Here is a 72089-nt window from a genome sequence, read left to right as displayed (position 1 = left end):
TAGCAAAGTTGAAAAAGATGGAACAAATCCACTAAAACAATAGGGTATGTTGTGACTGGATTACAAAAATTGAGCTGGGCAGTTCTACTGAGTTTTCCAGCTATACACTGTCTTCTGAAAGATTCTTAATTTGAGGGTGTTAACTTCCAACGCCAAGTTTGTGGACACATGGGGCCAGATGTAGCAACCCTTTTGCGAGTCGCAAACGGCGAAAATCGCCGTTTGCGACTCGCAAACGTGGGTTTGCAATTCACAAATGCATATTGCAAGTCGTTACCGACTCGCAATATGCATTTGCGACTCGCAAATAGGAAGGGGTGTTCCCTTCCTATTTGCGAGTCGGAGTGGTATGCAACTCCATTTGCGACCGCGTACGCGGTCGCAAATGGAGTCGCAGTTACCATCCACTTGAAGTGGATGGTAACCCACTCGCAAACGGGAAGGGGTCCCCATGGGACCCCTTCCCATTTGTGACTGGATCCCATATTATTTTTTCAGGGCAGGGAGTGGTCCAAGGGACCACTCCCTGCCCTGAAAAATCCGAAACTAAAGGTTTCGGATTTTTTTGAAATGCAGCTCGTTTTCCTGTGAGGAAAACGGGCTGCACCTCAAAAAAAAAAAATGCTTTATTTAAAAGGCAGGTCGCTAACATGGAGGCCTGCTGACGTCAGCAGGCCTCCATGTTAGCGAGTGCCTATACTCGCAATGGGGTCGCAATTTGCGACCCACCTCATGAATATTCATGAGGTGGGTCATTGCGACCCCATTGCGAGTTGCAGTCGGTGTCTCAGACACCGTAATGCATAGCAATTTGCGACTTGCAAATTGCGAGTCGCAGGGACTCGCAATTTGCAAGTCGCAAATTGCTTTTTTTGTACATCTGGCCCATGGAGTGTTATTTAGAGTTTGACACAGTGGGTGAAGCTCCACAAATGAGCTATTGACGGACTCCACCAAACTGGCAGTTTCTCCGCCTCATTTCGAAGTTGGGAACCACCATGTTTCTACTGGCAGGTACTCCGGTGGCCCCAACCCTGAAAACCATTTGTAGGAAGTTGGCTCTGTATGTGCTATTTCAAAGTAAGGAATAGCATGCACAGAGTCCAAGGGTTCCCCTTAGAGGTAAGATAGTGGCAAAAAGAGATAATACTAATGCTCTATTTTGTGGTAGTGTGGTCGAGCAGTAGGCTTATCCAAGGAGTAGTGTTAAGCATTTGTTGTACATACACATAGACAATAAATGAGGTACACACACTCAGAGACAAATCCAGCCAATAGGTTTTTATATAGAAAAATATCTTTTCTTAGTTTATTTTAAGAACCACAGGTTCAAATTTTACATGTAATATCTCATTCGAAAGGTATTGCAGGTAAGTACTTTAGGAACTTCAAATCATCAAAATTGCATGTATACTTTTCAAGTTATTCACAAATAGCTGTTTTAAAAGTTGACACAGTGCAATTTTCACAGTTCCTGGGGGAGGTAAGTTTTTGTTAGTTTTACCAGGTAAGTAAGACACTTACAGGGTTCAGTTCTTGGTCCAAGGTAGCCCACCGTTGGGGGTTCAGAGCAACCCCAAAGTCACCACACCAGCAGCTCAGGGCCGGTCAGGTGCAGAGTTCAAAGTGGTGCCCAAAACACATAGGCTAGAATGGAGAGAAGGGGGTGCCCCGGTTCCGGTCTGCTTGCAGGTAAGTACCCGCGTCTTCGGAGGGCAGACCAGGGGGGTTTTGTAGGGCACCGGGGGGGACACAAGCCCACACAGAAATTTCACCCTCAGCGGCGCGGGGGCGGCCGGGTGCAGTGTAGAAACAAGCGTCGGGTTCGCAATGTTAGTCTATGAGAGATCTCGGGATCTCTTCAGCGCTGCAGGCAGGCAAGGGGGGGATTCCTCGGGGAAACCTCCACTTGGGCAAGGGAGAGGGACTCCTGGGGGTCACTTCTCCAGTGAAAGTCCGGTCCTTCAGGTCCTGGGGGCTGCGGGTGCAGGGTCTCTCCCAGGCGTCGGGACTTTAGGTTCCAAGAGTCGCGGTCAGGGGAAGCCTCGGGATTCCCTCTGCAGGCGGCGCTGTGGGGGCTCAGGGGGGACAGGTTTTGGTACTCACAGTATCAGAGTAGTCCTGGGGTCCCTCCTGAGGTGTTGGATCACCACCAGCCGAGTCGGGGTCGCCGGGTGCAGTGTTGCAAGTCTCACGCTTCTTGCGGGGAGCTTGCAGGGTTCTTTAAAGTTGCTGGAAACAAAGTTGCAGCTTTTCTTGGAGCAGGTCCGCTGTCCTCGGGAGTTTCTTGTCTTTTCGAAGCAGGGGCAGTCCTCAGAGGATGTCGAGGTCGCTGGTCCCTTTGGAAGGCGTCGCTGGAGCAGGATCTTTGGAAGGCAGGAGACAGGCCGGTGAGTTTCTGGAGCCAAGGCAGTTGTCGTCTTCTGGTCTTCCTCTGCAGGGGTTTTCAGCTAGGCAGTCCTTCTTCTTGTAGTTGCAGGAATCTAATTTTCTAGGGTTCAGGGTAGCCCTTAAATACTAAATTTAAGGGCGTGTTTAGGTCTGGGGGGTTAGTAGCCAATGGCTACTAGCCCTGAGGGTGGGTACACCCTCTTTGTGCCTCCTCCCAAGGGGAGGGGGTCACAATCCTAACCCTATTGGGGGAATCCTCCATCTGCAAGATGGAGGATTTCTAAAAGTCAGAGTCACCTCAGCTCAGGACACCTTAGGGGCTGTCCTGACTGGCCAGTGACTCCTCCTTGTTGCTTTCTTTGTTCCCTCCAGCCTTGCCGCCAAAAGTGGGGGCCGTGGCCGGAGGGGGCGGGCAACTCCACTAAGCTGGAGTGCCCTGCTGGGCTGTGACAAAGGGGTGAGCCTTTGAGGCTCACCGCCAGGTGTTACAGCCCCTGCCTGGGGGAGGTGTTAGCATCTCCACCCAGTGCAGGCTTTGTTACTGGCCTCAGAGTGACAAAGGCACTCTCCCCATGGGGCCAGCAACATGTCTCTAGTGTGGCAGGCTGCTGGAACCAGTCAGCCTACACAGATAGTTGGTTAAGTTTCAGGGGGCACCTCTAAGGTGCCCTCTGTGGTGTATTTTACAATAAAATGTACACTGGCATCAGTGTGCATTTATTGTGCTGAGAAGTTTGATACCAAACTTCCCAGTTTTCAGTGTAGCCATTATGGTGCTGTGGAGTTCGTGTAAAACAGACTCCCAGACCATATACTCTTATGGCTACCCTGCACTTACAATGTCTAAGGTTTTGTTTAGACACTGTAGGGGCACAGTGCTCATGCACTGGTACCCTCACCTATGGTATAGTGCACCCTGCCTTAGGGCTGTAAGGCCTGCTAGAGGGGTGTCTTACCTATACTGCATAGGCAGTGAGAGGCTGGCATGGCACCCTGAGGGGAGTGCCATGTCGACTTACTCATTTTGTTCTCACTAGCACACACAGGCTTGTAAGCAGTGTGTCTGTGCTGAGTGAGGGGTCTCTAGGGTGGCATAAGACATGCTGCAGCCCTTAGAGACCTTTCTTGGCATCAGGGCCCTTGGTACTAGAAGTACCAGTTACAAGGGACTTATCTGAATGCCAGGGTGTGCCAATTGTGGACACAATGGTACATTTTAGGTGAAGGAACACTGGTGCTGGGGCCTGGTTAGCAGGGTCCCAGCACACTTCTCAGTCAAGTCAGCATCAGTATCAGGCAAAAAGTGGGGGGTAACTGCAACAGGGAGCCATTTCTTTACACAAGCCCCCCCCAGCCTACAGGCCAGGAGACTCAGCCCAAGCTGGGAGAGTCTTCCTAGTCTGTCAGGCGAGGAAGAGTAGGAGAAATAGGCTGGTTAGTTGCAGGGCCTACTCTGCCTTACATCCTTCTGTTCAGGTCATTCCCTTTGGGGAACTGACCCACTTCCACAGTGATAGGACCTAGTCTGAATTGCCTCTTGTCTGCCTCTTCAATGTCTCCACCCATTCTTTCTATTTTGGTCTTAGAGGTATCCACCTCTGCTAACCTTATCTTGGCCAGGGTTACCCCTAGCTTACCCAGAGAGGTTACCCAGAGCTGGAGTAACCCCACCATGACCAATAGGGTCAGGGGGCCTAACTTGCTATTTGGCATGGGGTCAGACCACCATGCTAAGGATAGTGCAGCCATAAAGGCTAACACCCAGCAGAGGCCACTGACAGCTGTCAGTGCCCAGAACCACACCTTTAGCTCTTCACCTAAAAGGGAAGGGGCTAAGTTACAGGCTTCTTTGGGTTCAGGTTGCCTGTCTGCTGTATTGGAGTGGGGGGTTACCACATCTTGTAGTAAACACCCTTCTTCCACTCTTTCTTCTGTTAGCTGAGGAGCCACCCACTCAGGTTTAACAGTTGCCTGACTAGCCAGGACTTCTTGTGGGTCAGGTTGGACTTTATCAGGGCCATTTTTGGAGTTCTCCCCTACTGGAGCAGAATCTCCTTGGCTTGCTGTAACCTTGGCTAAAGGTTGTCCACCCTTCCTACTCTGTTTTCTTTTCTTCTTCTTCTGGGGCCTGCTTGCATTTACTGCAGAGGCAGGACTTCCAGAATCCTTGGGAGAGGACTGGCACTGGACCAGTTCCTCTCTTGAGCTCTGACTAACCTCTGGGTAGTCATTTCCAAGGAGACAATCAAGGGGGAGGTCTGTACTGACTACTACCCTTCTCCAGCTAAGAGTGCCACCCACTTCTATGGGCACTAAAGCCACAGGCCTCTTAGTGACCCTGTCTAGGCTAACTCTTACCCTGGCAGTCTCACCTGGGATGTACTGGTTTGAGAGCACCAGCCTGTCATGCACAATAGTGTGACTGGCACAAGTGTCTCTCAGGGCAGTGGTTGGGATTCCATTCACCAGTAGGTGGTGGAAGTGTCTACTTCCCTCTGGAATCTCCAACTCACCTGTTGGGCCCTGTTTCCAGTTGAAGGCTAGGAAGACCTCCTCATCTGAGGAGTCATCTCCCATGGCTACACTGGTTACCCCAGGAATTTTGTTCTGGGGTTTGTTTTTGGGACAAGAAGTGTCCTTGGTGTGGTGCCCAGACTGTTTACAGTTGTGGCACCATGCCTTAGTGGCATCCCAGTTCTTACCCTGGTACCCACCTTTGTTTTGGGTTGTGTCTTGGGGCCCACCCACCTGTTCTGGTTTTTGGGGGCCTACAGAGGACTCTTTTTCTTTGTTTCTAGTGTCACCCACTTTCTCCTGGGGAGTTTTTGTAACCCCTTTCTTTTGGTCACCCCCAGTGGAAGTTTTGGTTACCCTAGTCTTGACCCAGTGGTCTGCCTTCTTTCCCAATTCTTGGGGAGAAATTGGACCTAGGTCTACCAGATACTGATGCAACTTTTCATTGAAGCAGTTACTTAAAATGTGTTCTTTCATAAACAAATTATAAAGCCCAACATAGTCACACACTTAATTTCCAGTTAACCAACCATCTAGTGTTTTTACTGAGTAGTCTACAAAATCAACCCAGGTCTGGCTCGAGGATTTTTGAGCCCCCCTGAATCTAATTCTATACTCCTCAGTGGAGAATCCAAAGCCCTCAATCAGGGTACCCTTCATGAGGTCATAAGATTCTGCATCTTTTCCAGAGCGTGTGAGGAGTCTATCCCTACACTTTCCAGTGAACATTTCCCAAAGGAGAGCACCCCAGTGAGATCTGTTCACTTTTCTGGTTACACAAGCCCTCTCAAAAGCTGTGAACCATTTGGTGATGTCATCACCATCTTCATATTTTGTTACAATCCCTTTGGGGATTTTTAGGATGTCAGGAGAATCTCTGACCCTATTTAAGTTGCTGCCACCATTGATGGGACCTAGGCCCATCTCTTTTCTTTCCCTTTCTATGGCTAGGAGCTGCTTTTCCAAAGCCAATCTTTTGACCATCCTGGCTAACAGGGGGTCATCTTCACTGAGAGCATCCTCAGTGATGTCAGAAATGCTGGACCCTCCTGTGAGGGAAGCAACATTTCTGACTATCATTTTTGGAGACAGGGCTTGAGAGGCCCTGGTCTCCCTATTTAGGACTGGAAGGGGGGAATTGCCCTCCAAGTCACTAATTTCTTCCTCTGTGAAGTCATCCTCAGAGGGGTTGGCTTTTTCAAACTCTGCCAACAGCTCCTGGAGCTGAATTTTGGTAGGTCTGGAGCCAATGGTTATTTTCTTTATATTACAGAGAGACCTTAGCTCCCTCATCTTAAGATGGAGGTAAGGTGTGGTGTCGAGTTCCACCACATTCCTCTCTGTATCAGACATTATTTTGCTAAAAGTTGGAAGACTTTTTAAAGAATCTAAAACTGTTTCTAGAATCTAATTTCAAACCTTTAACAAACTTTTAAACTCTAAAAGACAATGCTAAACAGGGACTTAACACACAAGGCCCTAGCAGGACTTTTAAGAATTTAGAAAAATTTCAAATTGCAAAAATGAATTTCTAATGACAATTTTGGAATTTGTTGTGTGATCAGGTATTGGCTGAGTAGTCCAGCAAATGCAAAGTCTTGTACCCCACCACTGATCCACCAATGTAGGAAGTTGGCTCTGTATGTGCTATTTCAAAGTAAGGAATAGCATGCACAGAGTCCAAGGGTTCCCCTTAGAGGTAAGATAGTGGCAAAAAGAGATAATACTAATGCTCTATTTTGTGGTAGTGTGGTCGAGCAGTAGGCTTATCCAAGGAGTAGTGTTAAGCATTTGTTGTACATACACATAGACAATAAATGAGGTACACACACTCAGAGACAAATCCAGCCAATAGGTTTTTATATAGAAAAATATATTTTCTTAGTTTATTTTAAGAACCACAGGTTCAAATTTTACATGTAATATCTCATTCGAAAGGTATTGCAGGTAAGTACTTTAGGAACTTCAAATCATCAAAATTGCATGTATACTTTTCAAGTTATTCACAAATAGCTGTTTTAAAAGTTGACACAGTGCAATTTTCACAGTTCCTGGGGGAGGTAAGTTTTTGTTAGTTTTACCAGGTAAGTAAGACACTTACAGGGTTCAGTTCTTGGTCCAAGGTAGCCCACCGTTGGGGGTTCAGAGCAACCCCAAAGTCACCACACCAGCAGCTCAGGGCCGGTCAGGTGCAGAGTTCAAAGTGGTGCCCAAAACACATAGGCTAGAATGGAGAGAAGGGGGTGCCCCGGTTCCGGTCTGCTTGCAGGTAAGTACCCGCGTCTTCGGAGGGCAGACCAGGGGGGTTTTGTAGGGCACCGGGGGGGACACAAGCCCACACAGAAATTTCACCCTCAGCGGCGCGGGGGCGGCCGGGTGCAGTGTAGAAACAAGCGTCGGGTTCGCAATGTTAGTCTATGAGAGATCTCGGGATCTCTTCAGCGCTGCAGGCAGGCAAGGGGGGGATTCCTCGGGGAAACCTCCACTTGGGCAAGGGAGAGGGACTCCTGGGGGTCACTTCTCCAGTGAAAGTCCGGTCCTTCAGGTCCTGGGGGCTGCGGGTGCAGGGTCTCTCCCAGGCGTCGGGACTTTAGGTTCCAAGAGTCGCGGTCAGGGGAAGCCTCGGGATTCCCTCTGCAGGCGGCGCTGTGGGGGCTCAGGGGGGACAGGTTTTGGTACTCACAGTATCAGAGTAGTCCTGGGGTCCCTCCTGAGGTGTTGGATCGCCACCAGCCGAGTCGGGGTCGCCGGGTGCAGTGTTGCAAGTCTCACGCTTCTTGCGGGGAGCTTGCAGGGTTCTTTAAAGTTGCTGGAAACAAAGTTGCAGCTTTTCTTGGAGCAGGTCCGCTGTCCTCGGGAGTTTCTTGTCTTTTCGAAGCAGGGGCAGTCCTCAGAGGATGTCGAGGTCGCTGGTCCCTTTGGAAGGCGTCGCTGGAGCAGGATCTTTGGAAGGCAGGAGACAGGCCGGTGAGTTTCTGGAGCCAAGGCAGTTGTCGTCTTCTGGTCTTCCTCTGCAGGGGTTTTCAGCTAGGCAGTCCTTCTTCTTGTAGTTGCAGGAATCTAATTTTCTAGGGTTCAGGGTAGCCCTTAAATACTAAATTTAAGGGCGTGTTTAGGTCTGGGGGGTTAGTAGCCAATGGCTACTAGCCCTGAGGGTGGGTACACCCTCTTTGTGCCTCCTCCCAAGGGGAGGGGGTCACAATCCTAACCCTATTGGGGGAATCCTCCATCTGCAAGATGGAGGATTTCTAAAAGTCAGAGTCACCTCAGCTCAGGACACCTTAGGGGCTGTCCTGACTGGCCAGTGACTCCTCCTTGTTGCTTTCTTTGTTCCCTCCAGCCTTGCCGCCAAAAGTGGGGGCCGTGGCCGGAGGGGGCGGGCAACTCCACTAAGCTGGAGTGCCCTGCTGGGCTGTGACAAAGGGGTGAGCCTTTGAGGCTCACCGCCAGGTGTTACAGCCCCTGCCTGGGGGAGGTGTTAGCATCTCCACCCAGTGCAGGCTTTGTTACTGGCCTCAGAGTGACAAAGGCACTCTCCCCATGGGGCCAGCAACATGTCTCTAGTGTGGCAGGCTGCTGGAACCAGTCAGCCTACACAGATAGTTGGTTAAGTTTCAGGGGGCACCTCTAAGGTGCCCTCTGTGGTGTATTTTACAATAAAATGTACACTGGCATCAGTGTGCATTTATTGTGCTGAGAAGTTTGATACCAAACTTCCCAGTTTTCAGTGTAGCCATTACGGTGCTGTGGAGTTCGTGTAAAACAGACTCCCAGACCATATACTCTTATGGCTACCCTGCACTTACAATGTCTAAGGTTTTGTTTAGACACTGTAGGGGCACAGTGCTCATGCACTGGTACCCTCACCTATGGTATAGTGCACCCTGCCTTAGGGCTGTAAGGCCTGCTAGAGGGGTGTCTTACCTATACTGCATAGGCAGTGAGAGGCTGGCATGGCACCCTGAGGGGAGTGCCATGTCGACTTACTCATTTTGTTCTCACTAGCACACACAGGCTTGTAAGCAGTGTGTCTGTGCTGAGTGAGGGGTCTCTAGGGTGGCATAAGACATGCTGCAGCCCTTAGAGACCTTTCTTGGCATCAGGGCCCTTGGTACTAGAAGTACCAGTTACAAGGGACTTATCTGAATGCCAGGGTGTGCCAATTGTGGACACAATGGTACATTTTAGGTGAAGGAACACTGGTGCTGGGGCCTGGTTAGCAGGGTCCCAGCACACTTCTCAGTCAAGTCAGCATCAGTATCAGGCAAAAAGTGGGGGGTAACTGCAACAGGGAGCCATTTCTTTACACCATTGACCTGGTTACCCGTCCTCCAAAGGGCCACCAGGTCACAGTGGCCATAGCCCTTCCCTAATTAAGGCATACAGGCTGTCACTAAATCCGAGACATGGAGATCAAACAATGACTCTGTGTGTCAGGGCAATGTTTTTTTGTTTTTCAAAAACACACTCCAGTGTGGCAGTTTTCCTAGAGGAACCAAAATAACATGATGTCATCTTAACAATCTCTTCTGCCTGAAGAGCAATCACCGCACTGACTGATGTTCTGGAAGCAGTGAGATCCCCACCTAGGAGCGAGCATCTCACAATATAAGGTGTGGTCCTCAGTCAGAGAAGCGGAGGCCATGGCCCTCACTGATCTCGTGGCCTGAAGGGTTGCCGGACAGGTTCTAAATTAGGCTCATAATGCCACGCAGTGCGTTTTAATATGCAATTCATGATCATGAACATTGCAGCCCAACATGCAACTTTTTAATTTGCTACTTTGCAAGTATTTTTACAAATGAAATACTAAAAAAAAATGTATAGTCTTGAATGCTTTCTGTGTTCTGAATTGGGTGGGTGCCAGTAAGCCAGCCTCTGAGTTAATAAAATGTGACACACACTACCATTGAAACTGAGAAAAGCAACAACGGTGGTATATTTTAAAGGTAACCTGAAAACATGCCTACTGTGCAGCCCTAAGCAAAGTCCAGTAATCTTGATTTCTGATAACTGCTTGGTAGTGGTATTACCTTACCAGGGAGCACCTTGGTAGATGGGGGCCTTGGAAAATTACCCTCGTAACAGCTCTGCTGCTAGTAGGGAATTCTGCTGCAATATGAAAAGAAAAGAGCAACATGGTAGGAAGCTGGTGGCTAAATGCAAAGCTTTAGTTTGTCAAAGGAGAATTTCCATTTCTTGCAGGCTTGGTGAGGCATCGTTTGGGTAGGAGGGTAGCACAGTGGTCCTCTTTATGCAAACAGGTGGTTCGCCATCTTGGAACAGCGGCCACACTATCACTTAGCACAAGAAATGCAGCTGGTGTTTCCATCGTAGTCTGTCTACGATAAGGACTGGGGGCAGAAGTGATGCATGATTTAACCTCTATAACTCTTTAACACCGGGTTTGTATAGCGTCCATGATCAATAATGATGCACAGTTGGAAATACCTAGATCAGGTCCTGCTCAAACATTGGCCGTCTTCAGCTGGGTGCGAGACAATAAACCACATGTTCAAAAGATGGCAAGGTAATTCCAGCATTACAAGAGGGAGAGCTACATAAACTAAGGAGAAATTAAAAGGGGCGGTCCAAGCAAAGGAGAGGCAACACGCTTAATAGTTCACCCTGGTCTTGTTGGTTTAAAGAAGTGTTTCTAGTGTTCTGGTACTTACATACGTGTGCATTCTAATATTAAAGTCAGAATATTCATGGTACTTTATATCGGGGACAAAATATTGATAAAAAAATGACAAGTAAGTCTATATTTTCATTGTCTAAGTCCACATATAGGTACCTGTAAGGAAATGGCTCCCTGTTGCAATTATCCCCCACTTTTTGTCTGATACTGATGCTGACTTGACTGAGAAGTGTGCTGGGACCCTGATAACCAGGCCCCAGCACCAGTGTTCTTTTACCTAAAATGTACCATTGTCTCCACATTTGGCACAACCCTGGCACCCAGGTAAGTCCCTTGTAACTGGTACCCCTGGTACCAAGGGCCCTGATGCCAGGGAAGGTCTCTAAGGGCTGCAGCATGTCTTATGCCACCCTAGGGACTCCTCACTCAGACCAGACACACTGCTTGCCAGCTTGTGTGTGCTGGTGGGGAGAAAATGACTAAGTCGACATGGCACTCCTCTCAGGGTGCCATGCCAACCTCACACTGCCTGTGGCATAGGTAAGTCACCCCTCTAGCAGGCCTTACAGCCCTAAGGCAGGGTGCACTATACCACAGGTGAGGGCATAGGTGCATGAGCACTATGCCCCTACAGTGTCTAAGCAAAACCTTAGACATTGTAAGTGCAGGGTAGCCATAAGAGTATATGGTCTGGGAGTCTGTCAAAAACGAACTCCACAGCTCCATAATGGCTACACTGAATACTGGGAAGTTTTGTATCAAACTTCTCAGAATAATAAACCCACACTGATGCCAGTGTTGGATTTATTAAAAAAATGCACACAGAGGGCATCTTAGAGATCCCCCTGTATTTTACCCAATTGTTCAGTGCAGGAATGACTGGTCTGTGCCAGCCTGCTGCTGAGAGACGAGTTTCTGACCCCATGTGGTGAGGGCCGTTGTGCTCTCTGAGGACAGAAACAAAAGCCTGCTCTGGGTGGAGGTGCTTCACACCTCCCCCTGCAGGAACTGTAACACCTAGCAGTGAGCCTCAAAGGCTCAGGCTTCGTGTTACAATGCCCCAGGGCACTCCATCTAGTGGAGATGCCCGCCCCATGGACACAGCCCCCACTTTTGGCGGCAAGTCCAGGGGAGATAATGAGAAAAACAAGGAGGAGTCACCCACCAGTCAGGACAGACCCTAAGGTGTCCTGAGCTGAGGTGACCCCTGCCTTTAGAAATCCTCCATCTTGATTTTGGAGGATTCCCCCAATAGGAATAGGGATGTGCCCCCCTCCCCTCAGGGAGGAGGCACAAGGAGGGTGTAGCCACCCTCAAGGACAGTAGCCATTGGCTACTGCCCTCCCAGACCTAAACACACCCCTAAATTCAGTATTTAGGGGCTCCCCAGAACTTAGGAAACTAGATTCCTGCAACCTGAAGACGAAGAAGGACTGCTGACCTGAAGCCCTGCAGAGAAGACGGAGACACCAACTGCTTTGTCCCCAGCCCTACCGGCCTGTCTCCCCACTTCAAGAAAAACTCCAACAGCAACGCGCCACCAGGGTCCAGCGACCTCTGAAGCCTCAGAGGACTACCCTGCATCTAAAAGGACCAAGAACTCCAGAGGACAGCGTCCCTGCTCCAAAGAAACCAAAACTTGCAACAAAGAAACAACTTTAAAAGGACTCCACGTTTCCCACCGGAAGCGTGAGACTTTCCACTCTGCACCCAACGCCCCCGGCTCGACCTGCGGAGAAACAACACTACAGGGAGGACTCCCTGGCGACTGCGACCCTGTGAGAAGCCAGAGTTGACCCCACTGAACTCCCCCAGCGATGCCTGCAGAGGGAATCCAGAGGCTCCCCCTGACCGCGACTGCCTGCTTCCAAGAACCCGACGCCTGGTAAAGACACTGCACCGCAGCCCCCAGGACCTGAAGGATCCGACCTCCAGTGCAGGAGCGACCCCCAGGTGGCCCTCTCCCTTGCCCAGGTAGTGGCTACCCCGTGGAGCACACCCCCTTGCCTGCCTGCTTCGCTGAAGAGACCCCTGGGTCTCCCATTGAAACCTATTGCAAACCCGACGCCTGTTTGCACTCTGCACCCGGCCGCACCCGTGCCGCTGAGGGTGTACTTTTTCTGCTGACTTGTGTCCCCCCTGGTGCCCTACAAAACCCCCCTGGTCTGCCCTCCGAAGACGCTGGTACTTACCTGCTGGCAGACTGGAACTGGGGCACCCCCTTCTCCATTAAAGCCTATGCGTTTTGGGCACCACTTTGACCTCTGCACCTGACCGTCCCTGAGCTGCTGGTGTGGTAACTTTGGGGTTGCCCTGAACCCCCTATCGGTGGGCTACCTTGGACCCAACTTTAAACCCTGTAGGTGGTTTACTTACCTGCAAAACTAACAAATACTTACCTCCCCCAGGAACTGTTGAAATTTGCACTGTCTAGTTTTAAAATAGAATAGCTTAATGCCATTTTTGCCACAACTGTACATGCTATTTTGCTGATTCAAAGTTCCTATGATACCTGAGTGAAGTACCTTTCATTTGAAGTATTGATTGTAAATCTTGAACCTGTGGTTCTTAAAATAAACTAAGACAAGATATTTTTCTATATAAAAACCTATTGGCCTGGAATTGTCTTTGAGTGTGTGTTCCTCATTTATTGCCTGTGTGTGTACAACAAATGCTTAACACTACCCTCTGATAAGCCTACTGCTCGACCACACTACCACAAAATAGAGCATTAGAATTATCTCTTTTTGCCACTATCTTACCTCTAAGGGGAACCCTTGGACTCTGTGCATGCTATTTCTTACTTTGAAATAGTGCATACAGAGCCATCTTCTTACAGTACCTATGAAGTATACATATCTTCAAGGTATATATATGTGTAGATAGGAATAGTAAATCTATATTTACCTACATGCACTTACCATTCAATAGTTTGTCCCTCGTTATTTTGTCCTTGGTATTCTTGTTGTGCGATATTCGAGTAGTACAACCATTTACATAGAACACCATGTCGCTCTTCTTACACACTCTTGTAGTACTCGCCCACAACACAAATCCAATTACATAACACAGGTGGGGGTCTCTGAACTCTAGGGCGGCCCCTCAGCACAGTACACTGTTCAAGGGCGACAGACCCCTGACTGGATCCAGGGGGGAGGAGGCCCCTTACAGGATCTTTGCAGGGGGTAGGCCCTTAAGTTACGTTACGCCACTGCGTAAATCATGGTAGAAAGTTCCAAGGACCAATGCTACCTTCTGGCCAAGGGGTAGGATAGGCTCCAGTGGCAGAAACACTGTGGTGATGGGACAGCCACCAGTCCAGTTTCGGATAAGACAGCGGCCCAATTGATGGGAACCTTCCTCTGCAGTGTTAGTCAACATTAAGGGAGTCCTTGTGCTGTGGCTGCCAGAATCATTTTGCAACAGCTTCCAACTCATGGCTGAGATTTCTGTCTGCATTGCCTTGTGCTACCAGAATCTTAACCTATGAGAACAGTCAACGAGATGGGAGGTTTGTGAGTTGATGGGCTGTGACACAAGCCCTAGCCTATAAATGGAGAAAACAGAAAATGTGATACATTTTAAACTTGACCTGAAAATACACCTATTGTGTCGCTTGCTAATGGTGTTAGTTTAACATGGCACCCTTTGGAAGGTGGAGTGAGTGAGGGTGTGGGCATTGTTCTCTTTGTGAATGCCTTAAAGCACTACACTTCCCCCAGTGATTAATCATATTTTACAAATGTTTTTCTCAAGCGTATTCTGATAATGTGCTGGAGGCCAGCAAGTGCTTGACATTGTAAGAGTCACTCAGAAGAAGAAAGAACCATGCAAGGCTGCATGGTGTCTGTCACGTGGTGTAGATGAACATGAGTGGCTCCTGGACGAGAAGGCTTGAGACATCTTCCCGCTGTCGTAAATCACAAACCAGCGAGACCCAATGTTGGAATTGTACTGAATGCGAGTTAGCAAAAAAGAGGTAGAACTAGGAGACCACAGAGAAGTGAGGACAGACAGTGAATGATCATGCAGCATCATTCCAAATGTATACAAGGTGAAGTACAAGATACTTTCCTGAAGGGTCCCTTCGAGTCCTTTGCTAAGAGAAATCGAAGAGAGTACCTGGGGGAAAAAGATAGATTAGGGATGAAAAGGTGAATTATTGTCCCACAAGGCAGAATCTATTCATGTTTGCCAGTAGTACATGTAAGTACCTGATCCTAATGATAAATTGATGTTTAGACACCAGGGGCCAGATGTACGAAATTCCGAGTTTGCAACTCGCAAATTGCGAGCCGCAAACCTGGATGCAGGATGGTGTCCCTGACACCATCTGTGAATCGCAAGGGGGTCGCAAAGACCCACCTCATTAATAATAATGAGGTTGGTCGCAATTTGCGACCCCCTTGCGATTCACAGCACTCACAGGGATGGTGGCCTGCTGACAACCATGTCTGTGACTGCTTTTAAATAAAGCAGTTTTTTTTTTTTGTATTGCAGCCCGTTTTCCTTAAAAGAAAACGAGTTACAATACAAACGAAAAAATGAAACGTTTTTGTTTCATTTTTTCAGAGCAGGCAGTGGTCCTTAGGACCACTGTCTGCTCTGAAAAAATGTTCTCAAGGCCATTCACAAAGGGAAAGGGGTCCCATGGCGAATGGGTTACCACCAGTGTGACACTAGTGGTAACTGCGAATTGCTTTGCGACCGCGTTTGCGGTCACAAAGCAATTCTGCATCGCGATGCGAATCGCAAATAGGAAGGGGAACACCCCTTCCTATTTGCGATTCGCATTCCTATTTTGGGAGTCAGTAACCAGGTTACCGACTCGCAAAATGGGAATGAGCATCGCGATGCGCTGTTTGCGGCATGCAAAAAGTTTCATACATCTGGCCCCAAACACATATTTAATAAAAATAAAAAAGGTGGCAATTCAGGACAGTAAGAATGATTTTCCGTGATAATTATTATTTTCTGGGGGGGGAAACAGGGTTAAAGTTCAAAAAATGAAATGTGGTTAAGTAATATCAAAATGAATGTGTTTGTATGAACCAACAAGTTAATTTAAAATTATTGCATTGATAAATCTATGTTTAAAGATTATACTTGAGCGATAATCACTACTGCTGTGTGAAATCCTGAATTGTATAATTGGTGCAACCTATGTGCTGGCCGAACCCGCAGAGTATCCACCACCTGACTGATAGTGCTGTTCCATGAGACTGTAAAAATTGTTTGGCTTCTGTTGCACTGTCTGAGATTATGAGATTTGTTTATTGGTTTTTTTCCATCCATCAGAGAAAAATGAAAGAACCCTTGCAAGGGGTAGAATGGAAAAATGGAATAAAATTGTTGCAATTCATCATTAAGCAATATCACCTTTTTATATTTTCATAAAGGTTCAATCCATTTATATCCCTGCTCTTGTTATTGTGCATTCCATCTCATAATGACAGTTTACAGTATCAGTACTCCACGGGATGTGCACTGAGGAGAGTTAGGAGACAGAAGGGATTAAAGGACTTGTACAACGCAATGGGGTCGTCTCACTTTCAACACTTGCAACGAGGATCAGTGATTGTGCTGGGGACAGCCGTGATCCATCTTCACCCTTCAACAGAAGTACCTCCCATCTAGTAATGATTCTACATAATTAATAAACAAAGTAGACTAATACGGGAGGCGAGACAACTCTGCTAAGGTTTCTACTGCACGTTTACATTTGGATCTATTCCAGAGCTGCATTTCTTTCAGGAAATACTGTTGACTTTGATTTATTAGAAATCTCCGCCGATGCAAGATTCCTTCCAAGCAAAAGGTCAAGTTTAATAAGATTCTAACAGACAGGGCCGGCTTTAAGCGTGACCAGTGTGGCAGCACTGGGCGCTGACCTGGAGGGGTGCACTGACCTTGGGGGGGTGGGGGGGAGGGAGGAGGTGGGGAGGGAATCCTGTGTTTAGCAATAACATATTTAAAAGCACCTGCTGCAGAGTTTCTTGTGCATCCGGCTTTCAGGCAGCAGTTCAAATGTCAAGTTATCTTTTATGATCAATGTTCCTGCTAGAACGAGAAACTGGAGTTTTGTCTAGTGGCAATTTTGACTCCCTATAAAGTAGCACAGGGAGTTAATATGCCTGTTGCAAAGAACAGATCTGTATTTTATGTGGAAACGTGCGGACTAGTAAAGCTAGCCTTTAAAACAAATGAAATGTATGTGGGGGTTGGGGGAGGAGACTTGAGGTGCACTTTTGATGGGTGGTAGTGAGGGAATCCGAGGAGGAGGTTGGGTGCGAAAAAAAGATAGTCACACTGGGCACAACCAGCACTCAAAGCCAGCCCTGCTAACATAACAGAGAGTGAAAAGTTATAAGGCTCAGTCATTTGGCTGATAAAATAAACTATCCAGCTAAAAATCACATTTATTTCCTTAGACAAGCAGGGCTGGACTGGGATCCCATGGCAGCCCTGGCAATTTTGTCAGACCAGCCCCTGCAAGGTGCGTAGTGAGTGAGCCTAACCACTACAAGGGGAGTTTGGGGGTAGTTCTACCTAAAGAAAATTTGGGGAAAATGTGACAAAAATGGTCCATTTTCCAAAACATCTGTTATATATTCAATTGTATTAGCTTTTAGAGCCTAGTAAATTATGATTTTACAGTGCACCAGAATACCCAGACATTCTTACAGAGAACACGAAAAACAGGACACAATGGGCACCTTATGAAGAAGACTTTGGGTACACTGGGTTCTAAGGGCACTGAGTGAAAAAGGCTGGATACACAGGCACATTCCTGTGGACATGGGGGGTAAAATGTGCTGTATGAAAGAAACCGGGTTAATCAAGGCATGGGACGCATACCCCTATAGCAGAAATAATTCATAAGACACAGGAAATTGTTACCAGGACGAGAAATGGAACCAATAGATCGATCTGCTCCTGTATAGGAAGTTTATTTGTTAGGACACAGTCAGGCTTTCGTTTTGGATATAGTTAGGGAACCCAGAGGGGGGAAAGACAATGGAATGTTTATATGCCGCTAACATGCAACTATCAATAACAATGTACAATGCTATATTGTCATGACGAAATACCATTAATTTGCTAAGACATAATGACAATGCTACATTATAAGATGTTGTATTATTATGATGTATATAATAAAATGCAATAAAGTTTGTATTAAAAAAGATGATGGAAACTCGGAACGCACTGGGCAAGCTATAAAGGAAACCATGAATACACTGAGACTAGATAAAGGAAACTGGAAATACATTGCAAAACAGGCACTGAATAAAGAAGGCTACTTGCATTGTGCATTGCACATAGAGCATGTGGCACACTGCAATGAAGGGCAGAATATGCAGATTAATCCCGTCAGCGGTCTGTGGTGATTCCTACGCAGCGTTTTCATGCACAGTGTATAGCAGGCTTTATTAGGGCTTGGTGTATTTTGCACTTTTTAACCATGTTTTTCCTCCTCAAGGATACAGTGTGGGTGACATTTGCACTTTGAAAAAAAAAGACTGAGTACCTCTTCCCGCTGGACCATGCACACCCTATCCATGCAGCAGGTGTTTCACACCTGCAGATCAAACAACCCAAGCATTTCACTGAATCCATCATGGGTCCATATTAGCATCAAGTATTCTAGGACAGAGCTAACATACAGTGGCCCCGGTGAGTCTGGATGGAGTCTCACTCTCAGCAGGGAGCCCTGTCTGTAGAATCCCCCCCAGCCTTAGTACACATAAATGAATACGCCAAACATGGAGCTTTGTCTTAGATGTCTTTATTCTTCTGCACGCAAAGGGAAATTCAACATTCTAAACATGAAATGCATTCACCACACCTTAACACTTATGTCATAGTTATACAGAGTCCATCAGGAACCAAAAGGGTCCTGTCATCGCTAACTCACAAGACACTTCCTCCGTTGTTAAATAAAAATAGATATATTTTTTTTACAGATATTTATATCTCAGATATTTACGGCCCTGTGGATCAGATATAAACAGTCCCGCGGACCACCATATTCCCAAGGCCTGTCTGTAACAATTAAAGGAGGGGGCCATGCAATCCTTCTCCTGGAGCCATTAATGGCCCTGGGGACTGACACCCCCCAGGTCCAGCTCCTGCTATCTCCTGAGGTGCCCACCATTGGGAGATAGCTGTTTGCTTTCACTTGCCGCTAGCCATGACAGCTCCCGTCAAGCGAGAGCAAACACTAACTCCGCTTTCAGTAAGCTGGAGCTGTCAAACTGCTCCCGCTCACTGGAAGCTGAGTTTTCACTGCCCGCTGCCATGCAGGCAGGGAAACAGATGAAACAATTGTGCCCCCATGCAGGGAGCTGCAGTTCCAGCAGCTCCCTGTGTGCAGGAGCAATTGTGGCTCCCGTAGGAGGCGGGGACCCAGCTGGGCAGCGGGGGGCCTTCAGGTTCCCCCCACGATCCCCATCTAAGCACAATTGGTAATTATAACGCACACCCTCCCCAGGCACTGGTAATTACCCCACATATTACATCGCTCCTGACATCTTTGATAACATCATTGATAATGTCAATGTCACATCTGCAGTAACATTATTTAGGAAAAAACTGTGCATGGCGAGGGCACTAGTTATACCATAACTATAACTGCTGAATTTCTATGGGTTTGTGTGAGTGAATTCAGAACCTAACTATAATGTCCCTGTAACATTTGTTTTTTTAAGTGAATTTCTATCTCCTTTTAATTCTATTTCCTAACTATAACGTCTGTGTAACTTTGTTTTTTTCAGTTACAGGGACAATAATAGTTTTCAGCTTAGTACCATATAGACTGGGAAGAGAAGAGAGATGCATCCATGCCTGAGACTGGTGATGTATTGATGGATACAGTCAGAGGGCACTCTGCAGTCTTGATCAAACCAGTGTCACCTCTGACATTAGGAACTGGCAAATGATGATGCAGATGTCTGAAGTGTGAAGAACATTGTGTAATGGACTTTCCAGGATGGTGAGCAGTCACCATGTGTCCTTTGATAGTCACAACTTTAAAGGGTTCAGCATCAAATGGAGTATCTGAATTATGTTTTCTCTCTTGTTGTACCAATACTCGAACTCCATCGTTGAAAGTAATATTCTTGGCACATTAACATTTGTTGGCATATACTTTCATCTTTTGTTTATAACACAAGTCCTTTAGATGTCCACCATCTGTTGTAGATCTTTTCTTGGTCCATTTTGGTAACTTGGTCATCGTCGCTCTCCCAAATATCAGTGTTGCAGGATTTTCACCTGTCATTGAATGAGGAGTCGACCGATAAGTTTGAAAAGTAGCATGAAGACCTGACTTCAGATTAATTATCTCCAATTTAGCACCCTGGACAGTCTTTTTTAAGTGTGTTCATAAAGCGTTCGACAACACCATTTGCTTGTACCCAAAGAGGTGTGATTTTCTGATGCTTCACATTGAGAAGAGTAAGAAAGTCTCTGAATTCTTGACTATTGAAAGGTAGACCATTGTCAGACTTTAGTATTGAAGGAGCACCCATATTGCAAAAATGGCATCTCATCTTTCAATGACTTTTGCTTGAGTAATCGACAAGAGATCTTCTAATAGTGGAAAACAGGTGTCATCATTGATAATCACCACCAGGTGATGTGCATTGTCAAGAGGACCAAAAAAAAAAATCCCATACATGTTTTGGTAAATCTCACATGTTCAAGGTATGTTGAATGATTTTGGGAGATAAGCAATTGCATAAATGACAGGCCTTCAATTCTTTTTCAACTCTCATCAAGATGAGGAAACCAAACTCGGTCTCAGAGAGCTCGTTTAGTGGCAACAATTTCTTCATGACTACTTCAATTACTTGTTGCAGAGTCTCTGGTATGAAAATTATTGAACCTCGTAACACAATGAGGCAAAAATTATGAATTCTTGGGTAACCAACAGTTGATTTTTTACATTCTTGATGTTCTGATCTCCGCTGTCATACGTGAGAGGTCGAGTGTGCTTTTTCCAGGATTTATGTGCAATAATGTCCTTCAGTATCAACATGTCACTTTCTTTTCTTGTTGCAGTAATAATTTGTTCCAAAGATATAGTGGCAGGGGTGTTTTGTCTTTACGATATGGTTAATGTAGACTTCAGTCATTTTGTCGGGGATACCATGACACTGTACTGGCACTCGTAAAAAAAAGTGGTCAGCAGAGTTTTGATCTTTCACTGGTAGGTGCACGATAGTGTAGTCATATTCCTGTAGTCGCAAATCTCAATGTTCAATTCTGGGAGGCATCTTGGCTTTAGGATTGCCAAAGATGGTAAGCATGCTTGATGATCAGTTGCAAGAGTTAAATATTTTCCTTATGATAATACCTGGAAATGTTCACAAGCCCACATTACTGCTAAACTTTATTTTCAGGTTGTGAATAGGCACATTTAGTTTGTAAGAAACCTCGGCCTGCATATGTCATAATACGCCTTTGAGCATTTGGCAGTCCATTGTGTCGGGCAAGGATCACGCCCAACCAAACCGGGCCTGCATCAACAACAACCTCTGTATGTAGCTTCGGATCAAAGTAGGCCATTTTAGTAGCATTCTCAATTGCATTTTGGATTTTCTTAGCACCAGTAAAATTTAACATTTCTTTTTAAGTCCCTTGAGGGAGCCACATATGTATCTAGAACAGTAACTGGTCATACCAAGGAATGAACATAACTTGGTAACATCTTGTCAGGGAACGGTGGCTGATAAAGCTTGTACCTTAGCTGGATCCTGCATCATACCACCATCACAAAACATATGGCAAAATATTTTAAGTTTTGTTTTGTGGAACTCACACTTCTCTGCATTGAAGGTTGGACCTGCATCAGCAAGTATTCAACAAACTTGTGTAAAAGATTTATCATGTCCTTTTCGTGTAGAGCCAAATGCTAATATGTCATCACTGTAATTTAATGCAGGCTGTATTATATGTTGAATAACATCTTGAAAAAGTTCTGCAGCTGATGACACACTGGAACAAAATCTTTCATATCTGAACAAAGTAACGTGAGAAGAAAAGGTGATAATGTACCTGCAATTTTCTTCAAGCTCAAACGGATCATACCCTTTGTTCAGATCAAGGCGACAGAAGGGATCGTTTAACTGTGTGATTATGTAGGCAATGTCCGACCGGGGTGTTATTATCTTTCAATAGCCTTGTTAGCTTGATGCATATCAACACAGATGTGTACAGATCCTTCACTGTCCATTTTGGGTGCTACCACTATGGGCGAAACCCACAGAGTTGGACCAGTAGATCGCTCAATGATATCATGCTTTACTAACATCTCAAGCTCTTTTTCAACAGCTTCTTGTCAATGAAATGCAATTTGTCTATATCTTTGAGCAACAGGATGAACGTCTTCATTGATATGCAGTTTTACTTTCACGGTCTTAAGCTTTCTTAATCCAAGAAACAACAAAGAGAACTGACTTGCTCTTTCATGATGAGCATTCATGTTGTAGTTCACAGATATCAGTCTCATTTCAGCAGGAATATTGAAACTGAGTAAACAGGCTCTTGCCGCAGTACCCTGAAGTACATGAATGGGTGTTTGTATCTTTGTCTTTTTGTGTTTCATGGTTTTCACAAATGAACCTTGATTCTTTAATGACGTGGCACTAGTAGACGGATATTGGATCAGAAGAATCACCCTCTGGCTGCTCCTAATACCCAAACTTTTAATGTCATCCCACCCCAGAAGCCAGCACCACCCCATGGCCATTCACCCCTATGTACCTTAGGGGCCTCAGAAAGGGTACCCTTCACCGTTCCATAGACTCCCTAAGCATAAGGGTCAACACCCTAGGACAGAGCCATGCTCTGGTACAGTGCGGTGCAGGTACAAAGCCATTGAAGCCACAAAGCCTACCTTCGAGAATGCGGTTGCCGCACCTGGACCTCTTCCTCTTTGGCCTTCCATGGTGGTAGATACATACAGCCAAGATTCACCCCTGTTCTTAGTAGTCGTGGGAGGAGCGCACAGAGTTCTACTCTGCAGCATTCTGCTGAGTTGGGTAAAAACTCAGTGGAATTCTGCAGAGTTCCACATGCTGCAGAGTGCCCCCTGCCTTACCACCATGGCACTGAATGTGTCCGATCACTGAATCGCCAAGCAGGGTCAGGCCTTGTTAGTAGAAACCAGGCCCAATCCTGCTTAGCGCTTCCCAGATCAGGCCCATTTAGGCCAGTCAATGCCGAAAGAGCAGCAAACGCTGCTGTTTCCAGCTCTTGTGCTAACTCAATCCACCGTCCTGCAGCCACACCTGCACACTTTTCTTCACCAAGAGCCCTCCTTCACAAAATTGCTTCAGAGAGCCAAGCACATCCCCTGTCTTGCACCAGCCTTGCAATCGCTTCATTTGCACTTACACACAGCCTCAGACCTCCCTTTCCTTAGGGCCCAGCACTAGCAGCAGCAAACATCTCACCACTAGCAGCCTGGTATTTTCACAAAGTGCCTAGACTTGCTTGCCACTGGGCTCTAAGGTGCTTTCTCAAACCACAAACATCTCTATCTGGCGGGGGATGCCGGACTACCACTCAGCTGCTGATGCTCCCCCAGTCTCCCGCTCTCCCTGCTGGCCTCAGCACCATACCCCATATCACCACTTACTTTCCCAGGGACAGGTTTTTTTCAAGTGGAGCTCTGACTGCATGTTTCCTTTTTTTCCAAGCACAGACCCCACTCATTTGCAAATATTGTCCATGCCCAATGCCGGCCCCAATGTGTAAATGGAAGAGAAAGCTGAAACAAGTGTATAACTTGGGACATGGTTGCGAGGGGCCTGGCTCTCTGCCTCCCTCTTCTCCTGGGCTGTTGAGGACAGTGAAAGGAGGGAGGCCTGGATTCGGTGCAGGTGCAGCCCCTGAGCAGCAGCTTGCAGCAGCTCCACTGCTACCCCTGGCCACTGCCGACATATTCTTTGGACGGAATGCGCCCTGCAGCCCAGTTATGGGCCACACAGCACAAGCACAGACTGTTGGAGGGCACACGCGGTGAGCTCTGCGCCACTGCCAGGGCTAGCAGAGTTTTTGGCCAAACTCCATGCTCCAAGCAGAGCACAGAGTGCCAAAAACTTTGTTAACTCTGGTAGTGGAGCAGAGCTCACCGCCCACCCCTAGTGCCTAGCCTGCCTGCCGAACTTACAGAATTGTTATCCAGGAACCCAGAGCCTATCCTGGGCTGCTTTAGGATAGAGAGGGATTTTGAGTGCTACAAAGGTCTGTGCAGGAGCACACAGGATAGCACAGTACTACACAAGGACACACAGATCTGTATAGCGCCTCATATGGGTACAACACCAGAAGCCTGGCTAGCACCATTTATATGAGATCTCCCAGCTTTGCCAGTCTGAACTTACCACTGGTAGTAGCTGCCTGTCGGTTGCAGATTGATTCCTTAATTGGCTGGGTGGTGGCCCGGTCCAGTCTTGGCTGCTGGATGGGCCTGGTTGTCTGCATTGCACGAGCATGAGCACCACCGCTAGCTCCAAGGAGGAGAGGCCCTTTGACGACAAGGTGAGGGAGGGATGAGTGGGCAGTCAGGACAAAATAATTATACCAGGCAGGTCTGTTGTTGGTGGTTCTTTCGCCTGCTACTACAGATTGATGGCCCTGTCAGCAAACACACCCTCTGGTGGAAACAAACATAAGCGATGATCATATCTTTACGGAATGTTTTAACTTATTAACTGAAAAATTAAGATTACTTCAAAAGTCCAACATAAAATTAAAGTAAAACAAAATGCTATGCCTGTTGTCCACAAACTAAGACCCAATCCAAATTAATAAAGGAACCTCTGGAGAATGAACTTAAAAGGCTAACTGCTCTAGGGGTAATAGAACCTATAGACGTCTAAGAATGGTCAGCACCCATAGTCATAGTGGATCGATAGACATCCCCATCCAAGTATAAACAACATGTTAAGCACTATGGGTGATGCCAAAGTTCAACATGGTTGAAGCAGTGAGGAATGCCTGTAAACCCACTATTAAGGATGAACTTAGATCATTTCTAAGACTGCAGAGTACATGTTGAAATTTATAAAAATAATTCTCTAATATTTCTGAACCACTAAGAAAGGTGCTTGATAAGAATGTAGTATTTACAGGGAATAAGGAATGGGAAACAGCTTTTAACCTAATTAAACAAAGGACACTTAAAGCATCTTCATTAGGTACATGTGATGTCAGTCACAAACCCATTTTGACAACAGATGCAACACCAAAGTTTTAAATGCCACTGTTTCTCAGATGGTTGGTAAAGAAGAAAGGGTAGTAGCATGTGTGTCACACTCTTTGAATGCTCCTGAGTGAAACTAATCGACCATAGAGAGAGAAGCATTTGCATGTTTTTGGTGATCAATATTTTAATTTTTTCCTATGGGGATTGAGATTCACACTAAGGACCCACATCTACATTCTCCAACAGAGGTGCTGTAAATACTTCACCATGTACAGCTAAGTGGGTCTTAGGACTTGACAATTACAACTTCAATGTAGAATGCGTTCCTGGGACCAGAAATCTAGCAGCAGACTGCTTATCTCGTACGCCCCTAAATAAAATTGAAAACGAGAAAGGCTGTAATGATGTAGAACAAGGTTCTGTAGTCGTCTTCCACCAATTTTTAAAGATGAGTGTGATTCCTGTAAGGAGAAATTACTTTGTTAGCTGAAGTAAAAGGCAAAAATTTACATGGATAGCCCTCAAAATATGAAGATTTACCCATTGGCATCAGAGGTTCCTGGGAAGTGAGAAATGAACTTAGCTTGTTTGACAGTAACAAATTGTTACTTCCTAAAAACTTATCGGAAAAATAGCTGAATTGTCACATGAAGTGCATCTGCGCAGAAGCATGACAACATCTAAAGAAAGAGAACACTGCTGGTTCCCTAGAAAGGATTCCTTATTTGAAGAGTTAATCAAGGGATGGGTTAGTGTGCCTACAGTGATAAGTCAAAAGTAACTAGGAAAATGGTTCCAACAAAACCATGAGACAAGATGACTACAACTCACATTGGATTTCCACTCATCAGGTCTTCCTCATTAATACAAGAACAGTAGTTACATTTCTATGAGATACTTTCTATGTAGAGGGAGTCCCCAGAATTTTAAGTACAGATAATGGAGTGCAATTCACTTTAGAGGAGATAAAACAATTTTTATCAGATATGTCTGTTGTTCACATGAAAACTACACTTTATTTCCCGGAAGCCCATGGGCTTTTTGAAAGGGTAAACAGAATGTTGAAAGAATGTATACAGAGAGCATACGTTTCTGAAATTCCCATTGAGGTAGTGATTTAAGAATAATTATGGTCTTATCACACCACTTCTTACAATGTTACTGGTGTTGCTCCATTTGTGGTGATGAAGGGAAGGCAGCCAGATACCAAGTTACCATTGTGTTGGTTAAACAGAGGTGATTCAATATTGATCAATAGAAATGAGATGAACAAAAAAGTTTTGGCTAACCAAAATGATTACAAAGTGAGATATGACAAACGTCATAGAGTCAAGTGACAAAAGTGGACACTTGGTGAATGGTTATTAATTAAAAGATCAGAAAATTGCGTAGGAAAACCATTAGTATTTTCTAAACCAATGTGCATATCCTATGCCAAAAACAATGTTGGGATTCTAGACAATAGACAGCCTTGGAGTTAATGTTTCCTGTAGGAAGAAAGATGTGTGGTAATTCATTACATAGAGCATTTCCACAGTTTATGGAATATTCTTTCAGATTAGTTCAATCCCTTTATACCGCTGCTCTTTTAATTGTACATTCCATGTTATAATCACAGGACCCAATTCACAAAGGTAAACTTAGACTTTTGGTTTAAGTTTAGATCAAAAGGCTAAGTTTGTGACTTTTCGGTATTCACAAAAGTCAGTTACGAGTAGTAGCTTACGTCCACACTCAGGGTGGGTCATCTGCACTCGTGGCAGGTTATTCGCACTCGGGCTGGACCATCCACACTTGGGCCGATCAGCTGAACTTGGGTGGAGCATCCGTACTTGGGGCGGATCATCTGACCTTGGGCCAGAATCATTGTAATTGCATGCACCTGCACATCATCAATGCCATCTGCAGCCCTGCACCAAAAAAACAGATAAAAGCAGCAAACAAGCATGATTCTGGTTTTGCCACAACTACACTGCACCTGCCTGCTATGCATATATAGAAGTTATGCTACCTTCTTGAAGAAAGAGAAATTACACTGAGGAGGAGACCACCATGATCCTCACATAAAAAAATCAGGAACCACAAGAGTCTGCATGGTCTGCCACCGTACAGTAGCAGTTACGCACAGAAGGCAGCCCTATTGCAGCAGTTGACCACGGCAGTCACTTTATTGGAGGAGGACGTACGGACTGTGACTGATCAAAAAAAAGTGGCAGGATGAGAAAAGGAGGGTGAAGGAGAGGTACACCAGGATGGAGATGGCCAGAGCTCTTCATGGTGTGTTCTAACTGGAGCCTGCCTCCAACCCACCCCACTTGAGAGGGATGTCCTCTCCACCATAGACCCCCACCTGCTCCATTGGCTGCCTGTGAGTGATTACCTCAATGTGTTGCCAGGTAATATGTCAGTGATACTCCACAAATGTGACCATGAATGTTGTTGCAAGTATGTGCAATCTGCACTGTAAGTTAGACCCTCATGTGTCTAAGCTAGTCCATTGCACTACAAGTTCAAGAATCCTTTGTGATGGCAATTGCAACTTCCAATTCCTCAGTCCCAAAAAGTGGCCCATCACTGCTGCCTCATCGACGTAACACTGGTAAACGGCAATAGATAATATCCCTCATTCACTTACCACTGCTGTTGGCATGTAGATGCAATTGTGTACACATGTGACAGGTTGCACATATTCAAATATTTTGGTTGCGTCTGGTGACGTTTTCCCTTTGTTGCCACATACAGCCAGAGTACAGTCACACACTGGAGCAGAGGTCCCTGCACCATCAGGGAGGCAAAGTCACGTAGCACAGCAACCCATACCATCAGCACAAGCCGGTACGTAAATATGCCAAGGAGATGACAACAACGCCTACTTTGTGATCTGACAACTCAGAGATACATTATATGGAATCTATAAACTGTGCCAAAGCTGTGAAATGAACTAGTAATGTGTGTCACATGTGTCAACTAGAATGTAAAGTGAAAACACTCACATCATTGTAGGACCTTTGACGTTGTTCAGAAAAAAACAGCCTGCAGTGACCTCTGCAACATGTATGGGTGTGATATCTGGCCAGGCACCACACACTCGGCGGATGTCGGACACTCATAAGGATACTTAAAAATGACTTTATTAAATGTCCATGCTCCTAAACTGTGTTTTAAATGTCAGTAGCATGTGTTGTGTGTCTAATATCACTGTTGTCACTCATCTCCATGGGCTCACATATGGCACATAATAGTATACCACAACCTAACATGTTGGCCAGTGAAAGGTCGACTCAAAATGTATGTGTAAGGTACCTACTTAAGAGTTCATATTTGCCCTCATGTAGGTGAATTTTGCATAGGTCAGTGCAACAAGTCTATAAGTCACAGGTCATCATGACTACCCACAGGAGGTGTAAGGTGTTTGTGCCTCCCCAGGTGTACATGATTCTGTCACTCTGGGAAGTGCCACAATCCATAGGTGTTATGTGGAAACACCCCCACTAACGTTCATGAAATGCCACTCAAGTGAGAAATAAGGGGACACAGTGATTTCTGCAGCCTTGACTCACTCTATAGCTAGGAGGCCAATCCAAACCATGCAAAGTAGCTTGCTGTGGCCTCATATGCATGAATTACTAGTATGTGCAGCTGGAGTCTCACAAGGAGTGATGCTCCAGTGCCTTGAGGGACTCATAAATATGTCCCCAAGTCTCTCATAGAAAGTAGTAGTCAAAACTTGTTTGGAAGTTCAAGGCATGGATACTTGCTGACAAAATCCCAGGAACCAACAGCTAAATTAATGATGTGGATGAGGGGTGCACTGATACCAGCAGGTTTGCATTTGAGGGGGTGGGGTTTTGGATGGTAAGGTGGGTCAGAGGAGGGGTAGCCTATACATTTAGTGGTTGACCAATAAAGCGTGGGATCAGCTCAACTTCTCCACTTGACCAATTTGTGTGATCCTAGACCAATGTTTATTTCACCTTGACTCCCCTTCCCCTATAATCACAAATGAGTAAACCTTGGAATACAGGACTTCTGGATTTGTGATGTACGTAACCGTATCCAGTGTCAGGTAAAATAGACCATGATGTTGTTATCGTACATTGGGAACACAGGCCAGAAGAACAGTGCACAGCAGAAATGGCTGACCTCACAGTCCACAATGGGCAATGTTGTTCCGTCAGAGGGGGAGTAAGCCACAAAAAAAATCGGAAAAAAATACTTACCCGAACTTACCTTTACTTCCCTGGGATGGGTCCCTCCATCCTTGGGTGTCCTCCTGGGGTGGGCAAGGGTGGCAGGGGGTGTCCCTGGGGGCAGGGGAGGGCACCTCTGGGCTCCTTCCGAGCCCACAGGTCCCTTAACGCCTGCCCTGACCCAGGTGTTAAAAAACGGCGCACATCAGGCTGTGCGCCGTTTTTTAAGGCCCACCCCCTCCTGTGCGTCAAAATGATGCCAGAGTATAAATAAGGTGCACAGGCCTTAAGGTCATTTTTTGGAAGGGAAAGCCTACCTTGCATATAATTAACGCAAGGCTGGTTCCCCCTTCCAAAAAATGACGCACATGGTGGAATTTTGACACCCGCGGGGTTGGGCGTCAAAGTATAAATATGGGGCAGGGTTTGCGCCGATTGTGCGACAAAATTTTTGACGCACATTTGGCGCAAACAGAGTATAAATATGCCCCTAAGTAAAATTCCACATCAGGTGTCACCTGTTGGCCTAATCCGGTGTTTCGGCTAACTAGCAGCACCTCATCTCTGGCTGAGATGATTGTGGCAACCGGCACATGGCAAGATAGACTCCTCAGGGAATTGTGGTACATCAGATCGCATCCCTTTCTCTCAGTTACCAAAATCTCACTCAGGCAAAGACAACAGAGGCAGAATATTGTTTAATAAGCATTTATTTAAATAACTGCATCTTAGATAAAAGCATGTGTATAGCAATAACTAGGATGATAAAACACAAGCATGTGACTAGAAGTGTAAAACACAAAAACAGTCCTACCATACTGTCGAAAAAGAGGGGACGGATCTATAATCCTCCTGCCTATGCTAAGTATGAGCAGGGCATACTAAACCCAATCTGCCCTTCGGGTTTCTCCCTGGGAGAACATCATCCCTCATACCTGAAGAAGAGGATTGAAGTCTAGAAAGACAGCATTCCCATGTGGATCAGGGGTTCGGCCATCTAAGCAGGTAGCTGTAGCGAAGCGTTCAGCAATCAGCATACTGTCATGGTCATCTGGCTGGAATCTCCCTCTAATGTGTCTGGGTCAAAGGGGTGTTTTATAATAAAGCAGCTAGCATTCTAAGAAATAGTACCCGCATATGAATGTATGTTTTTTGTGAACATGGGAGACACAGCATACAACGTTTGCCAGCAATCCTATCTGACCGTAGCCTTGCAGAGAGTACAAAGGCCCTCATTCCAACATTGGTGGTAAAAGCTACTTACCGCCGGGCAGAAGACCGCCAACACAACGCTGCGGCCGTGGAATTCCACCACAGCCATTACGACCCACATCTCGGAAACTGCCAAAATTCAGACACCCACACAAGTCCGCCACACCAAAGGTCAGTGATAAACTGGCGAAAACAAAACCTCCACCGTCACGCCAACAGATATACGCCCACACTATCACGACCCACGAATCCAAATACACACACATTTACAAAACACTGCCACATTGGACAAATCGAAATACACACACCTGACACACATACACACACCACTCCCACACACCCAATAAAATATAAAACACACACCCACATCACCCACAAAGCCCTACGACCAAAATACCGAAAGAAGGCCAGAGAGAGACACTACAAACTACTACCAAGCATCCACAGGCATACAATACCATCACCCACATAACTTCCACGCACCTCACGCAACACACCACTAAATATCACCCCACACATCACAACACACTCCACCCCACACATCACCCACAACATCCCATGACACGGCAAATACACCCCAGGTTCTCTGAGGAGGAGCTCAGGGTCATGGTGGAGGAAATCATCCTGGTAGAGCCACAGCTATTCGGATCACAGGTGCAGCACACCTCCATAGCTAGGAAGATGGAGCTATGGGGAAGAATAGTGGACAGGGTTAACGCAGTGGGACAGCACCCAAGAAATAGGGATGACATCAGGAAGAGGTGGAACGACCTACGGGGGAAGGTGCGTTCCGTGGTCTCAAGACAACAAATCGTGGTTCAACGGACTGGCGGCGGACCCCCACCTCCTCCCCCACAACTAACAACATAGGAGGAGCAGGTTTTGGCGATTCTGCATTCTGAGGGCTTCGCAGGAGTAGAGGGAGGAATGGACTCTGGTAAGTCAAATCTTAACTATTACATCCCCCACCCTACCTGCATGCTATCACATACCCCCACCCTCACCCTCACCCCCATCACTCCAAATCCTCACAAATGTCCCAAAATCACAAACCACACAACCCAACTCCAAGCCCTGCATGCAACAACAAAGCATGGACACCCATCACCAAAGCATGGCCACTGCACATACCCATACACCCCCCTAAACCATTATCACACAAGGTCCCACACAGGAATGCAAGCACTGGGGTACACGGTCACCCACCCATTGCACACCATTCCACACATAGAAGTAATAAACATCCTTTTATACCCCTGCAGGACCCCTACCCAACGTCACCGGACAAGAGGGTCCACACGTGTCCACACTACCTACAGAAGAGGCCCACAGTGATGACAGCAGCTCTGTCCAACTGGATCTAGATGACCAGCCCAGCCCATCTGGGACCTCGGTACAGTTGGTTCCCCTCACACTGGCACAGGCCACCACAGAGCTTCCTCCCTCTGGAAACACCAGCACAGCACCCACCCAGCGGGCCCATACCTCTGTCCCCAGGATACGTCAATCAGCAGTGTGGCCACCACTACAGGGAACCCAGGCTAACCCACCACCCCAACAACACCAGGGACATGGGGGCAGTGGCCGTGGGCACACGGTCCAGGGGACAGAGGCCCAGGAACACAGGGGAACTGGGAGGGCTGCTGTGCGACAGGGGGAGGACAGGCCCAGGGAACCCACTCTCCACGAGGCCCTCTCCAACATCATGGGAGCCTACCACCATTCCCAGGAGACGATGGCAACGGTACTGGCTAAGTTTCAGGAGACCCAGCGGCTGCAGGAAGAACAGTATTTGGCCTTCAGGGAGGAACTCAGATCCATCAATTTCACCCTGGGCACCATCGTAGGGGTGCTGAAGGAAGTCCTCAACACCAGGAGGGACACTGTGGCACAACAAGGGGCCCCTGACACTAGCCTGGGCGATGAACTGCCCACCACCTCCGCCGGCGCTAGTGGACAGGAGGCACCGCCACAGGACCACCACACCAGCACCCCACCCCCTGCAGAGGGAGAACCACCCCACAAACGGTCCCTGAGATCCAGGACAAAGACAGAGAACGATGCCAAGACCCCCACCAAGAAATGAGACCGCCCTGATTGTCATCCTTCTGTCCCACCTTGTCACCCTGTCCATCCTCAAACTGCCCCAACTCCACTTCCTATGCCCATTTGGGCAATGCACCTGTGAAAATCATAGACTGGACTCTGCCATGGACAGTCCTCCACCATCACCCCTCACCATTTTACAGCACCCTCCAATATTGAGCACTTAAATAAACACCCTAAAGCACAAAACAATCTGGAGTCTGTCTGTGATTTCGAAATAGTGTACTAGCAATTACAGTGACAAAAAGCTCTTTCAATTGTAATGTCAACATACCTATGTCATTCAGCTCTAGTCCATGAGGAAACAAAGCAGATGTCACACAGTGGGACCCACATCTGTGAAATCATAAGTGAAACTGAAAACTCAGTGACCATACACTGGGTGAAAACGACAGACAGTAGGGAGGTAGTAGTGTCAAAGTACATGTAGTAGGCAGGTTTGTCTTCTTACCTGTGTCTCAGTGGAAGTATTCCAGGAACACAGAGTTTCGGTTGTCGATGTCCTCTTCTTCTGCTTCCTCGTCTTCACTGTCCACAGGCTCCACAGCTGCCACAACACCTCCATCTGGACCATCCTCCTGCAGAAAAGGCACCTGTCGTCGCAAAGCTAAGTTGTGAAGCATACAGCAGGCCACGATGATCTGGCACACCTTCTTTGGTGAGTAGAATAGGGATCCACCTGTCATATGGAGGCACCTGAACCTGGCCTTCAGGAGGCCGAAGGTCCGCTCTATAATACTCCGAGTTCGCCCATGGGCCTCATTGTAGCATTCCTCTGCCCTTGTCCTGGGATTCCTCACTGGGGTCAGTAGCCATGACAGGTTGGGGTAACCAGAGTCACCTGCAAATGGCGAGGGACAACTGTCAGACACACACTAACCTGTAGGGATATCCCCACACCCCGTCAACAATTCCCACTGACTTGCCTCCAGGTGCTCACCTAATAGCCACACACAGTGCCTCTGGAGTTGCCCCATCACATAAGGGATGCTGCTATTCCTCAAAATGTAAGCGTCATGCACTGAGCCAGGGAATTTGGAATTAACATGGGAGATGTACTGGCCGGCCAAACACACCATCTGCACATTCATCGAATCATAACTCTTCCGATTTCTGTACACCTGTTCACTCCTGCGGCGGGGACCAAGGCCACATGTGTACCATCAATGGCACCTATGATGCCTGGGATATGTCCCAGGCCATAGAAATCACCTTTCACTGTGTGGTATTTCCATCTGCAGTTTATGTAACCAATCCATCTCTTTCTACGGAATGCTCCTTGTGACATGGAATGTGGTGATGGAGATTCTAAGTGGAGATGGTTGAGACTGGGCTAGGAGGAAGATGATGTGAGGAGAGCTGTGGGCTGTTTTTCCTGTGGATGAGATATTTATCCTGGACTTAAATAAAGACAACAGAACACATCGACTATGGATATCTTTATTACACTGGCGACGAGGATGGGATGTGTTCAATAGGATATCTAAACACAGCAGTCCTACCATTGGATCTCCTTTGACAGTTGGATCATATCTTACTAATTTTATAATCGCCTTCTGGTGAGTTCATCCTGTTCTTTTCTGATATATTTTGGATCATTCAAAAGAGAAGGTATTGAGGATATCGATATAAAAATAAGGAGAAAAGATGGGTCTTAAGTGACTGTGAAATTCTATTATTCTAATAAGTTCCTGAAGAAAAGCTTTATTTGAATGTTGTTATAAAGCGTATTGGAGTCTAAGGATTTGTTATTGACTTTCATTGATTTTACGCGCTTTAAACAAGGACAAGACGTTTCTTAAACAGGACAAGCGCGTGCAACTCCTCGGCGTTTTGTTTGTGTTTAAAATTAACTGGATTCTTGCCACGAGCGCTATCACGCTCCATCTCACTTCAGGCATCCTCGTGCGCCCTGCACTCGGGCGCGGCGTGTTTGTTTAGCGCACGCTCTTTCAGTTTCCTGCTTTCAGCGCGCGGCACATTGTCTGTGCCTCGTTTATTGTTCGCGCGTTTCCGTTTATTGATTTTTAACACGTTTCACAGTTGAATACTGTGAACGCGTTAGTTTCAGTATCTAAGAGGATACTGATTACTGGAAACCGGACATTCAAAGGAGAAAGTAAGAAAAACAATAAGCAAGAAATAAAATTTAACTCACCAGTCAGTCTCACCAGCACCATTCTGCCCGGCTTGAACACAATACAAGATGAACTGCCTTTAGAAAATGATCGTCACGTTTGAACTTTACTAATGAGTCTGATATTTTACAAAACATCTTATAGTAATTGTATGGAAATACATAAGAAAATAACAATAACATAATATATATAAGGAAGAACATTATTTTTATTTTATTTTATTTCATTATTTATTTATTTTTTATTTTTTCTGTACAAAATAATGCAAAATATATCTCCACCTCCGTTTTTCTTGACAGTACCTGGCGAAGCGCCTATTATATGGTCAAAATGGAAAAAGTATTTTCTGCACTATACAAGAGTATGTAGTTCATCATTATCAAATGAGAGGAAAGTTTCTCTTCTCATGCATTGTTTAGGATGTGAAGGACTAGAAATTTTTGAAACTTTACCTGAGCCTGAAGATGATGGAACGGACTTAAATGAATTTGAACTTTGCATAAAAAAACTAGATCTGCACTATCTTCCTAAGATTAGCACGATTTTAGAGCGTTATCACTTTGGTATGCGGGAACAAGCCCAAAATGAATCTATTGAAGAGTACATTACTACCTTAAGAAAATTGGCAGCTACATGCAAATTTGGATTAACGCTTGAAGAACGTATAAGAGATCAATTCATGCTTAAATGCTCGAGTGACAAAATTAGGCAAGAACTTTGGAGTAAGGATGATCCATCTCTGCAAGAAGTTGTGACAATTGCCAAAAGTGTGGAACATACCTTAGCATGTGTAGGGGAATTGGAAAGAAAAAAAATTCCTCCAGTAAATAAGATATTTCCTAAAAATGAGAAACAGGAAAGTCACGCATTAGAAACCGAAGGAGGAAGTGATGACACAAAACTAACACAAATTCAGAGACCTAAATTCAAGGATACCAAATGCTTTCGGTGTGGAAATTTTGGGCATTTCGCATCTTTCAAAAAGTGTCCTGCTATTAATGCTATATGCAAAGGATGCGGGAAACGTGGGCACTTTGCCAAATGCTGTAGGTCACAGAAGGATTCTGCAGTCAAAATGATACAGGACTGCATATTGATGGTTGATGAGCAAGGAAAAACGAAGAATTATCCGAGAGACACTGTAACAATATGTGGTATAAAGTGTGAAGTTCTCTTTGATTCTGGAGCATGGTTAACCTTGATGTCAAATTAGATATTTGACAAGTATTTGAGTCACAACATAAAATTGGAAGATCCTGATGTAATCCCAGGGGGTTATGGTGGTCAAACCATAGAGCTAAGGGGATTCTTTGAATCTGAAATTATCTTCAAGTCAAGCTCCATTAGTGCCAAGATCTATGTTCCAGTAAAAGGGGACAGCGTCTTAAGCTGGCCTCATCAAAGAGAACTCGAGGTTATCTTAGATCCTAATAACTCTACACCTGTTTTGCTCAAAAAAGACTTTGTTAAGAATATGTGTGGTGTGTGTGAAATATCTACTGATGTCAATAAGGATAGTGTACCAAACTTTGTGCATGAATTCAGGGATGTGTTTAGTGACACTCTAGGGTGTACATCACATCAAACTCAAAGATGGTGCAATTCCTATGGCTTGTAAGGTACGGCCAATACCGATTTCTGTGAGGGATGATGTGGAGAAAGAGTTGAATAATCTGTGTCAGAATGGGATCATTGAACCTGTTGAGGCTTCAGAATGGGTTTCTCCCATTGTGGTCGCACGTAAGCCCTTGGGGGACATCAGGCTGTGTATCGACTTAAGGAATCTTAACAAGGCTGTTGTGAGTGATCTATTTCCACTTCCTAATATCACAGAAATGGTAACTCTTTTGCATGGTGCCAAATATTTTAGTACATTAGACTTAGCTTCAGCCTATCATCCAGTGATGCTTCATGTAGATTCAAGGGATCTCACTACATTTATCACACCTTTTGGAACGTTTAGATATATAAGGATGCCGTTTGGGCTGGTATCAGCTGCATCGGTGTTTCAGCGGTTAATGCATGATCTATTTAGTTCTGAGAAAGGTGTGAAATATTTTCAAGATGACATTCTGGTATATGGACGAACTAGAGAAGAACATGAAGAAAGGGTTAGGAGAGTGTTAAGTATCCTAAAGAGTCATGGGCTCACGTTAAAGCTCAGTAAATGTCATTTTAGTAAGGGGGAAATAGAGTATTTGGGACACAGAATTACTTCTACTGGTCTGTACCCGAAACAAGACTTAATAGAAAGTATTTTAAAACTACACTCGCCAAAGAACAAAGAAGAATTGCAGGCTTTCTTTGGTATGGTTGAGTTTCATGGAAAGTTTCTGCCTAATTTAGCTATGAAAACAGAAAATATGCGAAGATTACTCAAGAAGGGAGTTGAATATGTATGGAATGATTTGTGTGAAAACGAGTTTACAATTGTGAAAAATCAACTGTCTAGTGTGGGTTGTTTGAAATCATTCAATCCTAATGAGTTGAGTGTGATCATGACAGATGCTAGCACAAGTGGTTTAGGGGGTGTACTCTTACAGAAAGGAGACGGACAGAATTGGGAACCTGTTGTGTATTTTTCGCGAACTTTGAAAGGGTCTGAAGTGAATTATTCTACAATTGAGAAAGAAGCGTTAGGTGTTTTTTGGGCTATAAACAAATCAAAAATTTTGTATGGGGAAGTCTCTTCCATGTTTATACTGACCACAAACCTTTAATTGAAGTTTTCATGAAAAAAGGTCTTGACCAAATTTCTTCCAGGATAAGTAGGTGGGTAGTTAATCTTCAAGATTTCAATTTTCAAATGTTTTATGTTCCTGGAGCCTATAATAATACAGCTGACTGCTTGTCCAGACTGGCATCTGTTTCAGAAGAAGACTCGTGAGATAACCAGGAAAACAATTTCTGTGTGTGTAGTGTAACAGAAGGGATAATTGGCCATGATGACTGGGTACGTGCAGTTGCGAATGATTCCACTTTGCAAAGGGTATGCAATTTCCTCAAAGACAAATGTGACTTTGAAGATTTAAGGAGTTCTAATATTTTAAAAACATTCTGGAAGATAAGGAATGAATTGTCAGTTTCAGATGATCTATTGTTTCGTGGGGGGAGATTGGTGGTACCTAATACATTAGTTGAGAAGATCATTCAACTTGGTCATAGTGGTCATCAGGGCATAAGCAAAACTAAAGCTAGGATTCGTATGAACTATTGGTGGCCTGGGATGGATTTATGTATTGAAAGAGTAATTAGAGACTGTCCTGACTGTTGTAATAGCGATAAAATCTACAAAACGAGAGTACCTTCAATGAGTATCAGGAGTTTGTCGAACAGGCCATGGGATGTTGTGGCTATGGATATTGTTGGACCTATTTATGGTAAAGGTGGGAGCAGTTATATTTTGGTTTTAATTGATCAATTTTCCAGATGGGTGGAAATTGGTATAGTTAATAGTTTTGAAACCAAAAGAATAATCAATCTTCTGGAAGAAGTTTTTGCTCGAGAGGGTTTTCCCAATGCCATCCTAACTGATAATGGTCCACAATTTGTGTCCAAGGAAATGGAAAGTTATCTGAAGAAATTGGGGATAAAGCACAAATTGTGCTCATTGTATCATCCTGAAGGGAATGGTATTGTTGAAAGGTTTAATAGGTGCGTGAAGGAGTGTGTGCAGTTGGAGGTAGCTGCAGGGAGATGTTGGAAGGAAGGCTTGAAAAAATTCTTGATAGCTTATCGCTTTACTCCACATTTTACTACAGGATTTGTTCCTTTTGAATTATTCAGGGGAAGGAAACCCAATACTATGCTTGTTCCTGGTTGGGTCATTGGGGGTAAGGATAAAGCTGTTTCTTGGTCTCATGGAGAGTATGATAGGATGTGTGAGAAAAATTCAGTGAAAAAAAGAAAGGAGTACTTTGACAGAACGAAACGTGTATGTGATGTGAAAGTGAATGTTGGTGATGAAGTTTTGGTTAAAAGACCTGTTTTGGGTAAGAGCGAAAGCAAATTCTGGGGTCCGTTTAGTGTAATGAAATTGTTCAGAAATGCTGTAAAACTTAATGATGGCCGCATATGGAATCTCAATCGTATTGTGATCTCGAAGAGGAAAAATGTCTGATTTTTCAATGTGTTTTTTCTGAATCTTGTTTTATAGTTTTTAATCATATCTTAAGGGATAGTTTATTCTTATTCTCAAATGTATATAGTTTATTATGTTTACTTCCTATTTCTCTTTTGTTTCTTTTGGGGGGAAAGGTGTGTGGTATTTCCATCTGCAGTTTATGTAACCAATCCATCTCTTTCTACGGAATGCTCCTTGTGACATGGAATGTGGTGATGGAGATTCTAAGTGGAGATGGTTGAGACTGGGCTAGGAGGAAGATGATGTGAGGAAAGCTGTGGGCTGTTTTTCCTGTGGATGAGATATTTATCCTGGACTTAAATAAAGACAACAGAACACATCGACTATGGATATCTTTATTACACACTGTAAGCAAATCCTCCACCTGAGGGAAAACGATGTTGCTGCGCATGTGTTTCAGCAGGGCAGACAACACTCTGGACAACACGTTGAAAAACATAGGCTGGGACATCCCTGATGCTATGGCCACTGTTGTTTGAAATGACCCACTTGCAAGGAAATGGAGTACTGACAGCACCTGCACTTGAGGGGGGATTCCTGTGGGATGGCAGATAGCTGACATCAGGTCTGGCTCCAACTGGGCACACAGTTCCAGGATTGTTGCACGATCAAGCCTGTAGGTGATGATCACATGTCTTTCCTCCATTGTCGACAGGTCCACCAGCGGTCTGTACACTGGAGGATGCCGCCATCTCCTCACATGCCCCAGCGGATGGTGCCTATGAAGGACAACAGAGAGCACAGAGTCAACCAACTCAGAGGTACGTAGCCACAGCTTACACAGTACACGATTCATAATCGGAAATAAGCATGTATGAGTGTTGAGGCAAGGCCTAGGTATGTGTGACGCAGTAAAATATTAAGCCATGTGGGCCCCTAAAATGGCGGCTGACTCACCTGTAAAGTGGGACAATGGGATGTGAGGTAACTGCACTGGCATTGTACACCATCGCAGTAGGCAGTCGAAGACCGCGGTGCAATTCTGCATTGGTTAACATTGGACCCTATGGGTCCCAGGAGCCAATTACGATGTACGACGGCGGTGACGGTATGCTCCGCCGCGGACGTGACTGCCGTTTTCTATCTGTTCATTCACTCGATACCTGATCTTTGACAGGAGAGGACCTGCACTGCAAAGTGCTGCTGTGACCTCAGTCTGGAAGAGACAATGGCTCGTGCGTCTGGGGAAAGGGCCCCTGCCTTCACATCAGAGGAGTTGGAGAAACTAGTGGATGGGGTCCTTCCCCAGTACACGCTACTCTACGGTCTTCCAGACAAACAGGTAAGTACACTGGGAGCATGCGGTATGGGCTATGCCTGTGTGGAGTGTGGTGGATGAAAGATGGGGGGGAGAGATTGAGGCGTGCATGTAACAATGGTGAGTGCATGTGCCACATGGCAACGGTAGGGATGGGGGCCAATGACTGTGACGGTGCAGTTGGTAATAACTTTTCTTTTTCCCCTGTACAAATCATGTAGGTCAGCGCCCACCAGAAGAAGGACATTTGGCGTGCCATCGCCAAGGACGTCCGGACCATGGGGGTCTATCACAGAAGGAGCACCCACTGCCGTAAGAGATGGGAGGACATTCGCTGCTAGAGCAAGAAGACGGCGGAGGCCCAGCTGGGGATGGCCTCCTAACATGGGAGGGGTGTCCGTCGCACCATGACCCCCTGATGTTCAGGATCCTGGCGGTGGCGTACCCGGAGTTGGATGGGCGCTTGAGGGCATTACAGCAGCCACAAGGGGGTGAGTACACTCTCATTCAGCTGCTTCAGCGCGCAGTGGAGGTGTCTGGGTGGGGGAGGTGGGCTGTGGGTTTCCCTAGGCCAGGGCGAGTGTGCTAGTTAGGTCCCCTTCTTCTGGCAGACCCTATGGTACACCCTGTGGTACACCACCCCACCTGTGTGCAGTGCTAACTACACCTAGTCAGGCTCCTGTGACATCCATGTGTGCAGATGTTGGCCATAGCCTTGTAGGCCATGTCCCAGGGATTGAACAGTGGACCCCAAGTGCGCAGCATAGTGCAGGGGGCTTCTGTGTCTGTCGTGCCCGGCAACGGTAGCGGTAATGCATGCACTCAACATGTCTTTCTTCTGTCGTCCCCCCCCTTTTTGTGGTCTCCCTGTTCTTGTGTGCATTAGCATCATCAGGCCGAGGGGCAGTGGCACCGGAGCAGGAGGGAGCTGCATCCCACATGGCCCTGGAGGGCGAGACAGCGGACTCTGAATTCCCAGTGGGACGGAGGGCGAGGGGAGCTCCACGGCGGGGACAGGAGCTGAGACCAGTGATACAGACTCGTCCTCTGATGGGAGGTCCCTTGTGGTGGCGGCCACATCTGTGCCCCCCGCATCTACAGGTACAGCCGCCACCGCCCCTACCAGCACCGCCCTCCCAGCAGCCCCTCAGCCTTTGCCCCGTGCCCGCTCACCCATGAGGGTGGGCATCACCTTCGCCCCAGGCACCTCAGGCCCTGCCCCAGTCACCCCTGCTGCCCTCAGTGAGGAGGCCATTGACCTCCTCAGGTCCCTCACTGTTGTAGTCTACCACTTTGAATGCCATCCAGGGTGTAGAGAGGCAGTTGCAACAAACAAATGCATTCCTGGAGGGCATTCATTCTGGTCAGGCAGCCCTTCAGCAAGCTTTTCAGACTCTTGCCTCAGCACTGATGGCAGCTATTGTCCCTGTCTCTAGCCTCCCCCTCCAACTACCTCCACCCAGACCCACACCCCTGTACCTCAGCCTATCCCAAGCCCACCATCAGACCAGCATGCACACACCTCAACACACAAGGGGGGCTCTGGCAAACTTAAGCACCACACATCCCACAGGCACTCACGCAAGCCTCACACACATGCAGACACACCAACATCCACTGCCTCCACTGTGTCCCCCTCCTCCTCATCTCCCTCCTCCCTCCCAGTCTCGTCTACACTCACACCTGCATGCACTACATCTACAGCCACTACTTCCAACACCAGCACACACACCACCACACACCACTCACGTGCAGTCACCACTCCCACTACCATTCACACGTCCCCTGTGTCCTCTCCCAGTGTGTCTGTGACGCCACCTCCCAAGATACACAAATGCAGGCACCCACTCACCCAACAGCCATCCACCTCACGACAGCCTCCAGCGCATGCACCTTCACCCAAAGTCACCAAACGTACACCTCCTACAACCACAACCTCTTCCTCCACTCCCAAACCCCCTCCAGCTACCCGTCCCAATGTTCCCAAGAAACTTTTCCTGTCCACCCTTGACCTCTTTCCCTCACCTCCCCCACCCCGTCAGTCTCCTAGGGCCCGACTCTCCAGGTCCCAACCTAGCACCTCAGCCACAACATCTCCGGGACCCGTGGTGCCAGTAGTCACCGGATTCTGGAGTGCACCAGGCAGCAGGGCAGCCAGTGTGGCGAGGAGCCACAGCATGGACAGTCCCCCACCTGTCAAACATCAAAAGTTGGCCCGTGCCCGGCGGGAGAGAGGGAAGACTCCAGCCACCAAAGCTGCTCCCAGGGGTACAGGTGGGAATGTGGAGTCAGCTGCGACACCTTCCAAGGTGGGGAAAGGGCCCAAGAAACTCAGCAAGTCTGGGAAGGGCAGCACGGCAGAAAAGACCGCCAACATCCCCGCTGCCCAGGAGGCCACCGCCATCATCCCCGCTGCCCAGGAGGCCACCGCCATCAGCCCGCTGCCCAGGAGGCCACCGCCATCAACCCCGCTGCCCAGGAGGCCACCGCCATCATCCCCGCTGCCCAGGAGGCCGCCGCTATCAGCCCCGCTGGGCCAGAAAGGACCACCAGCACCAGCCCCGCTGGGCCAGACAGGACCACCAGCACCAGCCCCGCTGGGCCAGAAAGGACCGCCAGCATCAGCCCCGCTAGGCCAGAAAGGACCGCCAGCACCCCGCTGGGCCAGACAGGACCGCCAGCACCAGCCCTGCTGGGCCAGAAAGGACCGCCAGCACCAGCCCCGCTGGGCCAGAAAGGACCACCAGCACCAGTTCCGCTGGGCCAGACAGGACCGCCAGCACCAGCCCTGCAGGGCCAGAAAGGACCGCCAGCACCAGCCCCGCTGTGCCAGAAAGGACCGCCAGCAGCTGAGCCGCTGGGCCAGACATCACCGCCAGCAGCTGAGTCGCTGCCAAGGACCCCGCAGGAACAAGCACCACTGAACAGGACACTGCCGCCACAAGCACTGCTGAACAGGACACCTCCGCCACAGGCACCGCTGCCAAGGACACCGCCACCACAAGCACCGCTGGCCCATGAGCGTCAAGGGCACTGACGCTACTGTGTCCGCCACAAGCAGGATGAAGCACTCTGGGCACAAAGCCCCCTCCAGAACCAGTGGAGAAAGGCATCCACTATCTCTGTCCTTAGAAGGATGAAGCACTCTGGGCACAAAGCCCCCTCCATAACCAGTGGAGAGATACATCCACTCACACAGTCCTTGGCAGGATGAAGCACTCTGGGCACAAAGCCCCCTTCAGAACCAGTGGAGAGATACATCCACTCACACAGTCCTTGGCAGGATGAAGCACTCTGGGCACAAGGCCCCCTCCAGAACCAGTGGAGAGATACATCCACTCACACAGTCCTTGGCGGGATGAAGCACTCTGGGCAGAATGCCCCCTCCAGAACCAGTGGAGACTGTTATACACTTGAGAGACTGTGGCTTTGCACTCCCCAGGATTGAACAGTGGGCAACCCACCCACTGTAGAGACTTGAGAGACTGTGGCTTTGCACTCCCCAGGATATGGCAGTGGGCAACCCACCCACTTTAGGGACTTGAGAGACTGTGGCTTTGCACTCCCCAGGATATGGCAGTGGGCAACCCACCCACTGTAGAGACTTGAGAGACTGTGGCTATGCACTCCACAGGATTGAACAGTGATCATGTGGCCCCCTCGTGGATGTGGCATCGTGGACTCAACCGGCTGAGGTGTCCCCCCTTTCCCTTCCCCCTGAGGTGTCTGTTTTATTTCTATCTGATGCCCCTGCAGTGTTCTCTCAGTCATGTTCAGGAATTGAGTGTGGGCCTCGCCCATGCCGTGTGGACCCAGTGTTCCACGGACTTCAATGGATCAATACCTGGAATACTATTCTTGGTGTATCTATTTGTGAATAGTGTATACATATTTTTGCGTACTGGATTTTATTATATTACAATGGTTACACCCATTTCCTTTTGTCTTTGCATTCTTCTGGGGAGTTTGGGGGGTGTAACTGTAATGTTTCATGCTGTATTAGTGTGTGTGTTGTAGTGGGTGAGGGTGTTGCGTGTTGCCTGTGTGTGTCCCTGTTTTTTCCCTCCCCCCTCCCCTGTGTCGTAGGTGCAGTACTCACCGTGGTCTTCGCCGCTGGCGTTCGTGCTCCTGGTAGAGGAGCAAGAAGATAAGGGCAGGGAGAATGTGCAGCTCTGGTTCCATGGCGTCCTGGTTCCTCGTGGGGTGTTTAGAGGTGAGTGTTTTCCCTTCGAAGTCCAGTTTCCGCCGTGTTTTTGTTCGTGGGGAATCCGCCCCGGAAAAGGTGGCGGATTGGTAGGTTGTGATACTGTGGGAGGTACATTGTCCTCCGCCTGTCTGTTGGCGGTGACCGCCATGCTGTTTGTTTGTACCGCCGTGGCGATCGGAGTGTTAAAGTGGGTGTCTATGTTGGCGGTTTCCGCCACGGTCGTGATTCAATTTTTTTTCCCGCCGGCCTGTTGGAGGTCTTACCGCCGCATTAACACCGTCTGCCAGGGTCGTAATGACCACCAAAGTGTCTACTAAGAACGTACTGTTTTCCTAGGCTAAAGGACAGCATGATAGTAATAATAAAAGAGCATCGTGAAATGGCTTACTGCTAGAAAAATAAAACCATACTGATGAAAATTTATCTAGGTAAAAGGGGCGCAGCTGCAGGCCTAGTTAGCTAAGATAATGTGTATGAAATATGTCTGAAATAGATATACAACACAGCATGGGACTACTTCAGTGATACAGATGACACCATCCAGGAGTTTAGGAAACATCCTGGCTGCAGCAGTCAAACCCACTGCCATTCCTCCATCAGGTAAGTGTGCCATATAGTGTTGTAGACAATTGATATCCTACCCATTTATAATAACCAAATCCTTGTGGAAGGGGATAAGCAGATATGGCCACTTCAGCATTACATCTGAAGTTGGTGTGTAAAATGTGCCCAACAGTGATGTGTGTGTCAAGTGGGCATATTCACATATAAATCATGCAGAACCTCAACTATGATGTCACTTCATTCACAAACTGCTAGATCAAGGACCATATATTCTGCTACACACTCAAGGAGTGTCGTCCAGCAGATGACATAAAGGGGCATCTCAATACCACACAGTGCTGTGGTTGGAACTGGTGACTTTGCTTTTGTATTGTACATCTGCATTGAACACCTCAATGCCACAGTGTGAGTTGTCACATGTGGGTGTACACAAACCAGGTCACATGTGAAACATCCGTTGATGTGAAGATAATTTGACTCAGTCCTTGTGTTGCACTGCATGATTTTGTAAGGAAAATACTTAGCCTGTTGCAACCTCTGTCTCACAGGCGCAAAGCGTTTAGTCAGGAAGAAGCACCATCCCCCAGTGGCAGAGGATGGGTAATCTGAGGGGAGAACCCACTCCTCTTCCAAGCTGCCTTGCAAGTTGCCATAGCTGCATGAGAGGAGGAGGAGCAGGAAGTAGAGGAGGAGGAAGATCAGGTCCTGATTCCAATAGATTCCAATGGATGTAGAGGCCGATCCCTTGCACACTATTGTTGGCCCATGCAGCATTCCATCAAAGCCTACATCTGCTCTGGGCAGCATAGTGCCTCCGCCCACACTCCTAAGTATTATCCATTTCTCACACACCCCAACACAACCATCACTTCCTCACAGACCTCACATGCAGGACAGACGTGTTGGTTTGCCCTACACACTCCTACCCTGACAGTGCTTCCCAGGCCTTCTTTCCAACATCTGCTGTACATGCCAACCCTGGTGAGAAGCAGGTTGCCCCTAGACACAATTATGCTCCTCACAACCCTCCACTTCTGCTGGTGGGCATGCTGGTCACATCCGAGGCTGTCCCAGGCCGAGAGGGCTGCCACATATTCATGGTGGAGAGTGGGAGGAGGGTTTCTTCCAACAACAGTCAGATGAGATGTGAGGCAGGACATTTGTGGCATAGAGGATACACTATCTGACATGTTTGCCTCATTACAGGACATGCACCAACTTCCACAGTTGATGCACGGGATGACACAGGTATTGGAGAGGATGGTTACATCCTGGAAAGACATGGGGAAAAGGCTGAGTGACAACATGGCCATACAGAGGGAAGAGAGTGCAAGAGTGTATACATTGGCTATGAAGATGATGGAGAGCATGCTCAAAATGATACCAAACAAGCCTTCACAGTCAATGCATGGAGAGGAGCCAACACATCTACCAACACCATATCACCTCCAGCCCCTGGTTAGGAAACCTGCACAGGACCCCTATCAATCTACGATGGCAACACCTCCCTTGCTCATGCATTCCAATGCACAGTCACGTCCTCTCCCTGTACAGGGACAACACCCCCTGTCTAGGAAGCACCTCCTCCCTGTACTAGGACCACCACCCCCCGTCCATGAAGCACCCCCCGTACCGGTACCACCACCCCTTGCCCAAGAAGCACCCTCCAAAACAGGCACAAGCACCAAACCCACCTGCACCTCAGAACCACAGGAAATGCCCAACATCACAAAGATCTGCCCCACCAACATTGAGAAGGTGCAAACAAGATACCCCATGAGCACAGTAACATATGTTTGCATAGAACAATGTAAATCAAATTGAGTTGAGTAATAGTAAATGATGGTAAATTGCTTATTGTGGCTGTAGGCCATATATGTGTTGATAAATGTGAACAAATTTATCATGTTGAAGGCATAGCTAAACCACTCCAGATGTATACTTCCATACTGTAATTGAAGCAAATACAATGAACTAGATGACACAGTGCTTTTTGTAGAAATATGATTTGAAAGAAAAAAATAGTGTCCATTGGGAAGGGAGAAATTAAAGCAAATAATGCTGTTTATACAGAATCGGCAGGGGAATGGAAGGGGGTTGGACAAAATACATAAAACACATCAGAAAACGTCAGAGGAATCATTCTACATACAAAGGCTAAAATCAATGTCCAGTCACAGTATATTGTCAAGTCACACATCATCCTTGTCATCCTCCTTCTCAGTGACAATGAGATCCTCTTTATCTGTGACAACGTTTCACATCGCTAAGAAGGCTATATTCCGAGGACAATTAGATCTTAGTCTTGGACCGCTGAAAAGGAGTAATATTGTTGGCAACTACTAGAAACAATTGTGAGGATTAAATTAGATGATCTTGGAACACATGGGTGCTACTAATTTAGAGAAATTCCCAGTTCTGATGATGACCCGTTTCTGATTTATGTCTGTATAAAGGGTCGAAACGTCGACATAAGAATGGTTGATGTGGATTGATGTAAAGATAATATAGTGACTTCAAGACTCCTGGATTGAATTAGTTTTATGGAAGGTCACTGTTTGTTTTTAACCACATTTTTTTATATATTGTGCATAACACTGGCATTTTGTGTTTTTATTTTAGGAGCACCTAGTAACTAGTATTTAAGAGTTAACTCAAAAAAAAATTTTTTTTAATATCGGTTTTTGAATAAAAAGGTCATATTGAATGTTGTTGCACAGAAATAAAATATGTACTAACTCAAGAATACTATATTGAGTAGAATCACTTAAATTTGCCGTAAAAGTCAAGGCACATAGTTCCCCCTTCTTGACCAAAATTGTGTTTATTATTAGATGTTACATTTGACATACAAGCCACTGTTGTGGAGACATGTGCCTTTGGTTTCCCTTGGAAATGTTTATACTATATTGTGTGAGACAAGTATCCCAAAGTCAGCCTTTACTCCAAGAGAAATGAAATGATACTTTACACTGACAAAAACACACAAAAAGCATGCATGATATGGCATCCAACACCCGAAAAACATCTTGACCCCACACTGGACATTGTCTGGCCCATCCCTTTGCCTTTGAACTCAGCAGTGATAAGGCCTTTAGTTCACCAGTCATAGTGTTGGCATTGCATTTCTTCCTTTAAATGCACGAGTGAGGCCCAATTCCCCAGTATTTTTCAAAACACTACAAGTCCCAGGGTGCACCCTGGTTTCTGCATCCAATGTACTCCAGTGAGGCATTGGCCTTATGACTACTGCAGCCGTTGCTGGAATTACGTGAAAGGAGACATGAGAGACACACAAAAAGCATGCATAGTACTGCATCCAACACTCAAAAAACATCTTGACCCCACACTGGACATTTACTTGTCCATGCCTTTGCCATTGCACCTAGCAGTGATAAGGCCCTTGATTCATCAGTCATGGTGTTGCCACTAAATTTCTTCCTTCAAATGCCCGAGTAAGGCCCATTTTCCTAGTAATGTTCAGAACACAACAAGTCCCAGGATGCACCCTGGTTTCTGCATCCAATGTACTCTAATGAGTTATTGGCAATATGACTACTGCAGCACTTGCTCAGAATGTGTACACAGTGACATGAGACACATGATGGTACAGCTCAGTCACCACTCACATCATACTAACAGACACATGATCCTGCCCATGTACTTACCAGGCCTCTGCTGCTCCAACTCCTCCAGCTAAAATATCCAATTCACTTTCACTGAAAGGAGAGGGTGCCCTCTCATCACATCCCTCAGCCATATTGGGGCAGTTAGGCTATACAGAGCAGCAGGATGGCAGAGGGTCCTATCTGTAGGTGGGGATGACTCAGAATGACAATACAATGGCTGCCTGCAACTTCCTATCATGAACTTCCTGCCAAGCACTTCCTCTGTGTAATTTCCTGAGAAATCCATTGGGTTCTGGCGCTTCATCAGATTCTACACTCTGAGGATCATCTACGTCCAGAGCATACTCCACACACCCAGAGCATACTCTCCTTACTCGGAGCATAGAATCTGCACTCGGGCAGAAGACAAGATCAAACAAGTGTTACATATAGGAGCAAGTGTAAAAATGGCAGGAAGGCAAACGGAGGAATGGAATGGTTTATAGATACATTACTGCCTAGCCATTTGCATCATAGTACATGTGGTCAACATATGTCACTTACATCAGAGTAGACTGTAGTGTATCACCAAAGTAGGTGCAGGTAGTTGTGTTCATCCCAGGACACATAGGGCCAGATTCACACCAGGCTAGAGGACCAGAGCAGGAATGGTAACCCATAGCAGCACTGTCAAGTATGTCAGACCAGCACCCACACAGAGACAGGAAACGCAAGTGTGTGGATCATGCAGGATTGCTGCTTTGTTTTCTGGGGGCACATATTGCAGTGACAGTTTAGACCCAAAACACAGTAACAAAACCAGCCCCCACTCCCCAGCGCCCCAGGGAAACACCAAATTCCTGCCCTGGCCAGCCTGGCCCTGCAAACTAGTGATAGAGGCCCCTCAGCAGTTTCACTTGGGGCAGACTCTCCACCATGAGACTTCCCAGGGCTGGGGCCCATTGTGACTCAGGTTCATATATGGGTTCTTGATTTTCATACATCAGTAGGTAGAGAGCAGCACTCCAAACCCCTTTCAAAATTTGGAGGGGCTGACTTCCATTTAATGGTCATTCAGAGTCAGCCTCACCTCCAAGTGGGATCCTCTGCCTTTCCGCTGCACTGTTGAACCAGCCTCACCCAACATGGTTGAATGACCTGTGGACGAGGCACCCACACAGTCAGTGATACTGAAATGGACATATTCACTGAGGGGGTGATTGATAGGTAGTCCCAGCATTGTGTAGGCCCAGAAAAACAAATGCATGGCGCTCTCCACATTGGTAACTGGGGCCTTATTATACATTATACACATGTTTTCTGTTTGCACAACGACAGAGCTTTAAAAAGGTGCAGAGGGGGAAAGTGTGCCCCATTCCATTGAATGCAATACCCCCAGGTCAGACACACACTCGCGTTGCCCTGGGGGCGGCGCACTCAAGTAAGAGAAGGAGCTGCCTTAAAGAAGCCGCTCCATGTAGCACTGTGCAGACGTAAACTCGCATGCACATTTGAGAGGGATTTGTGATGCCCTTGCAGGCAAGTGCAGTGAGTGACTACATCCATATGCAAAGGTATGGCTGTGCGGAAAGGAGGACCACATGTCTCCCACTGTAAGTGCAACTCCTCACAGCTCCTTTGCCTCTTTACCTTCATCTAATCGGTAGCATGGCTGCAGTGGCAAAGGGATTACATCATTAGCCTAGGCCTATGCCCCCATGCTAATGAGTGGACACCCACTGGTGCTAGTGTAGGCACTATGGTGGTCATTACAACCCTGGCGGTCGGTGTTAAAGCGGCGGTAAGACCGCCAACAGGCCGGCGGTAAAAAAAATGGAATTAGGACGTGGCGGAAACCGCTAACATAGACAGCCACTTTAACACTCTGACCGCCACGGTGGTACAAACAAACAGCGCGGCGGTCACCGCCAACAAACAGGAGGAGGACAATGTACCACCCACAGAATTACAACCTACCAATCCGCCACCTTTTCCGGGGCGGATTCACCGTGAACAAAAACACGGCGGAAACAGGACTTTGAAGGGAAAACACTCACCTCTGCACACCCCACGAGGAACCAGGACGCCATGTAACCAGAGCTCCACATTTTTCCAGCCTTTATCTTCTTGCTCCTCTACCAGGAGCACGAACGCCGGTGGCAAAGACCACAGTGAGCACTGCACCTACGACACAGGGGAGGGAAAAAACATTGACACACACACAAAGCACGCAACACCCCCACCCTCACCCACGACAACACACACACTAATACAGCATGATACATTACAGTTACACCCTCAACCCCCCTGGAAGAATGCAAAGACAAAAGGAAATGAGGTGAACGATTGTAATATAATCAGATTCAGTATTCAAAAAATATACATACACTATTTACAAATATATACACCAATAATATTAGTCCAAGGTATTCCACCATTAAAGTCCGTGGACCACTGTGCCCCAAATGCATTGGCGAGGCCCACACAAGATACCCGAACAAGACGGAGAGAACACTGCAGGGGCATCAGATAGAAATAAAACAGGCACCTCAGGGGGAAGGGAAAGTTGGGGCACCTCAGCCGGTTGAGTGGACGACGCCAAATCCACGAGGGGGCCCCATGTCCACTGTTCAATCCTGGGGAGTGCAAAGCCACAGTCTCTCAAGTCTCTACAGTGGGTGGGTTGCCCACTGTTTAATCCTGGGGAGTGCAAAGCCACAGTCTCTCAAGTCTCTACAGTGGGTGGGTTGCCAACTGCTTCATCCTGGGGAGTGCAAAGCCACAGTCTCTCAAGTGGATAACATTCTCCACTGATTCTGGAGGGGGCCTTGTGCCCAGAGTGCTTCATCCTGCCAAGGACTGAGGTAGTGGATGGCTTTCTCCACGGGTTCTGGAGGGAGCCTTGTGCCCAGAGTGCTTCACCCTGCCAAGGACTGAGGTAGTGGATGTAACTCTCCACTGGTTCTGGAGGGAGCCTTGTGCCCAGAGTGCTTCATCCTGCCAAGGACTGAGGTAGTGGATGTCTTTCTCCACGGGTTCTGGAGGGGGCCTTGTGCCCAGAGTGCTTCATCCTGCCAAGGACTAAGGTAGTAGATGTCTTTCTCCACTGGTTCTGCAGGGGGCCTTGTGCCCAGAGTGCTTCATCCTGCTCGTGGGGGCCTCAGTAGCGTCAGAGCTTTTGGCACTCATGGGCCTGCGGGGCTTGTTGCGGCGGTGTCCTTGGCAGCGGTGCTTGTTGCGGCGGTGTCCTTGGCAGCGGTGCTTGTTGCAGCGGTATCCTTGGCAGTGGTGCTTGTGGGGGCGGTGTCCTTGGCAGCGGTGCTTGTGGCGGCGGTGTCCTTGGCAGCGGTGCTTGTGGCGGCGGTGTCCTTGGCAGAGGTGCTTGTGGCGGCGGTGTCTATGGCAGCGGTTCAGCTGCTGGCGGTCCTGTCTGGGCTGGTGGGGCTGCTGCTGGCCGGCTCCTTGGCAGCGGGGCTGCTGCAGGCGGTCCTGTCTGGGCCAGTGGGGCTGATGGCGGTCGGCTCCTTGGCAGCGGGGCTGCTGCTGGTGGTCCTGTCTGGGCCAGTGGGGCTGATGGCAGTCGGCTCCTTGGCAGCGGGGCTGCTGCTGGCGGTCCTGTCTTGGACAGTGGGGCTGCTGGTGGTCGGCTCCTGGGCAGCGGGGTTGATGGCGGTCTTCTCCGCCATGCTGATCTTCCCAGACTTGTCGGTTTTCTTGTGCCCCTTCCCCACCTTGGAAGGTGTCGCAGCTGACTCCACAATCCCAACTGTACCCCTGGGAGTGGCTTTGGTGGCTGGTGTCTTCCCCCTCTCCCGCCAGGCAATGGCCAACTTTTGATGCTTGACAGGTGGGGGACTGTCTGTGCTGTGGCTCCTTGCCACACTGCCTGCCCTGCTGCCTGGTGCACTCCATAATCCGGTGACTACTGGCACCACTGGTCAAGCCGATGTTGTTGCTGGGTTGGGACCTGGAAAGTCGGGCCCAAGGAGACTGACGGGGTGGGGGAGGTGAGGGAAAGAGGTCAAGGCTGGCCAGGAAATGTTTCTTAGGGACACTAGGACAGGTAGATGGAGGGGGTTTGGGAGCGGAGGAAGAGGTAGTGGTCGTAGGAGGTGTACGTTTGGTGACTTTGGGTGAAGGTGCATGGGCTGGAGGCTGTTGTGAGGTGGATGGCTGTTGAGTGTGTGTGTGTGGCTGCGTTTGTGTACCTTGGGAGGTGGGCTCACAGACACACTGGGAGAGGACACAGGGGATGTGTGAATGGTAGTGGGGGTGGGTGACTGCACGTGAGCGGGGTGTGGTGGTGGGTGTGCTGGTGATGGACATAGTGGCTGAAGATGTAGTGCATGCAGGTGTGACTTGTGGCGAGACTGGGAGGGCTGAGGGAGGCGAGGAGGAGGGGGACACAGTGGAGGCAGTGGATGTTGGTATGTCTGCATATGTGTGATGCTTGCGTGAGTGCCTGTGGGATGTGTGGTGCTTATGTTAGCCTGAGCTTCCTTTGTGTGTTGAGGTGTGTGCATGCTGGTCTGATGGTGTGCTTGGGATAGGCTGCGGTCAGGGGAGTGGGTCTGGGTGGAGGAAGTTGGAGGGGGGAGGCTAGAGACACAGACAATGGCTGCCATCAGTGCTGAGGCCAGAGTCTGAAAAGCTCGCTGAAGGGCTGCCTGACCAGAATGAATGCCCTCCAGGAATGCATTGGTTTGTTGCAACTGCCTCTCTACACCCTGGATGGCATTCAAAATGGTAGACTGCCCAACAGTGAGGGACCTGAGGAGGTCAGTGGCCTCCTCACTGAGGGCAGCAGGGGTGACTGGGGCAGGGCCTGAGGTGCCTGGGGTGAAGGTGATGCCCACCTTCCTGGGTGAGCGGGCACGGGGCAAAGGCTGAGGGGCTGCTGGGAGGGCGGTGCTGGAGGGGGTGGTGGCGGCTGTACCTGTAGATGCTGGAGGCACAGTTGGGCCCGCCACCGCAGGGGAGCTCCCATCAGAGGACGAGTCCGTATCACTGGTGTCAGCTCCTGTCCCCGCCGTGGAGCTCCCCTCGCCCTCCGTCCCACTGGTGAAATCGGAGTCCGTAGTCTCACCCACCAGGGCCATGTGGGATGCAGCTCCCTCCGGCTCCTGTGCCACTGCTTCTCTGCCTGATTATGCTAATGCAGAAAAGTACAGGGAGACCACAAAAAGGGAGGGGGAGACAGAAGAAAGACATGTTGAGTGCATGCATTACTGCTACCGTTGGCGGACACGACAGACACAGAAGCCCCCTGACCTACGCCGCACACTTGGGTCCACTAGTCAATCCTGGGACATGGCCTACAAGGCTATGGCCGATATCTGCACACATGGATGTCACAGGATCCTGACTAGGTGTAGTTGGCACAGTACCCAGGTGGGGTGGGGTGCCACAGGGTCTTCCTGAAAAAGGGGACTTAACTAGCACACTCGCCCTGGCCTAGGAGAACCCACAGCCCACCTCCCTCACTCAGACACCTCCACTGCGTGCTGAATCAGCAGAATGAGAGTGTACTCACCCCCTTGTTGCTGCTGTGATGCCCTCAAGCGCCCATCGAACTCTGGATACGCCACCGCCAGGATCCTGAACATCAGGGGGGTCATGGTGCCACGGGCACCCCTCCCACGTTGGGAGGCCATCCCCAGCTGGGCCTCCGCCGTCTTCTTGCTCCAGCGGCGAATGCCCTCCCATCTTTTCCGGCAGTGGGTGCTCCGTCTGTGGTAGACCCCCAGAGTCTGGACGTCCTTGGCGACGGCACTCCAAACATCCTTCTTCTGGTGGGCGCTGACCTACAGGAATTGTACAGGGGAAAAAGAAATATGATTACCAACTGCACTGTCACAGTCATTGGCCCGCATCCCTACCCTTGCCATGTGGCACATGCACTCACTGTTGTTTCATGCACGCCTCATTCCCCCCCTATCTTTCATCCACCCCACTCCACACAGGCATTGCCCATACAGCATGCTCCCAGTGTTCTTACCTGTTTGTCTGGAGGACCATAGAGTAGCATGTACTGGGGGAGGACCCCATCCACGAGTTTCTCCAACTCCTCCGTGCTGAAGGCAGGGGCCCTTTCCCCAGACGCACAAGCCATTGTCTCTTCCAGACTGAGGTCACAGCAGCACTTGCAGTGTAGGTACTCTCCTGTCAAAGATCAGGTATCGAGTGATTGAACAGATAGAAAATGGCGGTCACGTCCGCGGTGGTGCATACCGTCACCGACCGGCGTACATCGTCATTGGCTCCTGGGACCCATAGGGTCCAATGTTAACCAATGCAGAATTGCGCCGCGGTCTTCACCTAACGCGACGGTGTACAAAGTCAGCGCAGTTACCTCATATCCCATTGTCCCACTTTAGAGGTCAGGCAGCCGCCATTTCAGGGGCCCACATGGCTTTATTTTTAACTGCGTCACACATACCTAGGCCTTGGCTCAACACTCATACAGGCAAATTTCGGGTTATGAATAGTTTTCTGAGTAAGCTGTGTTTACGTACTTCTGAGTTGGTTGACTCTGTGCTCGCTGTTGTCCTCCATAGGCACCGTCTGCTGGGACATGTGAGGAGATGGCGGCATCCTCCGGTGTACAGACCGCTGGTGGACCTGTCGACAATGGAGGAAAGACATGTAATCATCACCTACAGGCTTGATCGTGCCACAATCCTGGAACTGTGTGCCCAGTTGGAGCCAGACCTGATGTCAGCTATCCGCCATCCCACAGGGATCCACCTCAAGTGCAGGTGCTGTCAGTACTCCATTTCCTTGCAAGTGGGTCATTTCAAACTACAGTGGCCATAGCATCAGGGATGTCCCAGCCTATGTTTTCCAACGTGTTGTCCAGAGTGTTGTCTGCCCTGCTGAAACACATGCAGCGCTACATCGTTTTCCCTCAGGTGGAGGATTTGCCTACGGTGAAAGGTGACTCCTATGCCCTGGGACATATCCCCAACATCATAGGTGCCATTGATGGGACACATGTGGCCTTGGTCCCCCCCGCAGGAGTAAACAGGTGTACAGAAACAGGAAGAGTTACCATTCGATGAATGTGCAGCTAGTTTGTTTGGCAGACCAGTACATCTCCCATGTTAATGCCAAATTCCCAGGCTCAGTGCATGACGCTTACATCCTGCGGAATAGCAGCATCCCTTATGTGATGGGCCAACTCCAGAGGAACCGTGTGTGGGAATAGTTGTCTGGGTCTGGGGATATCCCTAAGAGTTAGTGTGTGTCTAACAGTTGTCCCTCACCATTTGCAGGTGACTCTGGTTACCCCAACCTGTCATGGCTACTGACCCCAGTGAGGAATCCCAGGACAAGGGCAGAGGAACGCTAAAATGAGGCCCATGGACGAACTAGGAGGATTATAGAGCGGACCTTCGGCCTCCTGAAGGCCAGGTTTCGGTGCCTCCATATGACAGGTGGTTCCCTATTCTACTCACCAAAGAAGGTGTGCCAGATCATCATGGCCTGCTGCATGCTTCACAACTTGGCTTTGCCAGGTGCCTTTTCTGCAGGAGGATGGTCCAGATGGAGGTGATTGTGGCAGCTGTGGAGCCTGTGGACAGTGAAGATGAGGAAGCAGAAGAAGAGGACATTGACAACCGGAACTCTGTGATCCTGCAATACTTCCAGTGAGACACAGGTAAGAAGACAAACCTGCCTACTACATGTCCTTTACACTACTACCTCTCTACTGTCTGTACTTTTTACCCAGTGTATGGTACATGAGTTGTCACTTTCTCTTACGATTTCACAGATGTGGGTCCCACTGTGTGACATCTGCTTTGTTTCCTCATGGACTAGAGCTGTGTGACATAGGTATGTTGACATTATCATTGAAAGAGAATTTTGTCACTGTAATTGCTAATACACTAATTCAAAATCACAGACAGACTCCAGATTGTTTTGTGCTTTAAGGGTGTTTATTTAAGTGCAAAGTATTGGGGGGGTTGTTAAATGGTGAGTGGTGATGGTGGAAGAATGTCCACGGCAGAGTCCAAGCTATTAGTCTCACAGGTGCATTGTCCAAAGGGGCATAGGAAGTGGAGCTGGGGCAGTTTAAGTATGGACAGGGTGACAAAGTGGGACAGCAGGATGACAATCAGGGTGGTCTCATTTCTTGGCGGGGGTGTTGGCATCTTTCTCTGTCTTTGTCCTGGATCTCAGGGACCGTTTGCAGGGTGGTTCTCCATCTGCAGGGAGTGGGGTGCTGGTGTGGTGGTCCTGTGGCGGTGCCACCTGTCCACTAGCGCCGGCCGAGGTGGTGGGCAGTTCATCGTCCAGGCTAGTGTCAGGGGCCCCTTGTTGTGCCACAGTGTCCCTCCTAGTGTTGAGGACTTCCTTCAGCACCCCTACAATGGTACCCAGGGTGGAATTGATGGATCTGAGTTCCTCCCTGAAGCCCAAATACTGTTCCTCCTGCAGCCGCTGGGTCTCCTGAAACTTGGCCATCACCCTTGCCATCATCTCCTGGGAATGGTGGTAGGCTCCCATGATGTTGAAGAGGGCCTCGTGGAGAGTGGGTTCCCTGGGCCTGTCCTCCCCCTGTCGCACAGCAGCCCTCCCAGTTCCCCTGTTTCCCTGGGCCTCTGTCCCCTGAACCGTGTGCCCACTGCCCCCAGGTCTCTGTTGTTGTTGGGGTGGTGGGTTAGCCTGGATTCCCTGTAGTGGTGGACACACTGCTGATTGACGTGTCCTGGGGACAGAGGTATGGGCCCGCTGGGTGGGTGCTGTGCTGGTGTTTCCAGAGGGGGGAAGCTCTGTAGTGGCCTGTGACTGTGTGAGGGGAACCGACTGTCCCGAGGTCCCAGATGGGCCGGGCTGGTCGTCTAGATCCTGTTGAACAGAGCTGCTGTCATCACTGTGGGCCTCTTCTGTTGGTGGAGTGGACATGTCTGGCCCTCCTGTCCGGTGACGTTGGGTAGGGGTCCCGCAGGGGTGTAAAAGCATGATTATTGCATCTGTGTGTGCCATGGTGTGCAATGGGTGGGTGACCGTGTACCCCAGTGCTTGCATTCCTGTGTAGGACCTTGTGTGATGATGGTTTAGGGGGGTGTATGGGTATGTGCAGTGGCCATGCATTGGTGATGGGTGTCCATGCTTTTGTGTTGCATGCAGGGCTTGGTGTTGGGATGGGTGGTTTGTGATATTGGGACATTTGTGGGGAGTTGGAGTGATGGGGGTGAGGGTGAGGATGGGGGTATGTGATAGCATGCAGGTAGGGTGGGGGATGTAATAGTTAAGATTTGACTTACCAGAGTCCATTCCTCCAGCTACTCCTGCGAGGCCCTCAGGATGCAGAATAGCCAAGACTTGCTCCTCCCATGTTGTTAGTTGTGGGGCAGGAGGTGGGGGTCCGCCGCCAGTCCTCTGAACCGCCAGGTGGTGTCTTGAGACCACGGAACGCACCTTCCCCCGTAGGTCGTTCCACCTCTTCCTGATGTCATCTCTATTTCTTGGGTGTTGTCCCACTGCGTTGACCCTGTCCACTATTCTTCGCCTTAGTTCCATCTTCCTAGCTATTGAGGTGTGCTGCACCTGTGATCCGAATAGCTGTGGCTCTACCGGGATGATTTCCTCCACCATGACCCTGAGCTCCTCCTCAGAGAACCTGGGGTGTCTTTGCCGTGCCATGGGGTGGTGTGGGTGATGTGTGGGCTGGTGTGTGGGGTGATATTTAGTGGTGTGTTGTGTGAGGTGCGTGGATGTTGTGTGAGTGATGGTGTTGTGTGCCTGTGGATGCTCGTTTGTAGATTGTGGTGTCTCTGTGTGGCCTTCTTTCGGAATTTTTGGTAGTAGGGGATTGTGGGTGATGTGGGTGTGTGTTTTATATTGTATTGGGTGTTTGGGAGTGGTGTGTGTATGTGTATCAGGTGTGTGTATTTCGAATTGTCCAATGTGGGTTGTGTTTTGTAAATGTGTGTGTATTTTGAGCGCAGCGGTGTGTACCGCCAATTGAATACTGCGGTTGAAAGACCACCGCGTGGATTCGTGGGTCGTGATAGTGTGGGCGTATTCGTGTTGGCGTGACGGTGTCAGTTTTGTTTTCGCCAGTTTATCACTGACCTTTGGTGTGGCGGACTTGTGTGGGTGTCTCAATTTTGGCAGTATCCGAGCAGTGGGTCATAATGACCGTGGCGGAATTTTGCTGCCGCCGCAGTGTGTTGACGGTCTTCTGCGCAGCGGTAAGCGGCTTTTACCACCAATGTTGTAATGACCCCCTATATGTACACCAGCACTATCTGTATTGCTGAAAGGGTGGCACGAGCATCTGCTGTCCTTTCTGTACTCCAGAAATGCCTTGGGGGTGCACAGAGTGGGTGCACATTCACAGTGTGTACCTGTGGCTCAGGAAGAATACGGCAAATGGAATTTGTTTACTGTGTGCTGCAGGGCAGTATGTCTTTGTACCTGTAATAGGCATTGATGTACTTTTAGAGCATGGTCTGGGTGTTAGAATAACATCACCTGCCCAGACAGTGGCAGCCACTCCATGTCATATGTCTCACAAGGTACCTGTAGTTATATGTCATCAGAGGGGTACACAAGATCTGCATGTGTGATTCTCCATTGCACACAATAGAAAAAGGCTACACATTATGAATGTGACCAGTAGGTGTTAGCCTGAATCATGAGGAAGACCATTTGTGACCATGAAGCCCTGATAAATTTCCCAGGTCCATTCTTGATGTGCTGATCCAGGCCAGATGGTCATAATGAATTCTCGGTTTTGTAGACTCTGTTGTTCCATAGTGAAACAGGAACAAAAGTCCCAGTACCCACTATAATTAACCACAGGCCTGGAATGGTAGCTATGAGCATGATAGCTATGAGCATGGACTATCCATGTCACTACACTGGTCGATTTGTTCCATCGTGTACATATATTAGACATATAGCCACACTGCCACATGATTGGCCACACACACACACATACAAGGGACCTGGTTCTCAAAGGGCATCTGCCCTTGTGGCAGAGGCCACACAGCTGTGGGCGAGTCACCGCACTTGAGGCAGGATCACTACACTGTGACACTTATAGCAGCAATTTCCCCTTGGGTACATGTACTCACTCTCTCATGTGGTACCTTCACCCTGAAGGGAGAGACCCTTTGTGAAGCAGACCCCTCTTGTGACACTGTCTAGGGAGGTTTCACACATGCAGACATTTAATTCCCAGAGTCAATGAAGCCCTAAGAGACATTATCCACGCTAATCCCTGACATGTGCACATAAAATATTGCATGGCCAATCTTTTGACTCTTGGCAATGGCTTACAGACATCATGTATGGCTTACAAAGTAGTCTCAGGGTGGAATATATGGGCAGAGTGCTAAAAGTACAACTATCATCAACTGAATCTTGATTTCGGGAGACCAAAACTGTGCTCAATGATGCCTCATATGTGTCTGTGTGCCCATTGTACCTCTGCTGAGGTACAGTGGTTGCACGTCTGTATGGTGTGCGAAGTTGAGGGGACAGTGTATAGGAAGCATCACCTGAGGAGGGAAATGGAGTGCTATTTGTAAATATCCCTCTTGCATCAGTACATTATTTATGAAATGGTAGATATTGTGTCTGTTGGAGACATATGTGGCATGAGGATTAGTGTTGTCTAATGGTTGTGCATCTAAAAAACTATTAAACATCACATACTTGTGTGGTACTTGGTTCTTAATTCTCCTGCTACCATCCGTCGGGCAAGAGGTGATCTGCAGAATACATAGCTATCAGGGGTACTGCCTGGGAACACTGCATGCACATCAATGAGGCTACCTCTGGCATTACAGACACCCTGCACGTTGATGGAGTGCCAGCGGTGACTTTTGCAGAAGATCTGTGCATAGTGGCAAGGTGGCTGAAGAGCTACATGAGTGCAGTCAATTGCACTGAGCACACGTGGGAAGAAGGAAATGAGGTAGAAATCCCTATCTACCTTTTGCCTTCTGGCCATCGTATGGGGCCTTCGTACCTGGTGATGTGCTATCCTATTGATGCAACTCAGTACCTGATGCAGGCATCAGGACGGTTGCCTGGGAGAAGCCCACAAGGTCACCAGAGACCTTCTGGAATTACCCTGTAGCAAAAAAATGGAGCGCTGCTAGAATCTTGACATAGGCAGGGATGGAGTGGGAGCAGCAGGTCACAGATCCTGCTCCCCTCACAAACCATCTCCAAGATGATATCACAGGGAAAATGGTATCTGGCCATAACATCCTGGCTGGTCATCCCAAAGAGGTTGGTCCTTTGTCTGAAGATCCTCTCTACTCTCCTCCTCCTTCTCCTCAAATTCTGAGGTTGCATGGCAAGGGCCAAACCAACGAACACATTCAGTGACATGTTCAAAGGTCTGAAAAGGTTTGTTTCTGGTAGTTCTGTTTTTATGTGTGCAGCAAGGCTGGGATTGGGTGTGGGCAAAGGAATTTCAGGTTTAGCTAGGTAGAGGGATAGTAGACACTGATACATGTGTGTCAGTGTGTAGGATTACGTCCTCCCCTCCGTGTGTAGATGATATGCCCCGAGTGCGGATTATCCACCCCGAGTTCGGATAATCTGCCACGAGTGTGGATGATCCACCCCAAGTGCAGATGATTTGCCCCAAGTGCGGACGTAAAGATACTACTCGCAACGTACCTTTGTGAATACCAAAAGGTCATAAACTTAGGCTTTTGCTCTAAATTTAGACCAAAAGTCTAAGTTTACCTTTGTGAATCGGGCCCACAGTTTAGAAAGTTCATGCTCCACAAGAGTTTTACTGAGGAGGGCAGGGAGATAGATGAGAATGAAGAGCTTTGTACTATTATGGTGTAGTCTCACTTTTGAATTAAAAGAACGTATAATTGCATTTTAGTGCTATGGTAAATAATAGGCCTGGTGAAAATGAATTTTCTGAACTGCCTGAATCACCATTATAGTTTTTAGAAAATTGTGAAGAAAAATTCACATTTTCTTAAATTTATATTAGGACAGGCAAGTCCCCAATACTCCTTTAAGAGGCGCACCATCAAAGTGTAGTACTTAATGTGTGCACTTTCACAGTCAATGGAAAAATGTGACCTAAAAACAAGTCAACAACATTTTTTACAAAATGTTCAAGGGGGATACTGCCCAAATCCCTCTACAGACATTTGAATTATCTTACATTACTTGTTCACTCAGGGTCAGGCCAGGCCTTAAGCCTCAACATTTTCAAGTGAGAAAAATATAATTTTTGAAGATAGGCAAATGGTGTTGAACACCTCTTAACTAACCTGAAGGTGAAAGATATGTGTAGACCATGGGAGGACCCCCAAACATATTCTGTATATAACTCCACACACAAACCCACATAGTAATGTATACTGTGAATCTCTTATCAAATGTAAACTTAATATGGTTTATTATCTTGCCCATAGGCCATAGATAACATTTTAAAGAAACATACTCTCACAAAGTTTTATTGCAAAATTTCCTGTTGTGATATGCTTGTTATCAGATTAGATATGTACCACTATTTCGTATCTCAATTTAATAGCACACCTGAAACTCAAATTCAATTTTGTGTACTCTAGGACCAGGGGGCAATGTTTCTTGTTTTCCTAGAAGGATCTTGTTGATATTTTAATATAGAATTTTATTTCCCTTTTTTCTTTGCTTCTTTTCTTGTTGCTATATCAAATAATAAGAATTCAGCTGGTTGGGACCCAAATATTAGACATAGGTGGTCATTCTGACCCTGGCGGTCTTTGACCGCCAGGGCGGAGGACCGCGGGAGCACCGCCGACAGGCCGGCGGTGCTCCAATGGGGATTCCGACCGCGGCGGTAAAGCCGCGGTCGGACCGGCACCACTGGCGGGGTCCCGCCAGTGTACCGCGGCCCCATTGAATCCTCCGCGGCGGCGCAGCTTGCTGCACCGCCGCGGGGATTCCGACCCCCCCTACCGCCATCCAGATCCCGGCGGTCGGACCGCCGAGATCCGGATGGCGGTAGGGGGGGTCGCGGGGCCCCTGGGGGCCCCTGCAGTGCCCATGCCACTGGCATGGGCATTGCAGGGGCCCCCATATGAGGGCCCCTACATGTATTTCACTGTCTGCTGCGCAGACAGTGAAATACGCGACGGGTGCAACTGCACCCGTCGCACAGCTTCCACTCCGCCGGCTCGATTCCGAGCCGGCTTCATCGTGGAAGCCTCTTTCCCGCTGGGCTGGCTGGCGGTCTGAAGGCGACCGCCCGCCAGCCCAGCGGGAAAGTCAGAATTACCGCCGCGGTCTTTCGACCGCGGAACGGTAACCTGACGGCGGGACTTTGGCGGGCGGCCTCTGCCGCCCGCCAAGGTCAGAATGAGGGCCATAGTGTACACCCAAGACCGCAACTACGTTCTAAAACACTATTCTGAATATATAATGTTTATTTTACTGGTGCAGAGTCTCCTTATGTTATGCTTGATTATAGTTCTACACCCTTCTGCTGACTTTAAAGGGACATCTAGTGACAATCTAAGTTAATAAACCCTTTCTGCTCACTTCAGTGGCACATATTGTGACCTGTGGAACTGCACCACTGTGCAGATGTCAGAATAAGATGGATGGAGCAGATAAAGAATTCAATGCTAGGAAGGAAAGGTGGAGAGGGTGTATTTTTATCTGCGTAAATACTGTGGGGGTCTTTGAGATTGCTACGGGAGCGCTGCCAGGGGTAGGTGATCTGGACTAGACCTGAAGCATGCGAAAAATTTGTGTGCCCGGCCTTAGGCCTACGCTGTCCCATGAAGTCCATTCCGCAATAGGGAGGGGTGACTTTTAGAAATGACAAGTTTGACGTACACCGGACTAGTGTAAGTGACTGGAGACATGAAAACTGACATTGTCAGATTATAGGAGTCTATTCAGTGCATGAAGGGAGAAGTACTTATTATTCTGGTCCTGAAGAAGCGTCATTGGATCCTGTTGGACCACAGAGACGCGAAACATGTTGACCTCTTTTCAAGGGAGGGCCTGGTAGTTCCTGACCTCTCTCATTTTTCCCCTATGATTGTGAGACAGAGTGATTGATCATTATTCCTTTTCACTCTCCAATTTGTTTTTTTTAATCTTGGCCTTTATCCACCGTGGACTAATAAAATTGTTACCCTGAGGTTTTTGGTCTTGAGCCAATTTTAGTTATTTCTCTCCCCTTGTTTCTTTTTTCCAAGCTCACTCTTGGGGTCTTGGCGCCATCGATAAAAGGTCTCCGGCAAAGAGCCCCCCCTCGGTGGGTGCCCGTCAGACATTGCAGCGCCAGTCTGACGAGGAGCATAGCCGATGATGAAGCATGACACCCAGTTGGGTGTGTGAGGACTCTTGCTCCTAAAAAGAGGACTTCTTTGTGTCTCTTCTCTCTTTTGTCATTCCTTATTGGTACAGTGTATCATTTATTTTGTCGTTTAGTACTTACCTAGGGAGGCTATACACTGGACCATTAACCCTCCCAGTCCTCTTCTCTTTGATATATATATAAGAAGTCTCAGACACAAGAGAGATGAGGAATTTTAATTTTGAATTTGAATAATCATAAATAATTGCTCTAGCTCAGCACCCTTGCATTAAATTAGCAAGTTCAGTTTAAAAAAAAAATGCTGCTACCCTTGTCTCGCGGGTGCGTGGTCAAGTCAATGCCTCTACAAATAATATTTAGGTTTTGGCTTCCTCCTCTGGACGAAGTTATCAGCATACCTCCGGAGTCCTATATATGATCAAAATCTGTTTATAGCACAAAACTTTGCACAACTGCAAAAGATATTACAACTTCATTTGCACCTTTTTCTTTTTTGTAATATAAAATGAAGCAAATGGTTTTTGTCACACGACAAAATTTAATTTGACACCATTTTTTGCAGTTTACAGGTAATTGATAAAATACACCTCCTCCTTGGAAAGTGTTAAATAAGGCTATGCTTTTGAAACAATATATACTTGTTGTTAAATTTTATTACACAAATATCAAAAATAGGGTTAAATCACGCTTTACTTTTTTAAAGAAGAGATAGAAATGAATAGGGATATCTGGGGTGCTAAATTCTCTATAACTCATTTAAAGTGACACATAAAAATACACGTTTTGCATTAGGGTTCATATTACAGAAACTTCACTGATGTCATGAGTAAATTTGAACTGTATTTGCTTTTTAGATGATCATTTTGCTACTTATATGATATTGAATGGAGCACACTATGGGGGTCATTACGACCTTGGCGGGCGGCATCCCCGCCGCGGCCATTTGGAGATCCCCGCTAGGCCGGCGGGCGGAACCCTGGTTTCCGCCTGCCGGCCCAGCGGAGATCACGGCCGCAACATAGGAGCCGGCTCCAAATGGAGCCGGCGGTGTTGCGGCCGTGCGACGTGCATAGCAGACAGTGAAAGCTGCATGGGGCCCTGTCAGGGGGCCCATGCCAGTGGCATGGGCAGTGCAGGGGCCCCCAGTGGCCCCATGGCTCCCCGTTCCGCAAGCCTTTTTCTGGCGGTGCAAACCGCCAGAAAAAGGCTGGCGGTCGGGGACTCGTAATCCCCTGGGCAGCACTGCAAGCAGCGCTGCCCAGGCGGATTATCACCACCGGGGCAAAAGTGGCGGAATACCGCCGGCCCCGGCGGTGCGACCGCGGGGCTTCCGCTGCGGTTGGAATACGCCTGGAAGCACCGCCAGCCTGTTGGCGGTGCTTCCATCGTTTTAGCCCTAGCGGTCCCGTACCGCCAGGGTCAAAATGACCCCCTGTGTTTGCTCCAAATTATATCATGGAAACAGAATTGATATTTTTCATGTTATGCTTTCATTAGCGAACACATGGTATCTACTTTTCAAATGTGAAATTTGTGATTATGTTTGGGAAAGAAAGCTAACTCCATGTTTCCTTAGTTTCCATGTTTCCTTAGTGAACAGGAAAAAGGTGATACCTTTGTTTGTCCTGTTTTAAAATAAAGGTTATTTTTTTGATAAACTAAAATATACGGCGCACCATGGCACAGAGTAGGGGGGATTAGTGTCAAATTTCTTTAGGCTATTGATGTACTGTTGAGGGTTAGAGCCAAAGTTGTGGTGCTAATCTTGAACAGTATATAGGCACCCACTATAAATTATGGTGCACCCACCTAAAATGCGCAAAAAATGGCACAAAGAAACCTTTTAGATTTCTTTGCGGCATTTTTTTGGTCCCCCTAACTGGGTAATGCCACCTTGCATACATTATGCTAGGGACAGGCATAATGTGGAGCAAGTGGTTACAAAGTGGCGCAATTGTAAATCTGGTGTGGCGAATTTGACCATGGGCCACATTATCGTAAAGAAATGATTCTAATTTGGCACAGGGTGGAGGGGAGGTCCTGCAGTTAAGGGGTTATTATGGCTCTTCGGGGATATAAACTCTGCTCCGTTACTCACTCATCTTCTGCTCTTTTGTGCATATGTCTTCCTCTGCTTTTCTTTCTTCTTTTATCTCCCCTTCTCTCTTCATCTACTTTGCTTGTCAATAATCCACTCTGAATGCAAAACGACTCCTAACCCCACAGGGCTCCCAGTTGATGGACTGCCATTTAGAAGGCGAGCTTTGCACCATATTTTATGTCTAGGAAGCATTAATATACTTCATCTTTTTATTTGACTTGTTTAAAGAGACCCTCTTTCACTAATTTTAGATGTGGTACACGTGGCTCCTTTGTCAAATAACATTAATTCCCTAAGTTACTGCATATAACAAAGCACCACTTCTCTATATGTCTTGTTGCGTGGCCCAGTTTTTAATATTCCAGAAATGTTAGTAAAAACAAGAATGAAGTAGTTATGATTTTTGTTTACTATAACTTTTGGTAGGGTGTTCTGTGTATTTTGTCCCCTCACCCCACTTTTAGTCATTGTAAAGGGGAGATCGACTCTACTTTTACCCACTCATACCACCTACTAAGCACCTCTTATTTTTTAGGTCTTACTGCAGACCGCTTTAGCTGTGTGAGATACCTCATATTATTAGTACTTAACTACATTAAGAAGCAGCATACATAACGTGCTGTTTTGGGGCCAGCTTTACCCAGCCATTGGTTCTAATGAGCTATTTAAAGATTGTCACAGCTTGGATGGGTTTGTCACAAAACCCATGATATTTCGTTTACATTTGTCCATTACGGTTGCAGTTTTGGAGATGGGTTTCAAGAAAAAGTCGCACCGAGATTTACTCCATTGTTTCACGTCTTTGCTCCCCTCTCACTAGCTCATGTCACTTTACCACTATCTCTGCCTCAATCTCTAACTTTATATCCTGTCAGAGACCGATTTCCATCATCTATCACTTTAATTGTGTCCTCCATCATTCCCGCCTCCTGCGATCACTTTCTATTATTATCTCTGCTCGTCATCTCAGCCTCCCTTGCTTTTTCTTCTTTTTGCAGCCTGCTTGGTTGTGAAATGGGTGCTGTCAGGGATGATGTAACTACTGTTGTTTTCTCCCACATATACAGTTAAGTCGATGTTTCAGTAATGCCCCAATTTTCTACACCTCCTTTGGTTTCCTCTCCCAATGTTTTGATCTTGGTTCTCACCTCAAGTTATTCTCACCTTGACATGACAGAATATTGTGTGAAACGATATTGGCTCACCAAAATATTGCCAGAATAATATTAATTTGAAAATATCACCATCCCACACTTAACAAAAAAACTAAAAAATATATCAGACAAAAAAATCAGATTTTAACAATATCAAACACAAATACCGAAACACAAAATATTGTCTACTATTTAAATATATTGACAATATGAAAAATATCAAACACACGATGACGACTTATTAATATCAATGAAAATAAGCAAAATGTAACATTTTAGGTCATAAACTCGTTTTTTACATCGATAAATATAAATAATAAAACTAAATAAGCTATACATACAATAATAGTACATTAAAACATCATAAATAACATTGTGTAGATCTGTAGGAAACGGAGTTATTAGTTGTGCAGGATGTGAAACCTTCCTAAGTTATAGGTCCACAGTTTCTCCTTACTGGGAACAAAACATTCCATTGTAGCACTTGACTTTCTCAGGGTAGGGTAGCAGAGTGATCCAAGACCTGCTTAGTGGTGGTGGTATGGGCTAGTCATCACCATTCACTGACACACAAAAACAGCTCTCAATAGATGGCTGTCCGGTCCCTGTGTTTTCTTTGAAAATGGGAAAGTACATTTATTACAGACACACACTATTAAGTACTGCATACTAATTTACAAATATATACAAAAGGCAGATAGGAAAAACATGGTGACATTCTGCAGTCACATTTGACCCCTAAAGGGATCATGAGCCCCAAATCACAGAACCCCTCCAACTATACCACGGTAAACCATAACAATTTAGGGGAGGTTTACTCTAAATAAAACAGGTGTATTGACTTTGTCCAGGTGTCATCACAACATGTAAGGCGAGCCTATTGGCTTTGACAGAAATCACCTGACCTGTGATATAAGACAAGCCTATTAGCTTTGTCAAAAGTGCACCACATTATAAGACAAATATAATCCACATGTTTACAAGCCCCACCATTCACTGTAATCACCAATCATATAAAACCACACTTGTTAATTGCAATAAAACATTTCACAATCACTGTCAAAATACGTAGGGGAATATTTAAGAAAAGTGGTGCTGCATCCAATGCAGTGACACTTTTCTAAAGCCCTTCTACTGCCACCATGTGTGCGCCGTATTTAATATACAGTGCACCATGGCGCAGGGTAGGCGTAATAGCGTCAACATTTTTGATGCTATTGATGTACTTTGAAGGACTAGCGCCAACAATTTGGGCTAGTCCTGCAAAATACATAGAGGCCCATTTTAATACATGGTGTGCCTCCTTTTAATGCCTGCTCAGAGCAGGCATAAAAAAATGCCACTAAAAATGGCTCAAAAAAATCTTTTAGATTTCATTGGGCCATTTATTTGTCCTCCCCCCCAAATGGGGAAATGCATACAGTGTGCCAGGTGCTGGCATAATGTGGCGCAAAGGGTTACAAAGTGGCACAATGCATGCATTGCGCCGTTTTGTAAAAATGGCATGGTGATTTTTGAAGCGTAACACCACATTAGCGTCAAAAAAATAGCACTAATGTGGTGCTAGAGCTTTTTAAATCTGGGCCATAGTTAACAAAGCAATGAAAATAAAGGTAAAGCTGGGAAGACAATCATGAGTAAAGAAGGCCAACAGCAAAGAAGGGTAGAGCACTTTGAATAACTGCTGCACCGGTCCGTGCTGTAGTCTCCACCAGACGTACAGCCAGCTGACAAGGACTTGACAATCGACTTCAGCAGACCAACCAAGGAAGAATTACTGCAATCCTTGAAAAACATCTGAGAAATGGGAAGACAGCAGGACCCAGCAACATTTCTGCACAGGCACTGAAAGTAGACATTCAAACATCAGTTGATATGCTCTCCCCATGTGTGGAAGGATCTGGTAAGAGTAAAAGGTGTCGTCAGTCTGGAAGGAGGGATATCTCATCAAGATCCCCAAAAAAGGGTGACCCGAGTAACTGCCCAAACTACAGCTCGATAACCCTTCTATCAACCTCAGGCAAAGAGTTCAGCAGAGTGACCCTGAACAGAATGAAGAAAAAAAGTCAATGCTTAGGTGCGAGATCATCAACCTGGCTTCCGCAAAGATAGATCTGGTACAGACCAGATTGCAACACTGTGCATCATCATTGAGCAGTCAATGGAATGGAACTACCCTCAATGTCAACTTCATTGACTAGAAGAAGGCTTTCAACAGCATGGACAGAGAGACCCTTTGGAAACCCCTCCACCACTACAGTGTGCCAGGCAAACTTGTAACAATCATCAGAAATTCTACCAAGAGAATGACCTGCAAGATAGTCCATGAAGGATAACTCACACAAGCGTTCCAAGTGAGAACAGGAGACCACCATGGTTGTTTGCTCTTGCCTTTTCTCTTTCTGCTGGCCATAGACTGCATCATGAGGGCATTCACAACAAGGAGAAGAAATGAGATCCAGTAGACACCTTGGACCCAGCTCGATGCCCTGGACTTTTCAGGACAGTCTGGCCCTACTCTCCCATACCCATCTGCAGTTGAAGAAGAAGACTGACAGGGTGTCAGCCACATCAGCACAACCTGGTATCAACAGTTACAGGGGAATTACCAAGATCCTGAAGGCTAACACAGCCAGCACAACTGCAGTCACACTTGCAGGCAAAGCACCGGAAGAGGTTCAGGCCGTCACCTACTTGGGATAGTGTCACAGACAAGCAGGGCAGCACAGACGCTGATGTTAAGCCAAAAATCACAAAGCAAGGGCTGCCTTCTTTCAGCTATTACAGATAGAGAACTCTAAGGACTTAATGCAGCAAACCAAGATCAGGATTTTTAACACCAAAGTAAAATTGGTCCATCTGTTGGAGCAGGGACTTGGCAGACAATAGTGACCACCATGAACACAGTCCAGACCTTCATCATCACCTGCCTGAGGAAAATCTCCCAAATCCACTGGACAAACACCGTTGACATCAGCAACCTATGGCAGCACACTTTCCAACTCCTTGGTTATGAAAATTCATATAAAGATGGTGGGCCTAGAAAGGTCACACCCTCCGCAAGCCCACATCAAACATCAACAGGCAAGCCCTGACCTGGAACCTTCAAAGGAAAAGGAAAAGAGTAAGGCTAAGAAACACCTGGAGCCAAGGTCTCGAGGCTGACTGCAGGAGATGGGTTGCACCGGAGTCAGATTTAAAAAAAAGCCCAGTACAAAGAGGGCTGAAGAGACCTGGTTGATGGCCTATACCACAAGAGGAGTAGTAGGCATAATTAAGTACATGTCTGTGTCTTTTTTTATACAGCTTCAGGCAACACTTAAACCCAGCCATAGAACCAACCCCTAGAGGATATTGCACTTACAGGTGAACAACAAAAGTCCAGGGTTAGAAACGCTTAACTTTAGATTGGAATGCCAGAGGGGTCAACATTTAATTGATGCTGCAGACATAGGGTCACTTTTACAAAATTAAGAAGAGGGGGCTGATGTGCTGCAGGAGGGGCCAAGCACATTCTCAGTACCATAGGTACCTTCACCAGAAGGAAACGTTAATGCAAATTAAGCCCCACAGGGCATTAAAGGGCGCTCCTTTCATGGACACAGTGAATATTATTTAGGCTTCTCCTGCTGCAGCTTTACTTTGATGTGTGGGGCTTCTGCCCTGCATCTTCTTTTGTTTTTCTTTTTTTGTTGTTGTTGGAGTGCCTGATTACACCCAGACATCCCAACTTGCTTTCACTGTGTGGACAGCACAGGAAGCCCACCCCCGGCTGCCCCTGCTGGCTCCCCACCCACCCGGCATCCATCTCTGTTGGTGCGGGAGCCAGCACCTTGTTTTTACCCTGCTTGCTCCATGCAGGCACGGTGTTCCTGGTGTGGTGGCCCCCTTGCTCTCCTGAACATGGACAAGTGGAGCAGCAGGGAACTCACCACTGTTGTGGGGCACATGATGGGGCTGTCCTCGGGAGCCCCGAGATAGGGTCTTTGGCCCTTTCCTCTCTCTTGGTAGGGGTAGGTGCAATAGCTCTCCCCCGTCCCTGTTCTTGGTGAGGACCGATATGGGGTCCCGGGCCCCTCTTTTGCATAAACTGGTCTGGGAGTTGAGGTCTCGGGTTCAAGAGATTTTGGGAGGGGGCCCCACACACACCCCCTCCCAAACTCAATAACTATAAATTTAGCTCTTCACTGACCACAGGCACTGGCCCACCACGGGTGGTAATTTTAGAAAACTCCGGCCAGCCCTACACTCTTTGTTGCTCGGGGTCAAAGGTCAGGACTCTTCAAATGTGGATATCTGAGGTCTCTGCACTTTTTCACGGTTAACCAGCCAAGAGACCCTTACCCTAACTAGGTTGCAATTGTCTTATCTTGAAAGACTTGCCAGGAGGTGAACAAATGCAGTCCATTTTTTTCCCTACAAAGAAGTTTTTTTTAAATCAAAGGGGTTGAACTAGGAAAATTAAAGCACAAGTATATTTTCAACTATACTACCTGGCTTGTTCAGGGTTAGATCGTGGCAGTGCATTCAACCCTGAAAGCAGCCCCCTACTTTGCAGCTCACTGGGGAAATACCACATGGACCAAATGCCCAGTCCGCCCCAATTGGCATCTTGAAGCAGGATATACATTAGACAACTGCCTAGGAGAACTACACATAGAATTTGCAGTAGTGTGTGATGTGACAACAACAGTACTGGCACTAGAGTTTATTACATCATAATCTGTTAGTGAAAGGTTGTGAGAGGTTCATGGTAATTTTTTTTGGGTATGGAATTATTGTTTAAATCTACGTCTATGTTTCCCATCTGAATTTTTCAGAACTCCCAAGACTGGCTTTCACTGTGAGAACCCTCCTAGACATCACTAGAGTAGTGCTGCTTGTCTGGTAATGAACACTGAGGTGGACTGGGAAGGATCGAAGGATTGTGCTTGAAATGCCCCTTTGGCAGGCAGATGGCTGCAACAATCTGCATCCCTTGAAGGGTTCGATAAATGGGAACTTATTGGCATCTCCACAGTGGGAGACATTTAGCAAAGTACACATTTAAAATCCTTCTAAGATCTTTAAACTGGGTTTATGTTACATAGATCTGAATTCTGCCATTACTTACAATTTTGTTATGGTCTCCTATGCCATTGAGAGGTTTCTAGTGACATACCTAATTTTAATTAATTTGAAGCATAGATCCTCCAGGGCCACATAGGAAAAGGGCGAATATCCGGAATTTTCAGGGTCCTGGTGGTTAACTCCCCAGGCCTCTTTAATCTAAGAACACACTGGGAGGGTTGGTTGGGGCCAATGGAGAACTCTGTCTGGAGAGACACATACAT

The sequence above is a fragment of the Pleurodeles waltl genome, chromosome 9 (assembly GCF_031143425.1).
Source record: "Pleurodeles waltl isolate 20211129_DDA chromosome 9, aPleWal1.hap1.20221129, whole genome shotgun sequence".
NCBI classification, from domain to species: Eukaryota; Metazoa; Chordata; class Amphibia; order Caudata; family Salamandridae; genus Pleurodeles; species Pleurodeles waltl.
Note: the sequence above shows the minus strand (reverse complement) of the source record.